Source organism: Oncorhynchus nerka, linkage group LG3, assembly GCF_034236695.1.
Source record: "Oncorhynchus nerka isolate Pitt River linkage group LG3, Oner_Uvic_2.0, whole genome shotgun sequence".
NCBI lineage: Eukaryota > Metazoa > Chordata > Actinopteri > Salmoniformes > Salmonidae > Oncorhynchus > Oncorhynchus nerka.
In genome coordinates this window covers 65,122,960-65,195,048 of record NC_088398.1, presented here as the reverse complement: position 1 = coordinate 65,195,048, position 72,089 = coordinate 65,122,960, and the positions used below count along the sequence as shown (strand labels likewise).

Below are 72,089 nucleotides of genomic sequence, written 5' to 3'. Positions count from 1 at the left end.
GGTGAAAATATTTGCGACATACATTATTTTTTGTTAACTAGTGAATAGTAGCCTATAGCAAAGTGTGTTTAAATAATTTCTAACAAGTTATTTTTTGCTACCATGTGGGTTTTAGCTTGCTTGAGCCTGCTAACTGAGGAGTGTTAATTCACCTGTTTCCATACATGTTTCATTTTTAAACGTTTATCTTACAAATGAGTTGTTTCATCTAACTGGAATTGTATTTGGGGTTTTTTACTATTTTTTTCCCTCATCATCTTTACAGGAAAATGCCACGGGCACCATCTGATTTGTAGAGACATTTCACTGCAGCTAATGTAAAAGGAAAAGCTGTGTACATTTGTAAATACTGTGCTAAATTATATGTGAAGAGTGCAACAAAGAAGCAGAATCCTCTGGCCAAGTGCATAAAGTTCCCTCAGTGGTCACAACAAGCAACCTCTGATAAAAGTCCCCCTACTTCTATTCGAGGTGAAAATAATGAATTAGCCACCTTATCGATAGCAACAGCTCATGGTCCTCCTGGAATCACAAGTTTTTTGAGTCAATGGAGTAGAGGTCGACCAATTATGATTTTTCAACACCGATACCGATTATTGGAGGACCAAAAAAGCCGATACCGATTAATCGTCCGAATCTTTTATTTTTTTAAATTTGTAATAATGACAATTACAACCTGAATAAACACTTATTATAACTTAACCTCTTGAACCTCTGGGGGCAGTATTTAATTTTTGGATGAAAAACGTTCCCGTTTTAAACAAGATATTTTGTCACGAAAAGATGCTCGACTATGCATATAATTGACAGCTTTGGAAAGAAAACACTCTGACGTTTCCAAAACTGCAAAGATATTGTCTGTGAGTGCCACAGAACTAATGCTACAGGCGAAACCAAGATGAAATTTCATACAGGAAGTGAGCCAGATTTGAGGCGCTGTGTTCCAATGTCTCCTTATATGGCTGTGAATGAGCAAGGAATGAGCCTGCACTTTCTGTCGTTTCCCCAAGGTGTTTGCAGCATTGTGACGTATTTGTAGGCATATCATTGGAAAATGGACCATAAGAGACTACATTTACCAGGTGTTGGCTCGGTGTCCTCCGTCTAAACTATTGCGTAATCTCCAGGTGCGTGCATTTTTCCATTTTGAACAGAGGAGAAACCAAACTGCCACGACTGACTTATCATCGAATAGATATGTGAAAAACACCTTGAGGGTTGATTCTAAACAACGTTTGCCATGTTTCTGTCGATATTATGGAGTTAATTTGGAAAAAAGTTTGCGTTGTAATGACTGAATTTTCGGGGGGTTTTCTTAGCCAAACGTGATGAACAAAACGGAGCGATTTCTCCTACACAAATAATCTTTTTGGAAAAACTGAACATTTGCTATCTAACTGAGAGTCTCCTCATTGAAAACATCTGAAGTTCTTCAAAGGTAAATGATTTTATTTGAATGCTTTTCTTGTTTTTGTGAAAATGTTGCCTGCTGAATGCCAGGCTTAATGCTATGCTAGCTATCAATACTCTTACACAAATGCTTGTGTAGCTATGGTTGAAAAGCATTTTTTGAAAATCTGAGATGACAGTGTTGTTAACAAAAGGCTAAGCTTGTGAGCCAATATATTTATTTCATTTAATTTGCGATTTTCATGAATAGGTAACGTTGCGTTATGGTAATGAGCTTGAGGCAATAATTACACTCCCGGATACGGGATTGCTCGTCGCAACAGGTTAATATAATACATCAATAAAATACATTTAGCCTAAAGTAAATAATGAAACATGTTCAATTTGGTTTAAATAATGCAAAAACAAAGTGTTGGAGAAGAAAGAAAAAGTGCAATATGTATTATGTAAGAAAGCTAACGTTTCAGTTCCTTGCTCAGAACATGAGAACATATAAAAGCTGGTGGTTCCTTTTAACATGAGTCTTCAATATTCCCAGGTAAAAAGTTTTAGGTTGTAGTTATTATAGGAATTTTAGGACTATTTCCCTCTATACCATTTGTATTTCATTAACCTTTGACTATTAGTTATTCTTATAGGCACTTTAGTATTGCCAGTGTAACAGTATAGCTTCCGTCCCTCTCCTCGTTCCTCCCTGGGCTCAAACCAGCAACACAACGACAACAGCCACCATCGAAGCAGCGTTACCCATGCAGAGCGAGGGGAACAACTACCAGAAGGCTCAGAGCGAGTGACGTTTGAAACGCTATTAGCGCGCGCTAACTAGCTAGCCATTTCACTTCGGTTACACCAGCCTCATCTCGGGAGTTGATAGGCTTGAAGTCATAAACAGCACAATGCTTGACGCACAACGAAGAGCTGCTGGCAAAACGCACAAAAGTGCTGTTCGAATGAATGTTTACGCGCCTGCTTCCGCCTACCACCGCTCAGTCAGATACTTGTATGCTCAGTCAGATTATATGCAACGCAGGACACGGTAGATAATATCTAGTAATAACATCAACCATGTGTAGTGATTATGATGGATTGTTTTTTTATAAGATAAGTTTAATGCTAGCTAGCAACTTACCTTGGCTTACTGCATTTGCGTAACAGGCAGTCTCCTTGTGAAGTGCAAGGAGAGAGAGAGGCAGGTCGTTATTGCGTTGGACTAGTTAACTGTAAGGTTGCAAGATTGGATCCCCCGAGCTGACAAGGTGAAAATCTGTCGTTCTGCCCCTGAACGAGGCAGTTAACCCACCATTCCTAGGCCATCATTGAAAATAAGAATGTGTTCTTAACTGACTTGCCTAGTTAAATAAAAGTATTAAAATAAAAATCGGCGACGAAAAATACAGATTTCCGATTGTTATGAAAACTTGAAATCGGCCATTCCGATTAATCGGTCGACCTCTACAATGGAGGAATGTAGTCAGAGAAATGCTAATGTATGTCTTGCTCAAGCTGTGTATGCAACTGGTTCACCTCTGATGCTCACAGGCAATGTGTATTGGATTTCTGAATATTCTTTGCCCAGTTTACACCCCTCCAACCAGACATACTTTATCTACTCATTTGCTGGATGCAGAGTTCAACAGAGTTCAAGTGAAGGTCAAGCAAATCATATAGAAAGCAGACTGTATTGCAATCATCTCTGATGGGTGGTCGAATGTTCATGGGCAAGGAATAAATAACTACATCATCTCCACCCTTCAACCAGTATTCTACAAGAGCACAGACACAAGGAACAACAGACACACCGGTCTCTACAATGCAGATGAGCTGAAGGAGGTCATCAGTGACCTTGGACCACAGAAGGTATTTGCATTGGTGACAGACAATGCTGCGAACATGAAGGCTGCTGGGTCTAAAGTAGAGGAGTTGTACCCTCACATCACACCCATTGGCTGTGCTGCTCATGCAACAAATCTGCTCCTCAAGGACATCGTGGCACTGAAAACAATGGGTACACTCTACAAGAGAGCCAAGGAAAATGGTAAGGTACGTGAAGGGTCATCAAGTTATAGAAGCAATCTAACTCACCAAGTAAAGTGAGAAGAATAAGAACACCACATTGAAGCTGCCCAGCAACACCCGTTGAGGTGGTCTTGTCATCATGTTTGACAGTCTCCTGGAGGGGAAGGAGTCACTCCATGAAATGGCCATGTCACAGTCTGCCGATATGGACAGCCCCATCAAGAGGATCCTCCTGGATGATGTATTTTGGGAGAGTCGTAAGCAGCCTGAAACTCCTGTAACCTATAGCAGTAGCCATTGCACAGAATGAGGGAGACAATGCCATCCTGTCTGATGTTCAGACCCTGCCCACTTCACTGTTGCTCCAAGCAGAGAAAACTGCAGTCCTGAAATAAATCAAAAAGCGTGAAGGGCTTCTGCCTGAAGCCCATACACGCTGCAGCGTACATGATGGACCCTAAGTATGCTGGCAAGAGCATCCTGTCTGGTGCAGAGATCAACAAGGCCTATGGTGTCATCACTATCGTGTCTCGCCACCTTCGCCTGGATGAGGGCGAGGTTCTTGGCAGTCTGGCGAAGTACACTTCCAAGCAAGGGCTTTGGGAAGGAGATGCAATACGGCAGTCATGCCAACATATCTCATCAGCCACCTGGTGGAAGGGACTTTGTGGATCTGAGACTCTTCCCCCTGTTGCCTCCATCATCCTCCAAATCCCACCAACATCAGCGGTCTTAGTGTGCAACTGGTCCTTGTTTGGGAACACACACGCACAACAGGCTGACCAATACAAGGGTTGAAAAATTGGTGGCCATCCGGGCAAATTTGAGGCTTTTGGAGCCTGACAACGAGCCATCCTCAATAAGGTTGGAAAGTAACAGTGAAGATGAGGCCTCAGAGTCTGATGTTCAAGAGGTGGACATATACAGTGGGGCAAAAAAGTATTTAGTCAGCCACCAATTGTGCAAGTTCTCCCACTTAAAAAGATGAGAGAAGCCTGTAATTTTCATCATAGGTACACTTCAACTATGACAGACAAAATGAGAAAAGAAATCCAGAAAATCACATTGTAGGATTTTTTATGAATTTATTTGCAAATTATGCCCTTTCCCACCTGCACAAAAGGAACACCTACGTGAGAATGCCATTCATTGATTACAGCTCAGCGTTCAACACAATAGTTCCCTCAAAGCTCATCACTAAGCTAAGGACCCTGGGACTAAAAACCTCCCTCTGCAACTGGATCCTGGACTTCCTTACGGGCCGCCCCCAGGTGGTACGGGTAGGGAAACATCACATCATACCAGGCAGTCATGTCCACATCGCCAGCAAACATGGTCCAAGCACACCAAGACAGTCATGAAGAGGTCATGACAAAACCTATTTCCCCTCAGGAGACTGAAAGGATTTGACATGGGTCCTCAGATCCTCAAAAGGTTCTACAGCTCCACCATCGAGAGCCTCATGACTGGATGTATCACTGCCTGGTATGGCAACTGCTCGGCCTCCGATTGCAAGACACTACAGAGGGTAGTGCGTACGGCCCAGTACATCACTGGGGCCAAGCTTCCTGCCATCCAGGACCTCTATACCAGGCGGTGCCAGAGGAAGGCCCTAAAAATTGTCAAAGAATCCAGCCACCCAAGTCATAGACGGTCCTCTCTGCTACCACATGGCAAGCAGAACCGGAGCACCAAGTGTAGGTCCAAGAGGCTTCTAAACAGCTTCTACCCCCAACCCATAAGACTCCTTCCTGTACATCTAATCAAATGGCTACCCAGACTAAAACGATTACCCTGGCTGTTTTGTTAAAGACACTGCCACATGTGCGGAGTCTCATTCTGGTCACTCCAGGACAGTAGTAGGTGAGCTTCCCTTTGGAAATAATTCCTTCAATAACAGAACAACAGTGAGGAAGCACTATAAAACTAAATCCCTTGATCCATGGAAACAGGAGAGAACATTGTGCTGCTGAGCAACACTAACATGGCAGCCACTAACCAAGTCAGGTCTGCGGTATACCGGTCACCTGCCTACCCGTAACCGCCTGCTCACATCCCAAACCCCATGTCCCTCCCATCTATATGTGTAATAGCCTAGCTCTCTGTGTCTCTTTGTGTCTGTGTTAAAGGCTGTGTGTGGATGGTGAGATCACAGTACGCTCAACCAGTTGATTAATTAGGGCAATCTCATGTCAACATCTCTAATTGACAGGAGTTAGCTAGGGGCTGCTTGCTTGTTTGTTAGCCATGCCCATAATTCTCTATCTGTGTCTCCTCGACAACATTGATCGGTAGTGTGTTGAAATCCTGGAAACAAGCTGAACACACACACACGGATTGATTTCTGTCTCTGTTTGTCTCTATACCTTTATCTCAGACAAGCTCAGGGATGTGGAGACAGAATGGAAGACAAAGAGACAGACAGACTGAGATAACTATAGGGAGCAGAATTATATCACTGAGGGGAATCCAAACTGATGAGTAAGCAGTGGCGTTGACAGCCTTACATCACTTCCTCTTCGGGACCTAGCCGACAATGCCTAACACACTCAGCCACTAAATCCTGCAAATCACTGCCAAACTCAATGCATTACACAGATTTATTGCAATTTACTGCTGTGGTACACACATACATGCACAAAGCAGTAATTTCGGTATGACTGTGACTACCTCATAAAGCTGGTTGAGAGAATGCCAAGAGTGTGCAAAGCTGTCATCAAGGCAAAGGGTGGCTACTTTGAAGAATCTCAAATATAAAATATATTTTGATTTGTTTAACACTTTTTTGGTTACTACATGATTCCATGTGTTATTTCATAGTTTAGATGTCGTCGCTATTATTCTACAATATAGAAAATATTTAAAAAATAAAGAAAAACCCTGGAATGAGTAGGTGTGTCCAAACTTTTGACTGGTACTGTACATATAGATTGCATTTGGATTACTGTTACGTTCTTGATTTCTTTATGTTGTACTTTTATTTATTTATATTTATTTTACATTGAATTATTTGTGTCCTTGTTTGACATTTTACTGCATTGTTAGGCGCTAGTAACATAAGCATTTCACTGCACCCGCTATAACATCTTCTAAACTGTGTACTCGACCAATAAACTTTGATTTTGACACAAAGACACACACAAAACACAGTAATATCAGTATGACTGAACTGATTGACTAGCCTAGTCTGTCTAGCCCTGGACAGAAAATATGTGAATGGACCATTCTCTCACACAGCACTAGCCATTAGAACTACCTTTAATACAGATCCTGGATCAGAACCTCTCCTTTAAAAAGGTTAGGTCAGTACTTTGCCTTTAAGACAAAACTTACTGAAAAGGATAGTCTCAGAACAGTTGCTGACGCATCCACAGATCTACACAGTCAGATTCTCTCTTCTTTCCTTTCTGTCTCTCTTCCAATTTCTGCTAATGTTGTAATTTCTCTCCTGACAAACAAGTAGGTAGGCAATATGAACAGGTCAGGTCAGGTTAGGTGCAGAAATACAGGAGGATTTGCATATAGGACAACCTCAAGCCTGTCAAGTGATCTACTAACCCTATGCAAACATCACTGTGTGGATACACAAATATCTTTCAAAAAAATTGGTTTTAAACATATTTTCCTGGAATTTTATCGAATCACAAAATGTCTGTTTGAATTCAAACAAGGAAATGTCAATATTTAAGCCTGGAGCTACATCGTGTAAATACTCAAATACATTGTAGTTTATCCCAAAGTTGAACATCAACACAGAATAAAGCCTGGAGCAGCCCGTCAAACACTCATTCTCCGTGTCATGAACATGCTGATAGGGAGCAGCGAGCACTCCAGTAAGCCTGCAACGTTTGTGCCTGAAGGGGGGGGGGGACTGTGTGTTTAGAGGGTGGACTCACAAAGAGCAAAGAGATATTCGTTACCAGATTATGAAACTGACTGTAATATAACACTATTGCATAAGACTATGCCTTGTGAGACTTCTAATATGAATTGGACAGGCCAGAACTGCTAGGATGGGACAGACACTGCTGTTAAAGACTCGGTCATGGCAGATCTCAGTCATGGCAGAGCCTTTGAATGTGACTCTATAGACCAGACAGCATTATGTAAGATGGCATGGCTATGGAGAGTGAGAAAGCAAATCAGGGATTTCCGTCTGTGTGTGTGAGTGAGTGAGAAGAGGATTTCATCCAATCAGATGTTATTTGCAATGTATTAGGCAAGCTCCTGCTCTTCCAGCTAAATACTGTCTGTCTCTTGCTCAGCATCTTTGACAGGATCTAAAGGACCCGGAACTCTCATGACATCATCATCTACATGCTCTGTTAAAAATAACTCCTCAAATTCCACCACTTCCTCATCTTTCCTGTGGTGTTTATTTTGTTTGTTTATTTATTTCCATCCCCATTAGATTTTGCAGAAGCAGCATCTACTCTTCCTGGGGTCCACAAAAAAAACATGACAAGTAACAAAACACTGATACACAAGGACAGTCACAGAAATGTAAAATACAACAAAACACTAAAAATAATTAGTGTGTTAGTGTGTGTCCCCTTACAGTCCCCACCATTCCATGAGATGTTGTTTAATCCGATTTTTAAAGGTAATTTTGCTGTTTGCTTGAGTAATTGGAGATTAAAGGGAGTTCCATGGATGGCTCTGTATAATACTGTGCGATGCAGTGAATTTGTTTTGGACTTGGGGACTGTGAAGAGACCCCTACTGGCATGTCTTGTGGGGTATATATGGGTGTCTAAATTGTTATTTGATCATGGAGACAATCTGGAACTTTCATCACAGTATTATTTCTCATAAAAACTAGAAGCAGTTCATCTCTCGTCAACCCTCAACCAGGAAAGACTGGCATGCATGTTGTTGATGAAGCAGTGCAAAGCAACAATAATTGAAATAATAATTATTAATAACAATAATTGAATAATTGAAATTGGATGTTGGTTGATGTTTCAGATTAAAAGGTAGGTCTGATAGAGTTGCCCACTCAATCCATACAGTTGATTATGACAGCGGGTTTCAATCGCCACAAGACATGGCCCAAACTACCACCGTACATCATGTCCCTGTGGACCAACGAGTCAAATTAATTTGTATAGTAGGCTACAATGCACCATATTTAGATAATATTGATTCACAACAGGAAAACGTGAACTAGGGAGAAAGCAGCTCATTAAAATGGGAAAAATGTATCAACGTGCTATCACGTGGTGCGGTAAACAATAAAACACAAGGTGCATCATATGGGTTCATCAATGACTCACCAACTGCAAAACAAGCTCCGGTTTAAGCTCTCAAATTTCCCTCAACCCCGGCAAAACGGTGATGGTTAACAGGTCTGGATGTAGCGTCCGTTCTGCTTGAAGAAACCGACAACCAACCGTTCTGTCTAGAGTGCGTCTCCCATTCCCCAAATTTGTCTTGAGCAGATCCTGCTAAACCCAAAGGGGTGGCATCCCCAAACTCAGCTGATTCAAAGCACACGAGCGGAGCTAGGAGAGTGCACTTCCTGCTCTTAGGGGAAGGGGGGTGAATAGCTACGACCGCTTAGGAGCAGTATTTATCTTCACAAGCTATAAAAGCCCCTCACAAGGTCACTTAAACGTCTTCATGAATAAACGAGTCAACCGTGGTGGGTAAACCTGTTTCTTGCATTCAGTGTTCAAATCTGAAAGTATTATTCTCTCTTGTCTCACTGCCACCCCCGGCTTTGGTACATTCCGGGATGTGCGATGTTTAGAAACCTCTCGAGTCACTGTCAGGTATTGGTCAAAGCTGGAGCGAAGAGGACTGACAAAATAACTGCAAACAAGCTGCATGTTTAATATGTTTACTTTTTTATCAACCAATCGTTTTCATTACATGTTTACAGAGACAATTAAGTAACGTGTTTAACTATTCCGTGCACATCAACCTATCCCCTGGCTCGTTTTCATTACATTTTTACAGTCATTTCTGAGACAATGAAGTGATGTGTTTAACTATTCAGTGGACATCAACCATATCCTCTGGCTCTGCAAACACTTCACTGTGCAGTAGATAAACTGCAAATAAAAGACAAATTACAATGTTTTTTTAATTGCTCTTTACTGATGTGGTTATTAAATGGTTATTATACACCAATACCTTATGGTTAATTCACACACACACATATATATATATATATATATATATATATATATATATATATAACTGCCAAAATAATGGAAACGAGTTGATGAGGGAAGGCCTACAAAGTATATTGAAAGCACTTCCACTCAGGTGTGGCTCCTGAGTTAATCAAGCAATGAACATTCTATCATGCTTAGGGTCATGTATAAAATGCTGTCCAGGCCATTATTTGGGCTATAGGATGACAATGCCTCCATCCAGTGGCGTAGGCAGAAATCTGTTGATGGCACATAATAAACCATAGACCTATTAGACTAGAACATGATGCCCTGATATAGTCTAGTGGTTAAGAGCATGATTTCTGAAAGTGTTGAATGAAAACATTGTTGTAGTGCTGATCGTTGTCTCTGAATGTACTGAAAATCTCTTTAAGGCCCTTGATTAGACCAATGCAATCAGTGATTGATACAGGGGGACTGGCCGGCCTTCATGGCAAAATCACTGATATCAAATAACTTGGCAAATTCTCCAACATCCTCTTCTATGCACGGTCTCTTTAAAAAAATGTACACTGAGCTTTGTTTGGCCATTTTACTTGTTTTTGCTAGCTAAGTTGACTAGTGAGTCTTAGCTAGCTAACAGTGAGTAGCCTACACAGTGTAGCCTAGCCAACACAGCAATAGCTACGGTTTACAGCACATGGTATCAGTATGAAGTGACACAAGCCAGAACCCACCCTTTATTTAGAAATTGATAAGCTGATTGTTTAGTTTTTTTGAATTAGTTTAACAGTAAATAATCAATAATAATTCAAATTAATTATATAAGACTAAATTAAAATAGATTTTAGTACAGCACTCGATTTTATGTAAGATGTCATTGAGTGTCCTGAAAAGCATCTGCCAAATAAAATGTATTATTATTAATATAAATATCCCTTTCGATGTCCCACCCCCTCCCTACTGCTTGCTATGAATTCTATCTGATGGTGTATGCATGTTTAGACCAGTGCTAGACTTGGACTGAAATATGTGCCGATAGTCATTTTGGGTGCCGGTACTATTTATATTTAAGTGAACTCAAATACTTTTGTGCTAACATTCTATAGGAGGTGAAGGAACTCAAGCAGAAGAACATTTGAGGTGCTGGGTACTCATTTCCGGTGAACTCCTGCCCAGGTCAAGTACTGTTCTTAGGTAAAAAGAAAAATAATGTCCCATTTGGAAAATATAATAATAATTTTTTGCTCAATCTGATTGGGTGGACTTGCGCCCACCCAGGCCCACCCGTGCCTACGCCACTGCCCCCATCCACAGGGCAGGAGTGGTCACTTAATGGTTTGATGAGTATGAAAACGATGTAAACCATTTGCCATCTCAGTCACCAGATCTCAACCCAATTGAACACTTATATGGGAGATTCTGGAGTGGCGCCTGAGAGCGTTTTCCACCACCTTCAACAAAGCACAAAATAATGGAATTTCTTGAGGAAGAATGGTGTCGCACACCTCCGATATAGTTCCAGACACTTGTAGAATCTATGCCAAGGTGCATTGAATCTGTTCTGACACCCTAGGCCTACATCCTACTAAGACACTTTATGTTGCTGTTTCCTTTATTTTGGCAGTTACTTGTATATATTATAGCAGCAGATGAAAGGGTCCTAAGTCAGAGTCCCTCATCAATTGTTGCACCTGTTGGTGACCCCGCCCATACCTGTACCTGTCTATCCACTACAAACTCCCCCTGGGGCTCCAGTGTTGCTGGAGGCAACAGCGCCAGGTACACAGGTGTGTCAGCCCCCTCCGCAGGCGTCTTGGTCCCATTGGGATAGGTCATGTCAGACTTCACCCAGCCTGGGCAGCAGGAGTTTATCAGAATTCCTCTCTGGGGCATCTCTCTTCTTAGCCTGCGGGCCTGGATCCGGGTAAGGGCCATCAGGCCTATTTTGGATACCCCATAGACTGAATTTGGCCAGCCCTTGTTGATGTGGTCTCCAGCTTTGGCCTCGGCAACAAAGCGCTTCATCAGAGCCACTAGCTCCTCCTCTGTGATGTCATCACTGCAGAGCCTGGCCTGGAGGTCCGGAGAACACATATAGAGGGTGATATAGCCCACGATGCTGGCAACATTCACTATCCTCCCTATAACAGACAGACATACAGTTAAGTTAAAAGAAACATCATATGTAGATTAATTAAGTGATTTGGCATGGGTGTTGTTAGGCCCAAAACGAAGTCAAGATAATGTCTAGATGCTTTTTATAGTGGAGATCACGTTTATAAAGTGCCTGGCTGGGCTGATGAGACAGTGGATTGGATTGCGCAGTCAGATGGAACAGAGTAAATAAACATTTTAACGTCATAGATTTAGACGGCGGTAACTTGTGTAATAGACACCGACTGGAATGCGGTTTTAACCAATCAGCATTCAGTATTAGACCCACCCATTGTATAATTATGTAATAATGGCCGTGAAGTCGGTATTTGGAGGATATATTGCCACGGGTGTTGTTCGTCTCAGGCCGGCAAACCGCGCCAATATATTCTCCAAACAACGGCTTCGAGGGCATTATCACTTTATTACAAGGGGTTAGCAAAACATTCAAATAATGATTGACATATTTTAATTAAAAACGTTAGACATATTTTAATTAAAACGTTATTTTTATTAATTTATTCATACTATTTCATCCTTCCACAAGATATAGTCCTGACACAAATCTAGGCTTGCTACCCAAGCCGTTCGTTCTATTGGTTCGGTTGCCAGAGATGCAACCAAGTCGTTCCGTCTTTTTGTTCTGTATCTATGGACGCGACCCAGTCGTTCGTTCTAAATGTTCTATTGCCATACTGGCTGGCAACATTCGTATGCCTTGCTTGCTATCTAACTAACTACGGCTAATCTACAGTCACGTCAAAAAGTACAGCCAGAATAACAGCAAAGTAGCCGCATTTGTTTAAGCTGTTTTCCAGTGACATTTATTTGGATACATCCATAACAATGAGCGAATAAGGCGCGATTTCGGCTGGCATAGAAAATGTGCTCACTCGTCAGAACACAGCTAGCCAACAACACAGCGAAAACGATCACTTCAAACTGAAGCTGGAAAGAACGCAAACTAGCTGCACTTCGTTTCGTTTGACCTTTTTTTCCAACTGATATTTCTTTGTATATACCCATAAAAAGAATGCCAGCTGATTCATGATTTCGACTGGCTGAGAAACGCTGCCTGCCTGTCTGTCTCCTCCCAACACATATATTACTATTGGACAGCTGGAAATCGAATTTGAATATTGAAACAATGTTTCAAATTCGGAGAGACAGTGGGTTGAGCAGTCAGATGGAACAGATAAATGGGCATTTTAAGGTAATATATTTAAGATTTAGCCTTTGGAATCTTGTGGAATAGACACCGACTGGAATGCAGTTTTAACCAATCAGTATTCAGGATTAGACCACCCATCGTATAATACAAAATAATCACTGGGTACACTACCAAATCAGTGATAGTTTTCCCCAATGAAACAAGGGTTTACCATCTTTCTTCAGGAGAGGGAGAAATTCATTGCACATGTCTCTGGTGGCGAAGAAGTTGGTTTGGAGAATGCGTTCTGCTTGGCTGCCAAAGGATGCAGGGTCACCTCCTGGACACAGAGGGAGCTATTAGTTCACTTTAAATGGCACTGCATCCCATGCCAGCTAACACACAATACTCTTATTGCAGGGTTTCCCAAACTCGGTTCTGTGGCTAGTTTAGTTTTTTGCCCGAGCACTACAAAGCTGATTCAAATAACCAACTCATCATTAAGCTTTGATTATTTGAATCAGCTGTGTATTGCTAGTGTGTCATAGACTTATGGTGTGTGTTTGTGTAACATTAATGTGTAGTTACGTTTTGGGGCGATGCCTGCGTTGTTGATCAGCACATCCAGACCCCCGTACTCCTTCATGAAATGCTGCCGGGCCGCCTGGATGCTGACCGGGTCTGTGATGTCCAGCTGGAGGAGTCTGGGCTTGAGTCCCTTCCTCTGCAGATCCTCGACAACCATGGCCCCCCTCGGGACGTCCCGGGCACTCAGATACACATCCCCTTTAAAGCCCTGGCACAACGCCTGCACTATGGCTAACCCCAGGCCACGGGTGGAGCCAGTGACCAGAACCACCTGTGGACCAGACATCACCTCAGAGAGAGAAAAATCAAAAGCTATAGATTCAGAAAGTTATAGAGCAGGGGTATTCAAATCTTACCCTACGAGGTCTAGAGAACTGCAGTTTTTCTGTTCTACTTGATAATGAATTGCACACAACTGGTTTCCCAGGTCTAAACCAGTCCCTGATTAGAGGGGAAGAATAAAATAAAAACATCTATGGAACTGGCTTCAAGGTCCAGATTTGAATTTGAGGGCTAGTCTGAGCTACTGGTAAACATACAATTCACAATACATTAATATGTGTTTAACATGTTGACGATATAAATTAAAGGTATGTTGCTCCAGCACAGGGCTAGCATGCCTAATTCAACTCATCAAGGTTGATTTGGTAGTTTAATCCGTTGTTTTAGTGCTGGTCTAGAACATTAGCTGGCACACAGTAAAATAGATTTGAAAAAAATCCATCATATCCACATAATCTAAAGATACATTAAAATGTAACTCCCTGAGCAATTTAAACAGTGCAGATTATAATTAATTTACACCAGTGAATAAAGAATCATTTATATTCAGATGTATCACTTACCAGTGTGAATGTATAAACTGTTACAATGTAGTATGGAGCACACCACCGTCTTTGCAGCTAACACAGTATGGATTGATACACCTAGAAGTGGCAGAGAATATTCTCTTGAATTAGCGGAGAGGTCTAGAATGTGACAAAATGTCACCGTACTTTTTCAGCTAACTAGCTTGCACTGTTTCTCCCTCTTATCTCCCCCTAATCTTCTTCCTCATTCCCCCCCCGCTTCCCTTCCCTTCCCCTCCCCCTCCATCCCCAACCTCTCTTATAAACCCAAAGTGGGAGTTTTATCTCAAAAGTGGGAGTTTTATCTAAAAAGAAAGATACATTAATAATCCATTATGAACAGCAACTTACAGTGTCATTCAACACTATAATGGTCAGAGAAGTAGAAGCCCTGCCCGAGCATTCGATTTCTTCAAGGTGCTTGTCATGACAGGAAGGAACAACTGAGATCAAGATTCAAGACATAACATGCAACATACAGTACAAGTCAAAAGTTTGGACACACCTATTCGTTCAAGATTTTCTCTTTATTTGGACTATTTTCTACATTGTAGAATAATAGCGAAGTAACCAAAAAAGTGTTAAACAAAACAAAATATATTTTATATTTGAGATTCTTCAAAGTAGCTACCCTTTGCCTTGATGATAGCATTGCACACTCTTGGCATTTCTTTATTTAGACTATTTTCTACATTGTAGAATAACAATGAAGACATCAACACTATGAAATAACACACATGAAATTATGTATTTACCAAAAAAGTGTTAAACAAATTAAAATATATTTTATATTTGTGATTCTTCAATGTTGCCTTGATGACAGCTTTGCACACACTTGGCATTGCATAGTCCACAATGCATAGTAGAAGCGGTTAAGAAGTATTTTGGTCCGAGACTTTGCGCTCCAGCTTGCTGTGTGGTAGCAGAGTGAACAGTCTATGATTGCGGTGGCTGGAGTCTTTGACAATTTTTAGGGCCTTCCTCTGACATCGCCTGGTATAGAGGTCCTGGATGGCAGGCAGCTTAGTCGCAGTGATGTACTGTGCCGTACGCACTACCCTCTGTAGTATCTTGCGATCAAAGGCCGAGCAGTTGCCATACCAGGCAGTGATGCAACCAGTCGGGATAATCTCGATGTTGAAGCTGTAGAACCTTTTGAGGATCTGAGGACCCATGTCAAATCTTTTTAGTTTCCCGAGGGGAAATAGGCTTTGTCGTGCCCTCTTCACGACTGTCTTGGTGTTTGGACCAATCTAGCTGGTAGGTGATGTGGACACCAAGGAACTTGAAGCTCTCAACCTGCTCATCTACAGCCCCATGCATGAGAATGGGTGTGTGCTCGGTCCTCCTTTTACTGTAGTCAACAATCATCTCCTTTGTCTTGATTACGCTGAGGGAGAGGTTGATATCCTGGCACCACACCTCCAGGTCTCTAACCTCCTCCCTATAGGCTGTCTCGGCATTGTCAGTGATCAAACCTACCACTGTTGTGTCATCTGCAAACTTAATGATGGTGTTGGAGTCGTGCCTGGCCAAGCAGTCAAATCAAATCAGATTTATTTATATAGCCCTTCGTACATCAGCTGATATCTCAAAGTGCTGTACAGAAACCCAGCCTAAAACCCCAAACAGCAAGCAATGCAGGTGTAGAAGCACGGTGGCTAGGAAAAACTCCCTAGAAAGGCCAAAACCTAGGAAGAAACCTAGAGAGGAACCAGGCTATGTGGGGTGGCCAGTCCTCTTCTGGCTGTGCCGGGTGGAGATTATAACAGAACATGGCCAAGATGTTCAAATGTTCATAAATGACCAGCATGGTCCAATAATAATAAGGCAGAACAGTTGAAACTGGAGCAGCAGCACGGCCAGGTGGACTGGGGACAGCAAGGAGTCATCATGTCAGGTAGTCCTGAGGCATGGTCCTAGGGCTCAGGTCCTCCAAGAGAGAGAAAGAAAGAGAGAAAGAGATAATTAGAGAGAGCACACTTAAATTCACACAGGACACCGAATAGGACAGGAGAAGTACTCCAGATATAACAAACTGACCCTAGCTCCCGACACATAAACTACTGCAGCATAAATACTGGAGGCTGAGACAGGAGGGGTCAGGAGACACTGTGGCCCCATCCGAGGACACCCCCGGACAGGGCCAAACAGGAAAGATATAACCCCACCCAATTTGCCAAAGCACAGCCCCCACACCACTAGAGGGATATCTTCAACTACCAACTTACCATCCTGAGACATGGTTGAGTATAGCCCACAAAGATCTCCGGCACGGCACAACCCAAGGGGGGGGGGGTGCCAACCCAGACAGGATGACCACATCAGTGACTCAACCCACTCAGGTGACGCACCCCTCCCAGGGACGGTATGAGAGAGCCCCAGTAAGCCAGTGACTCAGCCCCTGTAATAGGGTTAGAGGCAGAGAATCCCAGTGGAAAGAGGGGAACCGGCCAGGCAGAGACAGCAAGGGCGGTTCGTTGCTCCAGAGCCTTTCCGTTCACCTTCCCACTCCTGGGCCAGACTACACTCAATCATATGACCCACTGAAGAGATGAGTCTTCAGTAAAGACTTAAAGGTTGAGACCGAGTTTACGTCTCTGACATGGGTAGGCAGACCGTTCCATAAAAATGGAGCTCTATAGGAGAAAGCCCTGCCTCCAGCTGTTTACTTAGAAATTCTAGGGACAATTAGGAGGCCTGCGTCTTGTGACCGTAGCGTACGTGTAGGTATGTACGGCAGGACCAAATCAGAGAGATAGGTAGGAGCAAGCCCATGTAATGCTTTGTAGGTTAGCAGTAAAACCTTGAAATCAGCCCTTGCTGTCATGTTATGTCTTGTCCCTGTGCTTTCTCTTCTCTTCGTTTCCCCCTGCTGGTCGTATTAGGTTACTATCTTTCTCTCTCTCTATCGTTCCGTTCCTGCTCCCAGCTGTTCCCCATTCTCCTAACGACCTCGTTTACTCTCTCACACCTGTCTCCTCTTTTGCCCTCTGATTATGTCTCTATTTCTCTCTCTGTTTCTGCTTCTGTCCTTGTCGGATTCTTGTTTGCTTTGCCCTTGTCCCGTCCTGTCGTAATCTGCCTCTTCATTAGATGCTGCGTGTGAGCAGGTGTCTCTGTCCTCTACGGCCCGCGCCTACCCAGAGGGACCTGCAGTCTGTTGCCGCTAGCCCTGCAATTCTCCTCTACTACTAGAAGGAGGACTCTCCTGCAAAGATAGAGGATTTATGTTTTCCCTGTTTGGACATCTCCTGTAAAGATTGAGGATTTATGTTTTCCCTGTTTGGACATTAAAAGACTGTTTCTGTTGAATCGCTGTTGGGTCCTCACTCACGCATAACACTTGCTTTGACAGGAAGCCAGTGTAGGGAGGCTAGCACTGGAGTAATATGATAAATTTTTTTTGGTTCTAGTCAGGATTCTAGCAGCCGTATTTAGCACTAACTGAAGTTTATTTAGTGCTTTATCCGGGTAGCCGGAAAGTAGAGCATTGCAGTAGTCTAACCTAGAAGTGACAAAAGCATGGATTAATTTTTCTGCATCATTTTTGGACAGAAAGTTTCTGATTTTTGCAATGTTACGTAGATGGAAAAAAGCTGTCCTTGAAATGGTCTTGATATGTTCTTCAAAAGAGAGATCAGGGTCCAGAGTAACGCTGAGGTCCTTCACAGTTTTATTTGAGACGACTGTACAACCATTAAGATTAATTGTCAGATTCAACAGAATATCTCTTTGTTTCTTGGGACCTAGAACAAGCATCTCTGTTTTGTCCGAGTTTAAAAGTAGAAAGTTTGCAGCCATCCACTTCCTTAAGTCTGAAACACATGCTTCTAGCGAGGGCAATTTTGGGGCTTCACCATGTTTCATTGAAATGTACAGCTGTGTGTCATTCGCATAGCAGTGAAAGTTAACATTATGTTTTCGAATGACATCCCCAAGAGGTAAAATATATAGTGAAAACAATAGTGGTCCTAAAAAGGAACCTTGAGGAACACCAAAATTTACAGTTGATTTGTCAGAGGACAAACCATTCACAGAGACAAACTGATATCTTTCCGACATCAGTCATAAGTGAACAGCGAGTACAGGAGGGGACTGAGCACGCATCCCTGAGGGGCTCCAGTGTTGAGGATCAGCGTGGCAGATGTGTTGTTACCTACCCTTACCACCTGGGGGCGGCCCGTCAGAAAGTCCAGGATCCAGCTGCAGAGGGAGGTGTTTAGTCCCAGGATCCTTAGCTTAGTGATGAGCTGTGATAGCACTATGGTGTTGAACGCTGAGATGTAGTCAATGAATAGCATTCTCACGTAAGTGGTCCTTTTGTCCAGGTGTGAAAGGGCAGTTTGGAGTGCAAAAGAGATTATAGCCACTACTTCCGGCGCCGACAGAGATGGCCACCTCGCTTCGCGTTCCTAGGAAACTATGCAGTATTTCGTTTTTTTACGTGTTATTTCATACATTGGTACCCCAGGTAATCTTAGGTTTTATTACATACAGTCGGGAGGAACTACTGGATATAAGAGCAACGTCAACTCACCTTCATTACGACCAGGAATACGACTTTCCCGAAGCAGATCCTCTGTTTTGCCCACCACACAGGACAATGGATCGGCGCACCGCTTCCGAGCATACTACTCTCCAATGTCCAGTCTCTTGACAACAAGGTTGATGAAATCCGAGCAAGGGTAGCATTCCAGAGAGACATAAGAGACTAACATTCTTTGCTTCACGGAAACATGGCTCACTCGAGACACGCTATCGGAGTCGGTACAGCCAGCTGGTTTCTTCACGCATCGCGCCGACAGAAACAAGCATCTTTCTGGTAAGAAGAGGGGCGGGGGGTATGCCTTATGATAAACGAGATGTAGTGTGATCATAACAACATACAGGAACTCAAGTCCTTCTGTTCACCTGACTTAGAATTCCTCACAATCAAATGTCGCCTGCATTATCTACCAAGAGAATTCTCTTCGATTATAATCACAGCCGCATATATTCCCCCCCCAAGTAGACACATCGATGGCCCTGAACAAACTTTTTTTGACTCTATGTAAACTGGAAACCACATATCCTGAGACTGCATTCATTGTAGCTGGGGATTTTAACAAGGCTAATCTGAAAACAAGACTCCCTAAATTCTATCAGCATATCGATTGTGCTACCAGAGCTGGTAAAACCCTGGATCATTGTTATTCTAACTTCCGCGACACATATACGGCCCTCCCCCACCCACCTTTCAAACTGACCACGACTCCATTTTGTTGCTCCCTGCCTATAGACAGAGACTTAAACAGGAAGCTCCAGCGCTCAGGTCTGTTCAACGCTGGTCCGACCAATCTGATTCCACGCTTCAAGATTGCTTCGATCTCGTGAACTGGGATGTGTTCCGCATTGCGTCAAACAACAACATTGACGAATACGCTGATTCGGTGAGCGAGTTTATTAGCAAGTGCATCGGCGATGTCGTACCCACCGCAACCAGACAGACTAAACAACTTCTTTGCTCGCTTTGAGGACAATACAGTGCCACTGACACGGCCCTCTACCAAAACCTGCGGACTCTCCGTCACTGCAGCCGACTTTAGTAAAACATTTCAACGTGTTAACCCTCGCAAGGCTGCAGGCCCAGACAGCATCCCCAACCGCGTCCTCAGAGCATGCGCAGACCAGCTGGCTGGTGTGTTTACGGACATATTCTATCAATCCTTATCCCAGTCTGCTGTTCCCACATGCTTCAAGAGGGCCACCATTGTTCCTGTTCCCACGAAAGCTAAGGTAACTGAGCTAAATGACTACCGCCCAGTAGCACTCACTTCCGTCATCATGAAGTGCTTTGAGAGACTAGTCAAGGACCATATCACCTCCACCCTACCTGAGACCCTCGACCCACTCCAATAGATGCACAGATGACGCAATCGCAATCACACTGCACACTGCCCTAACCCATCTGGACAAGAGGAATACCTATGTGAGAATGCTGTTCATCGACTACAGCTCAGCATTTAGACCCTGGGTCTCGACCCTGCCCTGTGCAACTGGGTACTGGACTTCCTGACGGGCTGCCCCCAGGTGGTGAGGGTAGGTAACAACATCTCCACCCCGCTGATCCTCAACACTGGGGCCCCACAAGGGTGCGTTCTGAGCCCTCTCCTGTACTCCCTGTTCACCCACGACTGCGTGGCCATGCACGCATCCAACACAATCATAAAGTTTGCAGACGACACTACAGTGGTAGGCTTGATTACAAACCACGACGAGACGGCCTACAGGGAGGAGGTGAGGGCCCTCAGAGTGTGGTGTCAGGAAAATAACCTCACACTCAACTTCAACAAAACAAAGGAGATGATTGTGGACTTCAGGAAACAGCAGAGGGAGCACCCCCCTATCCACATCGACGGGACAGTAGTGGAGAGGGTAGAAAGTTTTAAGTTCCTCAGCGTACACATCACGGTCAAACTAAATTGGTCCACCCACACAGACAGCGTGGTGAAGAAGGCACAGCAGCGCCTCTTCAACCTCAGGAGGCTGAAGAAATTCGGCTTGTCACCAAAAGCACTCACAAACTTCTACAGATGCACAATCGAGAGCATCCTGTCGGGCTGTATCACCGCCTGGTACGGCAACTGCTCCGCCCACAACCGTAAGGCTCTCTAGAGGGTAGTGAGGTCTGCACAACGCACCACCGGGGGCAGGACACCTACACCACCCGATGTAACAGGAAGGCCATAAAGATCATCAAGGACAACAACCACCCGAGCCACTGCCTATACACCCCGCTATCATCCAGAAGGCAAGGTCAGTACAGGTGCATCAAAGCAGGGACTGAGAGAGTGAAAAACAGCTTCTATCTCAAGGCCATCAGACTGTAAAACAGCCCTCACTAGCACAGAGGCTGCTGCCTACATACAGACTTGAAATCATTGGCCACTTTAATAAATGCAAAACTAGTCACCAATAATGTTTACATATCTTTCATTACTCACCAACATACTGACTCAACTCCAGCCACTTTAATAATGGAAAAATGTATGTAAAAAAATGTATCACAAGCCACTTTAAACAATGCCACTTTTATATGTTTTCATACCCTACATTACTCATCTCATATGTACAGTGCCTTGCGAAAGTATTCGGCCCCCTTGAACTTTGCGACCTTTTGCCACATTTCAGGATTCAAACATAAAGATATAAAACTGTGTTTTTTTGTGAAGAATCAACAACAAGTGGGACACAATCATGAAGTGGAACAACATTTATTGGATATTTCAAACTTTTTTAACAAATCAAAAACTGAAAAATTGGGCGTGCAAAATTATTCAGCCCCTTTACTTTCAGTGCAGCAAACGCTCTCCAGAAGTTCAGTGAGGATCTCTGAATGATCCAATGTTGACCTAAATGACTAATGATGATAAATACAATCCACCTGTGTGTAATCAAGTCTCCGTATAAATGCACCTGCACTGTGATAGTCTCAGAGGTCCGTTAAAAGCGCAGAGAGCATCATGAAGAACAAGGAACACACCAGGCAGGTCCGAGATACTGTTGTGAAGAAGTTTAAAGCCTGGATTTGGATACAAAAAGATTTCCCAAGCTTTAAACATCCCAAGGAGCACTGTGCAAGCGATAATATTGAAATGGAAGGACTATCAGACCACTGCAAATCTACCAAGACCTGGCCGTCCCTCTAAACTTTCAGCTCACACAAGGAGAAGACTGATCAGAGATGCAGCCAAGAGGCCCATGATCACTCTGGATGAACTGCAGAGATCTACAGCTGAGGGGGGAGACTCTGACCATAGGACAACAATCAGTCGTATATTGCACAAATCTGTCCTTTATGGAAGAGTGGCAAGAAGAAAGCCATTTCTTAAAGATATCCATAAAAAGTGTTGTTTAAAGTTTGCCACAAGCCACCTGGGAGACACACCAAACATGTGGAAGAAGGTGCTCTGGTCAGATGAAACCAAAATTGAACTTTTTGGCAACAATGCAAAACGTTATGTTTGGCGTAAAAGCAACACAGCTCATCACCCTGAACACACCATCCCCACTGTCAAACATGGTGGTGGCAGCATCATGGTTTGGGCCTGCTTTTCTTCAGCAGGGTAAGGGAAGATGGTTAAAATTGATGGGAAGATGGATGGAGGCAAATACAGGACCATTCTGGAAGAAAACCTGATGGAGTCTGCAAAAGACCTGAGACTGGGACGGAGATTTATATTCCAACAAGACGATGATCCAAAACATAAAGCAAAATCTACAATGGAATGGTTCAAAAATAAACATATCCAGGTGTTAGAATGGCCAAGTCAAACTCCAGACCTGAATCCAATCGAGAATCTGTGGAAAGAACTGAAAACTGCTGTTCACAAATGCTCTCCATCCAACCTCACTGAGCTCGAGCTGTTTTGCAAGGAGGAATGGGAAAGAATTTCAGTCTCTCGATGTGCAAAACTGATAGAGACATACCCCAAGTGACTTACAGCTGTAATCGCAGCAAAAGGTGGCGCTACAAAGTATTAACTTAAGGGGGCTGAATAATTTTGCACGCCCAATTTTTCAGTTTTTGATTTGTTAAAAAAGTTTGAAATATCCAATAAATGTCGCTCCACTTCATGATTGTGTCCCACTTGCTGTTGATTCTTCACAAAAAATACAGTTTTATATCTTTATGTTTGAAGCCTGAAATGTGGCAAAAGGTCGCAAAGTTCAAGGGGGCCGAATACTTTCGCAAGGCACTGTATATACTGTACTCGATACCGTCTACAGCATCTTCCCTATGCCGTTCTGTACCATCACTCATTCATATATTTTTATGTACATATTCTTCATCCCTTTACACTTGTGTGTGTATAAGGTAGTTGTTGTGAAATTTTAAGGTTAGATTACTTTTTGGTTATTACTGCATTTTCGGAACTAGAAACACAAGCATTTCGCTACACTCGCATTAACATCTGCTAACCATGTGTATGTGACAAATCAAATTTGATTTGATTATCTGTGGATCTGTTTGGGCAGTATGCAAAGTGGGTCTAGGGTTTCTAGGATAATGGTGTGCATGTGAGCCATGACCAGCCTTTCAAAGCACTTCATGGCTATGGACGTGGGTGCTACCAGTCTGTAGTCATTTAGGCAGGTTACCTTAGTGTTCTTGGGCACAGGGACTATGGTGATCTGCTTGAAACATGCTGGTATTACAGACTCAATCAGGGACATGTTGAAAATGTCAGTGAAGACACCTGCCAGTTGGCCAGCACATGCCCGGAGCACACGTCATGGTAACCCATCTGGCCCATTGGCTTTGTGAATGTTTAAAGGTCTTACTTACGTCGCCTACAGAGAGCGTGATCACACAGTCGTCCAGAACAGCTGATGCTCTCATGCATGTCTCAGTGTTGCCTGCCTCAAAGCAAGCTTAGAAGTTATTTAGCTCATCTGGTAGGCTTGTGTCACTGGGCAGCTCGCGACTGTGCTTCCCTTCCCCACATCCGACGAGCGTCGGAGCCGGTGTAGTACGTTTCAATCTTAGTCCTGTATTGGTGCTTTGCCTGTTTGATAGTTCGTCTGAGGGCGTAGCGGTATTTCTTATAAGTGTCCGGGTTAGAGTTCCACTCCTTGAAGGCGGCAGATCAGTGCGGATGTTGCCAGTGATCCATGGATTCTGGTTGGGGTATGTACGTAAAGTCACTGTGGGGACGACGCCATCGATGCACTTATTGATGAAGCCAGTGACTGTTGTGGTGTATTCCTCAATGCCATCAGAGGAATCCCGGAACATAATCCAGTCTGTGCTAGCAAAACAGTCCTGTAGTTTAGCATCTGCGTCATCGGACCACTTTTTTTATTGATCGAGTCACTGGTGCTTCCTACTTTAGTTTAGCTTGTAAGCAGGAATCAGGACATTGGAATTATGGTCAGATTTGCCGAAAGGGGGGGCGAGGGAGAGCTTTGTACCCGTCTCTGTTTGTGGAGTAAAGGTGATATAGATTTTTTTCCCCCTCTGGTTGCACATTTAACATGTGGATAGAAATTAGGCAAGACTGATTTCAAATTCCTTGCATTAAAGTCCCAGGCCACTAGGAATGCCGCCTCTGGGTGGGCGTTTTCAAGTTTGCCGAGTGCGATCTTAGTGCCAGCATCCATCTGTGGTTGTAAATAAACAGTCATGAAAAATATAGATGAAAAATCTCCTGGCAGATAGTGTGGTCTACAGCTTATCATGAGATACTCTACTTCAGACGAGCAAAATCTAGAGACTTCCTTAGATTTTGTGCACCAACTGTTTATAAACATACACAGACCACCCCCCCCCCCCCCCCCCTCGTCTTACCGGAGTGTGCTATTCTATCTAGCTGGTGCAGCTTATATCCCGCCAGCTGAATGTTTTTTTTGTGTGTTTTTTGTTGTTGAATTTTTACCCCTTTTTCTCCCCAATTTCATGGTATCCAATTGTTGTAGAAGCTACTATCTTGTCTCATCACTACAACTCCCGTACGGGCTCGGGAGAGACGAAGGTTGAAAGTCATGCGTCCTCCGATACACAACCCAACCAGCCGCACTGCATCTTAACACAGCGCACATCCAACCCGGAAGCCAGCCGCACCAATGTGTCGGAGGAAACACTGTGTACCTGGCAACCTTGGTTAGCGCGCACTGCGCCCGTCCCGCCACAGGAGTCGCTGGCGCACGATGAGACAAGGACATCCCTACCGACCAAGCCCTCCCTAACCCGGACGACGCTAGGCCAATTGTGCGTCGCCCCACGGACCTCCCCACGGGCCGGTTACGACAGAGTCTGGGCGCGAACCCAGTCTCTGATGGCACAGCTGGCGCTGCAGTACAGCGCCCTTAACCACTGCGACACCCGGGAGGTCCGCCAGCTGAATGTTATCCATGTCGTCATTCAGCCACGATTCGGTGAAACATAAGATATTACAGTTTTTGATGTCCCGTTGGTAGTATATTCGTGATCTTACATCTTTTAATTTATTGTCAAATCATTGTACGTTGGCAAGTAATATTGATGGTAAAGTCAAATTTCCCACTCACAGTCGGTGGATCCTTATTAAAAAGGCACCCCGCACTGTGTCCTCTATATCTGCATTTCTTTCTCCTGCCAATGACGGGGATATTGGCCTTGTCGGGTGTCTTATGCATATCCTGTGCGTCTTGCTTGTTGAAGAAAAAAATGTTTGTCTAATCTGAGGTGAGTGATCGCTGTCCTGATATCCAGAGGCTCTTTTTTTGCTGTAAGATACAGTGGCAGAAACATTGTGTACAAAATAAGTTCCAAATAACACGAAAATCCCCCACATAATACAATTGGTTAGGCGCCCGTAAAACGGCTGCCATTTCTTCTGGTGCCATCTTCAACCTGCAGGTCAGGTTGACTGACCTCAAGGAAAAATAAAGTGCACACTCACGGTCCTGCCCCTCAATCTCACTGATGCAGTTCAGCATGCAAACACACAACTCACACCATAGATAGATGTATCAGCAGTTCATGCGTACAGTATTTGGGAAAAATCTTGGCTATCCAATGCAACTAATGTTTAGTGGCAGTTTCACTGAACTGCGTCTCAGAGGAAATAGAAAAACAGAATTACAGATTAAAAAATGTATCTAGTAATTAGTTGATACGGGCCCATCCACCTCATCGAATAAAAAAGGGTACCTATTTTACATACGTAAGGTAGGGGAGAATGTAGAACAGCCAGGCATAGCCATTGACTGGCCACACACAAAAATAAATCATTATTTTTGCAGAAGCAAGACCTGTACTGGTAATCTCAATCAGTTGGACTACTGCATGTAACATTCTTATCCATTTGTGTGCTTTGCACTTTTGACTTCACATGCAGCAACCTTACAACTGACATGAATGTGGAGTAAATGGACATGCAGCTCATTAGATTGAAGTGACTTTCACCCAACCTTGCCGACAGCAACACTGAAAAGTGAATCTCATGTTGCCACTAGACAGACCAAAAGAATGTATGCAGCGTGTTTCAACACGTTTGCTCAATGGCACTGGTCTGAGACTGGTTATTCAAGTATCATATATTACAGTGCCTTCAAAAAGTATTCAGACCCCTTTACTTTTTCCAAATTGTTACATTACAGGCTTATTCAGTAATATGCACATAATACCCCATACTGACAAAGTGAAAACAGTTTAGACATTTTGGTAAATATATTAAAAAGAAAAAATGCTTATTTACATAAGCATTCAGACCCCTTTACTTTTTCCAAATTGTTACATTACAGGCTTATTCAGTAATATGCACATAATACCCCATACTGACAAAGTGAAAACAGTTTAGACATTTTGGTAAATATATTAAAAAGAAAAAATGCTTATTTACATAAGCATTCAGACCCCTTGCTATGAGACTCAAAGTTCAGCTCTGGTGCATCCTGTTTCCATTGATCATCCTTGAGATGTTTCTACAACTTGACTGGAGTCCACCTGTGGCAAATTGCATTCATTGGACATGATTTGGAAGGCACACACGTCTATATAAGGTCCCACAGTTGACTGTGCATGTCAGAGCAAAAACCAAACCATGAGATCGAAGGAATTGTCAGTAGAGCGCCGAGACAGGATTGTGTCGAGCAGCAGATCTGGGGAGGGGTATAAAAAAAATGCAGCATTGAAGGTCCCCAAGAACGCAGTGGCCTCCATCATTCTTAAATGGAAGAAGTTTGGAACCACCAAATGGCCCAGCAAGAGCCTGGACTTGAACCCGATTGAACATCTATGGAGACCTGAAAATAGCTGTGCAGCAACACTCCCCATCCAACCTGTCAGAGCTTGAGAGGATCTGCAGAGAAGAATTGGAGAAACTCCCCAAATACAAGTGTGCCACGTTTGTAGCGTCATACCCAAGACTTGATTGCTGCCGAAGGTGCTTCAAGAAAGTACTGAGTAAAGGGTCTGAACGCTTATGTAACTGTGTTATTTTAGTTTATGTACTTGCTTTGTCATTATAGGGTGTTGTGTGCCGATTGAGGGGGGGGGGGTATTTAAAATAAGGCTGTAATGTAACGTGGAAAAAGTCAAGGAGTCTGAATACTTTCCGAAGGCACTGTATCTAAGCTAATAAAAACAGGCATTTGATATTCCCTCCATCAGCAACAACCAGTCTGCATGGACACACAAATAAAGATATTTCAAATACAAAGTATATGTTACAGAATATTTTATTATGAACAACTAGACAGGATCTTAGCGGACATAGCGCTGTATAGGTTGCAGAAGGCCGAGAAACATCCCCATGCCCCGCTGGACGAGACAGACTTAACTATCTCTGATGATCTTGGTCAATTTGTGGATCTTTGTCTTGGTGGACATGTCCACATACTTATCCCCAATGCTGACAATCATACCGCCCAGGATGGAGGTGTCAGACTAGAGGGAAAAGCAAAATAACACAGGAAGTTAAAGCACCAGTCGACGACATAGCAATGTATGCGACTGGATATCAGCATGTTCTTGTTTAGTGCTAGCCTTACAGTCCTAAACCATTGCATCTACCATAAATTGATGGTAGATGATTGAAAAGCCTTATTGTGCCACAGAGGGCACGAATTGAGTATGGCCTCACCTTGGTCTCTAGTATGAGAGTCTCTCCCTTTGTCAGGAAGCCGTTCAGAGCCACCTTCAGATCTGCCAGGTTAGCCTCATCAAGGGGCTGTTATACACACAAACAGAAATATCAAATCAAATGCTACAACTGATATGGAACTTGGGATTGACAATCATATACCAGGGATTCTCAAACTTTTTGGGGCCACGGACCCCCTTTGTCCTCAGGGACGCCCTCATAATGGGGCGGCAGTAGCCTAGTGGTTAGAGCGTTGGGCCAGTAACCGAAAGGTTGGTGGATCGAATCCCCAAGCTGACAAGGTAGAAATCTGTCGTTCTGCCCCTGAACAAGGCCATCATTATGAATAAGAATTTGTTCTTATTAAAAAACACAAAAAAAAACAGAATATCTCATGTGAGATAAAAACATTATACAAAACAGTATAGGAGGTATGACTGTCAGATTTTATATCCTGTAAGCTACAGAAAAGGCCATATACTCTTTCTACTATATCATATATCTGCTACATAATTTATGTTAGATCATTTTTTTGACGGAATGTTGGTGTTGTGCCGCAGCGATGCGTCTCTCCAACAGCACCCTGGAGAAGCGAGCTGGGATTGGACAAGCAAAATATTTTGTGCCCCTGCCTTTGACCAAGTGGGCACGGCTTATCACAGGGCGGCATCAGTACTCACCTAAAAATCCCATATGCCACTGGTTGAGAGAAATTGTCATTGTTTTTGGAAGAATTATGTGAGGTTTCATTTGTGGTGTTGTTGGAGGTGCGCCTTGGTCAGTTTAACTCAGAAAATGCCACCCGTGTCAATCTGCCGCCATAGGTGGACGCCTAATCCCACTTAATGAGCGGGCCGGCCGTGCATTTATGTTTCACAAATATAATTAGGAATACAATAAATATTGAGTTGTGTATACCAAAATGTATAATTGGTGGAGTACTGTGGATACCAATACCGCTGTGAGCCTGCTAGACCCATGTTGCCCAGGGTTAAAGACAAACATGATATTACTGTGTTTTATATACACATTTCCACATTATGAGGTTGGAATAATAATGTGAAATTGTGAAACTATTGATAAATGCCCTTTTAGTGTAAGCGCTGTTTGAAAAGACAGCCTGAAATTTCAGCCTGTTTTGGTGGGAGAGATATCCATGGTGACATCACCATGCGGTAAATTAGTTAAAAGATTGATAAGAAACAGAGTTTCAAATCTCTCTGCCAATAACAGCTACTTTTTTCATTTCCCCCTCCCCACTCAAAGCACTCTGACAGTCCAATGTTCTCTCTAAGCTGCACGTGCACGCAGTAGCCCCGAGACTGCCACACAGCTTCCCCGGGACTGCTGTGCAGAAATATTAGCCCACAGAGAGAAGCACGAGATTGAACTTGACTCAACTTTCTAGAGCAGTGGTCACCAAGGCATTCCTAGTCGATTGCCAAACTTTTTTTTTATTAGTCTCAGGCTATTGGTGGTAGGTGCACCTGATATTGAGTTATTAGCCCAGTTATAAATCAGCAATAGGGTGATTGCTTCCTACAAGAGCACAAAACATGTACAGCTCTAGAAAAGCGAGTCAGGTAAAGAGGGGTTTTTTTGTCTTAAAGGGGAAGTGCTGTATTTTGAGATAGTTTATTCAAGCCTAAGTAGCCAATAGGCAGAGGGTAGCATAATTTGTCTGATTCTCTAATAATGAAATGGGAATAATAATGAATTTTATTTTGTTAAGGTTTCTTGCATCAAACAACATTTTCAGTCACCTTGTCTGAAGGACAAGTGGATAAACAGGTTACTGTCAAGCCCTGCATGTTTTTTTCTTCCTGTGCAATGTAGGCCTACATTGAACACCAGACATTGGCTGCTACTGTAGGCTGAATGATAGAACAGCTATAACCATGTTAAAATGTTAGGCCGACATTATGATCAAATAGCCACAATAGCCTACATGGCCATTGTGAAAACTAATTTAAAGCGGGTACAGCCTCAGTGTTCACAAACGTGCGCCAGAAGTTGCACAGAATATTCACAACGTTTAAGTTTGCACTCAGCAGACCTGATAAACCCCCCCCCCCAAAAAAAATGGAGGGGACATTGGTCCGGTCAAAATTCTTGCTTGAGAAATTGCTATATTCTAAGAAGCTGTTTCTTTTTGACCACTTTAATTAAAAACAATCACAGTGACGTACTTAGTTGTTACCCAGAAATGACATTTGATATTGTGATAGAAACAGCTGCATTGGCATAAAATAATTGTAGATTAGGCCTAATAACATTACAATGTATTGTGTTGTACCCTCAACATATTGCACAGATTGCATGGACAGAAATGTGTTTAATCTGTTGTTAGTAATATTCATTTTTAAAAAGTAAGTAAATGAGAGAATGGCAAAAGTGTACAAAGCCATCATCAAGGCAAAGGGTGGATACTTTGAAGAATCTCAAATATATTTTGATTTAACACTTTTTTGCTTACTACATGATTCCATGTGTGTTATTTCATAGTTGTGATGGCTTCACTATTATTCTACAATGTAGAAATTAGTAAAAAATAAAGAAAAACCCTGGAATGAGTAGGTGTTTCCAAACTTTTGACTGGTACGGTATATATTTTGTGATCTGGGCCGTGGAACCCCTGTAGTACGACCCCACTGAGAACCCATGCCATATACAACAAGTGTGTGTATGTGTGTCACCGTACATGTGCTGTGGTGACAGTGCAGATGACCTCGCCACGGTGAGCGCTCATCATTTTTGCAAAGGCACCAATGACATCTGCGGTCAGGGTCAGGCGGCCATTATCTGCCAACACAGCTAAGAGGAGAGAGGAGGACAATGAAACCACATTAGGCTAGCCAGTAGACACAAGTAACTAACATATTCTCTAATTGCATTTGCATCCTCATTTGCATGAACTAACATTAGTACGGGTGAGGATGTTCTCATAACAATAGCCAAAATACTCTTAAAGGACTCTTTTCTAATCTCATTTGCATCACTATCTAATTAAGATCACTTGTGAGCAGCAAACACTCTTAGCTGACATTTACTTCATATTCATGATTACAACTAGCCGATCAAAAGGTATGGCGTGACATCTATATTGATTTTTCCATTTTAACGTTTCAAACGGTCAAGAGGGACAGAAAACACAGAAAGGAAGACAAGCAGTAGTTTGATAGATGAGTCTTGACAGCAGAACAACAACGTTATACACCAACAAACCTGTCCCATTTCATTTTCTTACACAACAGCAGTCTCCAGAACAAGAGTGACATGGGCAGTATAACTTAGTAAGACTGGGCAACTCACTGATGAGGTTAACTGTGATTGGCGAGAGATTTGCCTTAGTCATGGCGGCACCGAAGTACTTCAGCTTGAGGCTGCGCTTGACATGGGGGTTCATCACGATACTGGACAGCTTGGGGTCCTTGATCAGAGACTGACGGAGAAGGAAAAGAAAGAAAGAGAAAGGAAGCTGGTCAAAAAGTATATTGTGGCCACAGACAGTGCCAAACGGACAAATGTATGGTTTCCCACAACTGGCTGTGATTGGGAGTCCCATAGGGCGGCGCACAATTGACCCAGCATCGTCTGTGTTTGGCCGGTATAGGCAGTCATTGTAAATAAGAATTTGTTCTCAACTGACTTGTCTAGTTAAATAAAGGTAAACACAGTTCCCCCAAACTCAACTCTGGACCGTGAAGCTCCACTGTGTAATCCCCCCCCCCCTTAATATGGGACTGATTAAGACCTGGGAAACCAGCTCCACTGTGTAATCCCCCCCCCCACCCCCCCTTAATATGGGACTGATTAAGACCTGGGAAACCAGGTGGGTACAATTAATCATCAGGTAGAACAGAAAACCAACAGGCTCCGTACCTCGTACGGTAAGAGTTGAATAGCCCTGCCCAAGATAATAGAGTGTATATACATTACACACTTGTGGCCAGACTGAGGACTAAGACAGGAGAGAGAGGTGCAGTGGATAACTTACTGACAACGTGCCCATCTCCTTCTCTACTTGTTCTAGTTTCTTCTGCTTGCTGGCAGCAGAGAACAAGGCTGTGGCATAGCGGCCTCCGACCCCATACACGTCGATAGGGGGCTAGAATAGAAAACAGACACAAAAATAAGCTAGAAAAACAACCATGTACCTGAATCACAGAGCCAATGACATTACTCAAGCTGTGGCGTGCGTTAAAATTATTACCAAAGTCGAGTCGTCATTGACTTAATATTACACTGATCAGAGGAGTACTTAATTCATTCTTACCCTAATCAAAGCTTGTCGAATAACTGAAGTGCTGAACTGACGCACCTGCAGAAGGAAAGAGATCGTAATCAACCAATGACTATCTTCATAAGTGACATTTGGAGTGCCGTAGGAAGTTAGCGTTGGTTAGCTTGACCACTTTGGCATTGTATTCATGTAAGAAACCTGTGGCAAGACATCAGTAGATTTATAATTGAACACATTTATGAAGATTTTACACTATTGTGGAGAGATGTACTGCTTGGATTCTTTACATACGATAGAAATAAGCTGAAACATTTTTATGTAATTCATTTCATTATTCTTTTGGCCAAATTTCATATACACAAATGTAAATTTACAAACAAAAACACACATTTTCTTACCCTACAAAAAGAAATACTCTACTAACAAAAAAGCTGTTAGAATTGTAAGTATGTCCCTTAATAAGGTCCTTGTGTAATTGTAATGGGATATTGTACCCCCCTAGCTCGATTGTCCATTGTATGTAGTCTATGTGTACTTGTGCTCCCTCATGTACTTTCTGTATTGATTGAGTTGTTGAAACATTTTTTAAAATAATAATAAAAATAGTTAGCTTGACCACATTTTCTACAATAAAGTTATGTAGCGATAATAATACCGCTGTCTTATGGATGTTGGACAATATTTAACAGTAATGCCATCGGGTCGTAGGAATATGCCTAACAAACGTAGACAGCTATCCAGCCAGGTACCTAACAATGTTGATGAAGTTATCCGGCTGTCGTTAGCATGCCAGCGGGCTTGTCAAGTTCATGACAGCATGCAAGGCCTCGCGTATACTGTGTTGAAACACATTCTGCGCGATATCAAAACAATGCACATTGATCTGTTTTGTCCTTGTTAATAATCTAAATACATTCTCATATTAAAAACAGAGCCATAGATCGTATAACATTCTTGTTTTTTAGAAAGTCATACCTGCAGTCGGAGTCCTAAAGCTGCCATGTTCTCCTGCGACTGTGTAGGTCAAAACTTCTGCGCATGACAGTACGCAATGTACGTAAATTCAGAAACGAGAAGCATTACGGGAAACGTAGTTCATATGTCAATAGGCGGAATTGTATTTCCCCGACCTAAAAAAATGAGGAAGTGGAAATTCACTGACCTCGTCAGCAGACAAGCAAACAATTTAGTTGCGTGGATTAACATGTGTGGGGGCAGCATTTCTCTACACCCGCAATCACAGTGACCCATCTTGTGCACCTTCCACCATAAACATAAAAGCAATGTCAAATATCTCCCCATATTAGGCTATGCCATTGCATTCTAGATAGATCCACGAGTTGTAGCCTGTTTGGAGGGTGGAGTGGGGTCACATTGCCGGACTTGTGACATCAGACACCTGTGCAATAGGACTAGGCTTAATGATGCACATTTCTGAAAAGTTTAACACCTTGAAGGAAGATGACAAGGGTTTTAAAAGTGCATATATCCAATAGTGTGAGTTTCCAGATTGTTCTGTTATTATGCAACTGTTAAAGCTGATTAACCAGCAGGATCTCCTGCCCAGTCAGTTAATTAGGCAAAGTGAGGTTTCTTTCTAGCAATTTCCACCCAAGTAGGCTAACAGGTTGAACGTCATGAGGCAAACCAATCCCCTGTTTAAAAACAATTTTAATTTTACCTTTATTTAACTAGGCAAGTCAGTTAAGAACAAATTCTTATTTTCAATGACGGCCTAGGAACTGTGGGTTAACTGCCTGTTCAGGGGTAGAACGACATATTTGTACCTTGTCAGCTCGAGGGTTTGAACTTGCAACCTTTCGGTTACTAGTCGAACACTCTAACCACTAGGCTACCCAAAAACAAAGGTTAATTTACAGTAGTATGCAAAAGTAGCTTGTTCCTCAAAACAATACGGTATTTTTAAAATTAGAACAATAAACAATGGTCGTGTTGCGACCGAAGCCATCCGAAACGTCACACGTGTAGGGCGTGGCATAGGGGGAAGAAGCGGAGTCGATGCTTATAAAGCCTAGATACCTTGTCCTATTCAGTCACCTGTGTGCTATTACACTTAACTGCTCGACAACACAGCATACGGGAGGACAAAATACGAATTATCGCTCCATCGGAAGGACTGACGCCGGAAGATACACATATCTACTGTCGCTAGAGAAGCAGGCTCACAGTCAAATCCTCAACTTGTGGATTGATGTAGTCAGTAGCTACAATATAGCGTAATGCGAATGGTGAGTGTGCAATTTTGTGATGACCGCCCGTTTTCAATTGTAGCCTGGAGAATGCGGTAATGGGTGCTTAAAAAGTAGAGAATGGACAAGCGACGGAGAAAAGAAAAAGCAGGTCGAGCACTTAATTCACTGTTTTTATTGAACCCAGAATGCATGGAATTAATGTAGGCTACTAGGTCAGGGTCAAAGACTATTCTTTTTGACGAATTTAACCACACATTTTGCTCAATACTACGAGGCTACACACCCCCTCCTTGGCAATGTGGACAATGCGTGTGCTTTCTTTCTAGAATATTCCTTTGCCGCTGTATCATTGGTTGTGGTGCGTGCCACATGTCTTGATGGTGCTTTGACAACAATGCCCTGATCCCATATCTCCGGTATAGTTTCATGTTGATACAGTATCTTAAACGGTCAGCTCCCGAGTCCCTTTTTATCATCAGGGGGCATCTTGTCTAGAAAATGTCACCTTGTGGCTGACAGCTGTATGGGTAGCCTATCTATGCACACCACCATGTAATACAAGTCTTACAATATATTGATATTACTAGATCACATGCGTTATAGCCTACCTGTCTGTTTGAAGTCTTTTTAAATAACCTAAGACATTCTAAATTCTCATGCATGCTCATAAGAAGTAATACAGTATTAAACCTTTCAAGTGTTTCTAAGACGGTGACGGCATTGGAACCCTCTTCTCTACCCTCAATTGATTTGTAGTATAGCATCACTTTGGCCAGGTCATATGCAAACGTTTATGTTCCATTGAACAACTGTTTTTGTTGTTTTAGAAGGGTCTGCTGGCGACATGTAGTCCAATGAACACGGAGCTGAAGAGACAAACAAAGAGTTATTTTAGTGCAAGGGGCAGGGATAGGGCGGACTGTTGGGTTTATGCCAGCACGTGATGAGGGCTGAAATCACTAAATATGTAAACTACAGGCGGGAAGAATGACCGCTGTGTGCCGGTGGACAAGAAGAGTGATTGTCTTGGAGCATGTTGTTGGATCATGACATTTCTCTTACAGTTCTGTTAGTGTAAGATATTGAGGCCGGTCATGTTTGAGGTTGGTTGATACTAAGTGATGTTGAGATGTTGATGATGCTAAAACTCACCAGAGAAATAGCCATCTAAAATATCATATTGTCTAGTAAATCATTTGCAAACTTGACTCGGGATAATGACTTCAGCTGCAATGGTCGGGGGATGATGTAATCATAATCCACCAAAGTCATGATTGAAAATGTGTTTATTACATTTCAGATTACAATAACAAAAAAAAAAGAACATCACTGTTTGTATATTTTCTCTAAAGAAACATAAAATAACTAAAGTTTTAAAAAAGGTCTGGGTTTACAATTTTATAAACCTATGATAGTTGTAAGAATAAAATGAATACAAAGTAAAAATGTATTGCATATTTCAAATATTTGTTTTTGTGTATAAAATTTACCAGATAATGAAGAAATTAACAACTAATTCAGTAGTTTTGTTTTTATTTTAATAATATCATATTACGTATTTCATTGTAAATGTCTTATTAATGAAATAAATAATGTAATTACTTGCTCCAAAGCAAAGTCCTCGAAAGCCATGCATTTAGACAAGTTATTGCAAGGGTATATTTTGTGCAAGATTTAAGTGCATTTCTTTTACTTTATTTTATCTACAAAATTTGTGAGGGAGAAACCAAACCTTCTATTAAATGTCGGTAATATATGCATTTCAGAAGAATTTCCCTCGAGGAGAGATCTTGTTCTTGGAGTTAAAAAGTTATCTTAAGAATGTATTACATTTGTTGTCCAGCAGGGGGAACCTTCTAACAAGTTGTGCATCAATCGTGACATGTTCTCCAAAATACAAATGATATTTAATTAATTGAGTAAATCCTGAAGGTATTTCTTTGCATATAGAATTCAATTCTTTAAAATGTATATATGTTTCTAAGAACTTTCCATAAGAGTATTTCCTTTTTCAAATAAATCAAGCACAAATATAATATTTATTTCAAACTACTTCGGGAAGAACAAATACTTGTTTTTTTAACAACAATATCTTTGTTCCACAGAAGTGTTTTGTGTGGGGATAAGTTGTGGATATAACATACTTTCAAGCTAAAAGGGCTTGTTCATGAAATTTGGACAGTTTGATGGGTAATTTTGCTGGAGAGTAGTTGCACTTCCACAAATTGAAGACAACCCATTTTCATAAAACCTTGATGGAATTAAGTATCCCTATAGATTCAGAGCTAAGCATGGATCTTTTTTAAACCCAGTTTACTTTGAATTGATATCAACAATACCTTTAATCTCGTACTTCAAGCCCACCATCAGCTCTTTTGTTTGATATTATTGATTTCTTACATTTTTCTATATAATGTCTAGGAAAGGTTTGTTGTTTTCAGGCTGGTTTGATCAGCTACAAATAGGGATAGAGCAGGGAAGACAACGTGACAGACCTTTGGACAATAAAACCCTTCCAATAGACGTCACGCTGGAGCCAGTTATTAAAGATGGATTTTTTGTTGTCTTTAACCTCTTGAATGAAATTGAGATGTTGACGGACAACATGGTTTTTCGCCATGTGCTCCCCTAAATATTTCAGTGTCTTTCACTGGAATATTCTCAATAGATTGCTAATTTGAGTTACATGTGGATAATATTTAAATTAAGTTCCAGACCAGAAGCTGAAGAGAATGATTTGATAATAAGTTTAATAGCAACTTTTAGAAAAAGAGCTGTATCATCTGCTAACTTTTTTTTCTTTTTTTTTTCCAAATATTGAAATACCTTTTAATTCAGGTTTGTTTAAAATGCAATTAAAAGGAATAAGAGATCTGAAATCAGGCAACCCTCGGGTGCACTATGGTGAATATTAAATATTTTAGATGTTACAATTAATCATATAAGAAATATTAATATCTTTATAAAACATATTGATAACAGAGACAAAGCTAGGCCCAAAACCAAAAGTTTACAACGAATGTTTTAGGAATTTGTGTTTGTATCAAGTTATTACAAAAGTTGAGGAATAAAATAATGGCCTCTAGTCAATTGAATCGGCGTAATCAAGGCTGAAACTAACCTAATGTTACAGACTTTCCATGAAACCAGTTTGGGTTTTAGTTAAGGTGGTTTTGGCCCATTTTAAGTCTAACCATATGCTAAAGTTATCAATTTATATTTAATAATGCAATAGGTCTCAAATTATCTATGAAAAGGGGAACTTTATCAGGTTTTGGTGTTAAGGAAATAACCCCGTATTTTGTGGTAGTAATAATTTATCCCACCCATAGCTAGGCATTCTTGGAACAAGTTGAATACTGGTCCCTCTAAATGATCCCAAAAGTGAAAATAAAATTCCACAGAAACACCACTAATCACTAGTATAGAAAACTTATCTTCACATATGGATTTAAACTCATCAGAAATAATTGGAACATGGACATGTTTCACAAATGTTCACATTCAATCTAGTTAAAATTGGATTTATACATATTTTCATGAAAAGAATACACAGTTACAGATTATTTTAGGGTCTTGAATAGAGGTCGACCGATTATTGGATGACCAAAAAAAGCTGATACCGATGAATCAGACAATTTTTATTTATTTATTTGTAATAATGACAATTACAACAATACTGAATGAACACTTATTATAACTTCATATAATACATAAATAAACTCAATTTAGCCTCAAATAAATAATGAAACATGTTCAATTTGGTTTAAATAATGCAAAAACAAAGTGTTGGAGAATAAAGTAAAAATGCAATATGTGCCATGTAAGAAAGCTAACGTTTAAGTTCCTTGCTCAGAACATGAGAACATATGAAAGCTGGTGGTTCCTTTTTAACATGAGTCTTCAATATTCCCAGGTAAGAAGTTTTAGGTTGTAGTTATCATAGGAATTATAGGACTATTTCTCTCTATACCATTTGTATTTCATTAACCTTTGAATATTGGATTTTCTTATAGGCACTTTAGTATTGCCAGTGTAACAGTATAGCTTCCGTCCCTCTCCTCGCTCGAACCAGGAACACAACGACAACAGCCACCCTCGAAGCAGGGTTACCCATCGCTCCACAAAAGCCGCGGCCCTTGCAGAGCAAGGGGAACAACTACTCCAAGTCTCAGAGCGAGTGACGTTTGAAACGCTATTAGCGCGCACCCCGCTAACTAGCTAGCCATTTCTCATTGGTTACACCAGCCTAATCTCAGGAGTTGATAGGCTTGAAGTCATAAACAGCTGCTGGCAAACGCACAAAAGTGCTGTTTGAATGAATGAATGCTTACGAGCTTACGAGCCTGCTGGCGCCTACCATCGCTCAGTTAGACTGCTCTATCAAATCATAGACTTAGTTACAACATAATAACACAGATAAAATCTGTTCTGCCCCTGAACGAGGCAGTTAACCCACCGATCCTAGGCTGTCATTGACAATAAGAATGTGTTCTTTAGCTGACATGCCTAGTTAAATAAAGCTTTAATAAATCGGCCAAATCAGTGTCCAAAAATACAGATTTCCGATTGTTATGGAAACTTGAAATCGGCCCTAATTAATCGGCCCTAATTAATCGGCCCTAATTAATCGGACATTCCGATTAATCGGTCGACCTCTCATCATGAACATGATACAAAAAATGCTAATATCGGTCCTATGACTTGAATGGGGTTTGTTCTACAGATGTTAACATATGAAAACAGAGCCAGGAAAACTAAACCAAAGCATGGAATGCTGTCATATCTTGTCCTTAGACTGCTTACAGGGTAAGGAAACCAATATGTAATTTGGGTGAACTATCCTGTTAAACAATATAGGCTACGAGGGCATTTTTGTTCTCTTTTCACATGAACTGAGCTGCTAGACTTTTTAGTTTCTTACACGACATTAGTTTGCTTTGAAGCTCTGATAGGGGCATAGCTCTTTCTTTTTTGGTTTAGCCAATACTTAGAGATTAGAGTGAGGGCTAAAGATGCCGTTACTGTGATTTGTAAATCTATGTTACCATGCTCAGTTGAATTCACGTGTTCAAGCTCTCCCCCGCCCTCCTTTGTTCTGGGTAACCTCAGAGAATAATATCGACGTATACGCTGATTTGGTGAGTGAGTTTATAAGGAAGTGTATATGAGATATTGTACCCACTGTGACTATTTAAACCTACCCTAACCAGAAACCGTGGAAAGATGGCGACATTTGCGTAAAACTGAAAGCGCGAACCACTGCATTTAACCATGGAAAGGCAACTGGGAATATGTCCGAATAATGACAGTCTAGTTATTCCCTCCACAAGGCATGCAAAATGTGAGTTTAGAGACTAAGTCGAATGGCAATTCAATGGCTCAGACACGAAACGTATGTGGTCTACAGACAATCCCGGAATACAAAAGGAAAACCAGCCACGTCAGACACTGACATCTTGCTTTCAGACAAACTAAACATCTTCTTTGCCCGCTTTGAGGATAGTGTCACTGACGCCGCCCGATACCAAGGACTGTGGGCTCTCCTTCTCTGTGGCCAATATGAGTAAGACTTTTAAACGTGGTAACCCTCGCAAGGCTTTCTGCCTTGATGGCATCCCTAGCCACATCCTCAGAGCATGCACAGACCAGCTGTCTGGTGTGTTTACGCCCATATTCAATCTCTCCCTATCCCAGTCTGCTGTCCCCACATGCTTCAAGATGGCCACCATTTTTCCTGTACCCAACAATGCAAAGGGAACTGAACTAAATGACTATCGCCCTGTAGCACTCACTTCTGTCATCATGAAGTGCTTTGATAGACTAGTCAAGGATCATATCACCTCCACCTTACCGGTCACTTCACTTAGACCCACTTCAATTCGCTTACCGCCCCAATAGGTCCACAGACAATGCAATTGCCTGCACACTGCCCTATCCCATCTGGACAAGAGGAACACCTATGTAAGAATGCTGTTCATTGACTACAACTCTGTATTTAACACCATAATACCCTCCAAGCTCAACCCCACCCTGTGCAGTTTGATCCTGGACTTCCTGACAGGCCACCCACAGGTGGTGCCCCAGTGTTGAGGATCAGCAAAGTGGAGATGTTGTTTCCTACCTTCACCACAAGGGTGCGTGCTCAGCCCCCTCCTGTACTCCCCTGTCCACCCATGACTACATGGCCATGCATGCCTCCAGCTTAATCATCAAGTTTGCAGATGACACAACAGTAGTAGGCTTTATTACCAACAACGAGACAGCCTACAGGGAGGTGGTGAGGGCTCTCGGAGTATGGTGTCAGAAATATAACTTCAACAAAACAAAGGAGATGATCGTGGAGTTCAGGAAACTGCAGAGGGAGCACCCCCATATCCACCTCGACGGGACAGCAGTGGAGAAGGTGGAAATGTTATGTTCAGGAGGCTGAAGAAATTTGGCTTGTCAGTTAAAACCCTCACAAACTTTTACAGATGCACAATTGAGAGCATTTTGTCATGCTGTATCACCGACTGATACGGCAACTGCACCGTCTTAGCCTATGCTGCTCTGTCATTGCTCATCCATATATTTACATATTCTTATTCCATTCCTTTACTTAGATTTGTGTGTATTAGGTATATGTTGTGGAAGCTAGAAGCACAAGCATTTCGCTACACTCACAATAACATCTGCTAACCATGCGTATGTGACCAGTAAAATCTGATTTTATTTTTGTTTTCTCAGAAATGTTGCCTCCGAGGTCTTGCATAAATGTGTTACCTTTCTCACTTCCCGTCGAACAAGGGCTCTAATCAAATGTTTTGTCCTTGCTGTCTTGCAGGAATGTAAATTCTAGGCTATACTAGACTGGAGGCCTGCAGCATCCTCCTTTAAAACTGGAGCGTCCTCAGTGTTGGTAGATTCTCCTCCGAACGCACACACCCCTAGTGAATTTGACCAGATGGTGGATACTACAGCGTCTATGTAGACAGCAAACCAAAGGATAGTGTTTTTATTGCCCTTCTGTTACTTTAAACCTTTTCAGTTTTTCTTCACTTTTGAACGAGTAGTTCTGTTTAGCACTCGCAATGGGTACAGGTGTCATGGAGGCAGCGGACATAGCTGTGGTGGCTCTGTACTTCATCCTGGTGCTGGGCATCGGGTTCTTCGCCATGTGGAAGGCCAACCGCAGCACAGTGAGTGGATACTTCCTGGCGGGACGCTCCATGACATGGGTGGTGATCGGAGCGTCGCTGTTTGTCAGTAACATTGGCAGTGAACACTTCATAGGCCTGGCGGGGTCTGGAGCGGCCAGTGGCTTTGCTGTGGGAGCATGGGAGTTTAACGCTCTTCTCCTGCTGCAGCTGCTGGGCTGGGTGTTCATACCTGTGTATATCCACTCTGGGGTGTACACCATGCCGGAGTACCTCTCCAAACGCTACGGAGGCAATAGGCTAAAGGTGTACTTTGCTGCCCTTTCTGTGCTGCTCTATATCTTCACCAAGATCTCTGTGGACTTATACGCCGGGGCGCTTTTCATCCAGGAGTCGTTGGGCTGGAACCTCTATCTGTCCATCATCCTGCTCATCAGTATGACCGCAGTGCTTACAGTCACTGGTGGCCTGGTCGCAGTCATGTACACAGACACCCTCCAGGCCGTGCTGATGATCGGTGGAGCTCTCAGCCTGACCATCATCAGCCTGATCAAGGTCGGCGGTCTTGAAGGGGTTCGGACCAAGTACATGCTAGCTGTCCCAAATGTAACAGCTATCCTGGCCAGTGGGAACTTCACCTACTCTGCTTCCTGCCGCATTGAGCCCAAGCCAGATTCCCTGCGGCTCCTCCGGGGCCCGCTGGATGAGGATATCCCCTGGCCTGGCTTCCTTCTGGGCCAAACCCCAGCCTCTATCTGGTACTGGTGTGCTGACCAGGTCATCGTCCAGAGGGTGCTGGCTGCTAAGAACATTGCCCATGCCAAGGGCTCCACGCTGATGGCTGGCTTCCTGAAGGTCCTGCCCATGTTCATTATCGTCATCCCCGGGATGATCTCCCGGATCCTGTTTGCGGATGAGATTGCCTGCATCGGGCCAGAGCACTGCCTGGCTGTTTGCGGCTCTAAGGCGGGTTGCTCCAATATCGCGTATCCGCGGCTGGTCATGTCAGTGATGCCCGTGGGACTGCGAGGGCTGATGATGGCTGTGATGATTGCAGCTCTCATGAGTGATCTGGACTCTATCTTTAACAGTGCTAGCACCATCTTCACCCTGGACATCTACCAGAGCGCAAGGCGTAGTGCATCCCAGAAAGAGCTACTGTTGGTGGGCCGGCTGTTCGTGGTGTTCATGGTGGTCATCAGTATCGCCTGGATCCCTGTCATCATCGAGATGCAGGGTGGCCAGATGTATCTCTACATACAGGAAGTAGCTGGATACCTCACCCCGCCCATCGCCGCCCTCTTCATGCTGGGCGTGTTCTGGAAGCGTTGCAATGAAAGAGGTGCATTCTGGGGCGGTATGACCGGATTCGTGCTGGGTACCACCCGGCTGATTCTGGCGTTTATTTATCGCGAGCCTCCCTGTGACCAGCCAGACAACAGGCCTTTCTTCATCACACATGTCCACTACATGTATGTGGCTGCTGGGCTGTTCTGGGTATCTGGACTGGTGGCTGTGGTCGTCAGTCTCTGCACCCCTCCTCCGGATGAGGAGCAGATTCGCACCACCACATTATGGGGCCTGCGTAACATTGGAAAGCTTCCCCCCAAAGACCGTGAGGAGATGTACAAGCTGACAGATAAGAGCCCTGTGCAGTTGAATGGGAATGGAGACCTCTATAAGGATCTGCCCCCAGACATCTGTAGAGCTAGGTGTCTAGAGGGGGAGGACGTCACGTTGCTAACGCCGCCTAATGACCATGACCCCGTGACCCCCAGCTCAGAGACAACCCCAGGAACGACTCCAGCAACGCCCGCCAACCAGTTTGATAATAGTCACGCAGGGCTCATGCATGCAGAGGAAGGTTGTTGTGGGGAGGGTGGGAGGGGCATGCGTCTGTTGGAGTGGTTCTGTGGGTTTAAAGAAGCAGCATACAATGCCCATCCCAAAAGGACAGAAGAGGACGAGAGGGCCATCATAGAGATGCTGTATGAGCCACCCAGAACCAAACTGCTGCTCAACAGTGGGCTGTTTCTGGTCTGCTCGTTGGGAATATTCCTGTTTGTCTACTTCTCTCTATAGACTGGACCAAATTAGGGGTTGTTGGGGATTGTTTCAAAGGCACAGTTACAATTTTCTGAGATTTGATGTGAACCTGAAGAATTTACAGTGCAGTGCATCTTCTGAAATGATTCACTGAGCTTTTTGAAGTCATTCTTTCGAAATGATTGAAGCTTCTCCCCCTTGTTACATTAAAATAATCAAACTCCAAAGCACTTTGTGGTCTCCTAATAGTGCTCTTCAGATGTTCCATATACTTCTATGCTACTGTATGATTACTAGATGCTTATCAGCATATGTGAATAAGATTAAGTATGAATTCCTTGTTTTATTAGAGATTATTAATCTGCTTCTGTGTTATTCCAAAACCCTTTTGTGATTATTTTTATTTTTTTGTAGGGCAATTTTAAGAAACCTGCTCAAGGCCTTTTTATTATAATATATAATACAGTGCCTACGGAAAGTACTCAGACCCCTTGACTTTTTCCACATTTGTTAGGTAACAGCCTTATTCTAAAATGAATTTAATTTTTTTTTTATCCTCAATCTACACACAATTCCCCATAATGACAAAGGAAAAACAGGTTTTTGAAGAAAAAAATCTAAACAATTGAAGAAAAAAATGAAAGATCACATTTGCGTAAGTATTCAGACCCTTTACTCAGTACTTTGTTGAATCACCTTTGGCAGCGATTACAGCCTCGACTATTCTTGGGTATGATGCTACGAGTTTGGCACACTTGCATTCTTCTCTGCAGATCCTCTCAAGCTCTGTCAGGTTGGATGGGGAGTGTTGATTTACAGCTATTTTCAGGTCTCCAGAAATGTTCAAGTCCGGGCTCTGGCTGGGCCACTCAAGGACATTCCGAGACGTTTCCGAAGCCACTCCTGCGTTGTCTTGGCTGTGTGCTTAGGGTCGTTGTCCTGTTGGAAGGTGAATCTTTGACCCAGTCTGAGGTCTTCTGGAGCAGGTTTTCATCGATCTGTCTGTACTTTTCTCCGTTCATCTTTCCCTCGATCCTGACTAGTCTCCCTGTTCCTGCCGCTGAAAAACATCCCCACAGCATGATGCTGCCACCATGCTTCACCGTAGGGATGGTGCCAGGTTTCCTCCAGATGTGACACTTGGCATTCAGGCCAAAGAGTTCAATCTTGGTTTCATCAGACCAGAGAATCTTCTTTCTCATGGTCTGAGTCCTTTAGGTGCTTTTTGGCAAACTCCAAGCGGGCTGTCATGTGCCTTTTTTACTGAGGAGTCGTATCCGTCTGGCCACTCTACCATAAAGGCCTGATTGGTGGAGTGCTGCAGAGATGGTTGTCCTTCTGGAAGGTTCCCCCATCTCCACAGAGGAACTCTGGAGCTCTGTGAGAGTGGCCATTGGGTTCTTTTTCACCTCTCAGACCAAGGCCCTTCTCCCCTGATTCCTCAGTTTGGTCAGGCGGCCAGCTCTAGGAAGAGTGGTTCCAAACTTCTTCCATTTAAGAATGATGGAGTCCACTGTTCTTGGGGACCTTCAATGATGCAGAAATGTTTTGGTACCCTTAACCTAGATCTGTACCTTGACACAATCCTGTCTCTGAGCTCTATTAGCAATTCCTTCCTTCCACCTCATGGCATGGTTTTTGCTTTGACTTGCACTGTCAACTGTGGGACCTTTTTTATAGACGTACATGTGTGTGCCTTTCCAAATCATGTCCAGTTACTTGAATTAACCATTGCTGGATTCCCATCACGTTGTAGAAACATCTCAAGGATGATCAATGGAAACCGGCTGCACCTGCGCTCAATTTCGAGTCTCAAAGCAAAAGGTCTGAATGCTTAAGGTATTTCTGTTTTTTTTATATTTTACTTTTATGGGGTATTGTGTGTAAATTGAGGATTTTTACCATTTTAATTTAATACATTTTAGATTTAAGGCTGTAAAGTAACACAATTTGGAAAAAGTCACAGGTTCTGAATCCTTTGACGGCACTGTAATGCCATTTAGCAGACGCTTTTATCCAAAGCAACCCACGATCATGCAAACATTTTATGTATTGGTGGGCCCGGGAATTGAACCCAATATCCTGGCGTCGCAAGCGCTATGCTCTACCAACTGAGCTATGGAGGATCAACTTGAAGTTATGCAGGGACTATGCAGTGGCCACCGCATAGTGACACTAAAGCATCACACTCTACCACCGTTAGTTGGGGAATAAAACTCCTGAAGTGTTTTTAAATATATTTTTTATTCCTATTAGCTTTATACATTGTTTGTGGATATGGTGGTTGCAAATGCTTTGAGTTTTTACTAAAATATTTTTGTTTTCATGTTTGGACAGTTACTTTTCATTTACAATTCTTAAGAATACCTAGGTGAGTTGCTATAGAGTAGATGTCAAAATAATTGTATTGTTAAATATAAAAACGTAAATATGTTTGACAATTGACATGAGAATATATTTTTTTGTTTTTTTTGCACTGTATTGTAGCGTTTCAAAGAATTGAACATATCAATTAATGCTCATGGTTACACTTTCATGTTGTGTATGATTAGGCTAGCTACTGTTTGGATTTTCTCATGGTGTTTGAATAATGTTTTTTTTCTTTCAAGGTTATTGTTGTGAAATTGTTCAGTAAGCTACTTTGTTAACTTGGTGATTAAACCACACGAGCTCAGTTGTTTTTTTTAAATCTTTTGTTTACCCTTTTTATATATTCATGAATTTGTTGCTGTATTTTTAAATGTCTTATAATTTCATCTGAATTGAGCGCGTGCTGTATTTCATAAACTTATTCTTACCAAATGTGTCTTCGTGTGCAATGCTAAAGCAAATCAATAGCCGATCTATGAAGATTGACATGTGATTTTCAGACGTGGTGTTTTTATTTTGCAAATGTAGGCTTAGCTAACCATCCCTGTTCCGAGTCTGATTTAATGGAGGATTATTGTATATATCTCTGAGAATCAGGTAGACTATTGAGAAATTTGTTTCTTTTTCTTAGAGAAATATATATAATGCTATTTTTACAGATTTTATTTTTTTAGAAAGAAATCAACAAATAAAGTTCCTGTGGAAAATAATAAACTTGTGTTGAATGTATTGTATATGTATTGTCCTCACACATTAAAAGGGTATAAACAAACATGGTTGTCTTCTGGAAAGCTCAAAATTCACTGTCTAACATGAATGCCTGGGGCTTAGTGCCTCATATGTAACCCTGGGGCCTATTAATAATCTGTTCAAAAATTGGACGGGATTGGATGATGCAAGTTTTTTTTTACAGATGATGCAGACCGGATCAGTTTCTCATAAAAGTCTATCTCTTGCTTCCTCCCCACCTCCTGCATATATTTCTCTCTCATCCTTCACTGTCTCCACTCTGCAATGTTCCACAGTAGTGTGACTTGCCTGACATATCCAGTAAAACTGCTTTTAAGTCAAACAAATTGCTTCATACTTTTTAAACATACAGAAAAATGAATGGTCATTTTTACTCTTTACTCTAATTTTCACTTCTAGCTTTGTGTGTATTCTCACTGACACAGTCAATGGTAGAAATTTGGTATAAGAAGAGTCGGTATGACTGATGTTCCATGGATCCATGAATGACTGGGATAAAGGGCGAGAGGTAGCTTAGCGGTTAAGAGCGTTGGGCCAATAGCCGAATTCCCGAGCTAACGAGATGAAAAAAATATGCCGATGTGCCCTTGAGCAAGGCACTTAACCCTAATTGCTCCCGTAGGTCGCCCTGGATAAGAGCATCTGCTAAATGACTCAAATGTAAAATAACAGATGTAGTGTTGACTGCTGGACTGGCCATGAAAGAGATGAGCCAATAAACACTAAAACATGAGCACTCAGCCTCTCACTGTGAGCCACTCACAGGAAAACAGCCTGAGAGGCAAAACGTGCTCATTTCTCTCATTTGGGTTAACAAGGTACACTAATCTCAACCATAAGTGTGCCGTGATCATGGTTTCTGTCTGAGTTGTGTCCTAATAAACAACAGGTCAACAGAAAAGGAACAGTGCATATGATGTCCCACACTCATGATAAGACTGACTCAGAGAAGGGTCTAGTGCAGGCATCCGCAACTAGATTCAGCCCCGGGACTATTTTTTATTGAGCGGCTGGAACGAAGTTACAAATAATATGTAGACTGCAAATTGACCGCAAGAATCCCAAACAGATATCATTTTCACTAAAACATACTAATTTCAAACCTTGCTTACATTTGTATACAATCACGTGTCTCTATTATACGTGGGAATACTGGAACAGATTTCTTCAATTAAAATCCTCATGTTCTTACAGTCTTTTATGTCCATCTAATTAAAAAAACAAAAACATTTTGCTCAGGAAACTTGAGGGGTCAAATAAAACCTCAGGCGAGCCAAATTCGGGGAACTCTAGTCTAGTATTTCAGGCCTATTTCATTTCTAATGAAGACAAGCAGGAAATGTGGACTGAGACAATACACATGAACACTGCCTCGCTAATTAAAGTAATTCTCCAGTGGTTCTGAAAGTGGACAGGGAAAACATTTAAGAGTATCCCCATGTTGTTGTTAATAACCAAACCAAATCACAACCTCATTTATGGCCTGTTCACGTGGCAAAAATATGTTTTTCAAATGGATGTGTGATACTCTTACACGTCTCTCTATTTAGCTGTCCATGCATTAGCACTTCTGCTGTTCATGGTCTCAGTTAGCCTAATGAATGCCTGTAATTCGTTGATTAAAGCTCCCTGTTTCCTCTGAGTGTATATATGCTGCCTGCAGGGTGGTATTTGAACCTCTGCTGCTGTTGGGTCAACAGTGTCTCAGTCTCACATCCTCAAAGAGAGTTTAATCCACAGGGATCTAACAGTTCATCTTGGTCACGATCAGTCATCTGCCACTCCTCCCCAGCTGAAACCAATGATATCATCCTCCTCGGTGGAAAATCACTGGCAGTCAGACCACTCTTTGTTTATTGTTCTTTTGGGCCAAGAAAACGAGCAACAGGACAAAGAACAAACACTATTGTAATAAAGTAGCCTATCTTACAAATATATTTAATCTACAGTACACTGAGTATAAGAAACATTAACACCTGCTCTTTCCATGACAGACTGACCAGGTGAAAGCTATGATCCCTTATTGACATCCCCTGTTAAATCCACTTCAATCAGCATAGATGAAGGGGAGAAGACAGGTTAAAGAAAAATAGAACAATTTTTTTTCACCCCAATTGGTAGTTAGAGTCTTGTCTCATCGCTGCAACTCCCGTACAGACTCGGGAGAGGTGAAGGGTCGAGAGCCTTGCGTCCTCTGAAACACAACCCAACCAAGCCGCATTGCTTCTTGACACAATGTCCACTTAAATCAGAAGCCAGCTGCACCAATGTGTTGGAGGAAACACTGTGTACCTGGCGCGATGGGACAAGGACTTCCCTGCCGGCCAAACCCTCCACTAACCCAGATGACACGGGGCCAATTGTGCACCGCCCCATGGGTCTCCCGGTCTCGGCCGGCTGCGACAGAGCCTGAACTCGAACCCAGAATCTTTAGAGAGCACAGCTAGCACTGCGATGCAGTGCCTTAGACCACTGCGCCACTCAGAAGGCCCCAAATAATTATTTTTAAGCCTTGAGAATTGAGCAGTGGTGTAAAGTACTTAAGTAAAAAATAATTCAAAGTCGTTTTTTGGGGTATCTGTACTTTACTATTTATATTTTTGATTACTTTTACTTTTACTTCACTACATTCCTAAAGAAAATAATACACTTTTTACTCCATACATCTTACCTGACAACCAGCAGGACAGGAAAATTGACCAACTTATCATGCCTCTGATCTGGCGGACTCACTAAACACAAATGCATCTTTTGTAAATTATGTCTGAGCGTTGGAGTGTGCCCCTGGCGATCCATACATTTTAAAAACATGAAAATTGTGCCGTCTGCTTTACTTAAAATCAAGAATTTAAAATTATTTAAACTTCTACTTTTACTTTTGATACTTAAGTATATTTAGAACCAAATACTTTTAGACTTTTACTCAAGTAGCATTTTACTGGGTGACTTTTTACTTTAACTTGAGTAACTTTCTATTAAGGTATCTATAATTTTACTCAAGTATGACAATTGGGTACTTTTTTCACCACTGCAATTGAGACATGGATTGTGTATAGCTGTGGCCAACATTTTTAAGAATGACACAATTATGAATTTTCACAAAGTTTGCTGCTTCAGAGTCTAGATATTTTTGTCAGATTTTACTATGGAATACTGAAGTATAATTACAAGCATTTCATAAGTCTCAAATGCTTTTATTGACAATTAAATTAAGTTGATGCAAAGAGTCAATATTTGCAGTGTTGACACTGCTTTTTCAAGACCTCTACAATCCGCCCTGGCATGCTGTCTATTAACTTCTGGGCCACATCCTGACTGATGGCAGCCCATTCTTGCATAATCAATGCTTGGAGTTTGTCAGAATTTGTGGGGTTTTGTTTGTCTACCCTCCTCTTGAAAATTGACCACAAATTCTCAATGGGATTAAGGTCTGGGGAGTTTCCTGGCCATGGACCCAAAATATCGATGTTTTGTTCCCTAAGCCACTTAGTTATCACTTTTGCCTTATGGCAAGGTGCTCTATCATGCTTGAAAAGGCATTGTTCGTCACCAAACTGTTCCTGGATGTTTGGGAGAAGTTGCTCTCGGAGGATGTGTTGGTACCATTCTTTATTCATGGCTGTGTTCGTAGGCAAAATTGTGAGTGAGCCCACTCCCTTGGCTGAGAAGCAACACCACATATGAATGGTCTCAGGATGCTTTTCTGTTGGCATGACACAGGACTGATGGTAGTGCTCACCTTGTCTTCTACGAAGAAGTTTTTTTCCGGATGCCCCAAACAATCGGAAAGGGGATTCATCAGAGAAAATGACTTTACCCCAGTCCTCAGCAGTCCAATCCCTGTACCTTTTGCAGAATATCAGTCTGTCCCTGATGTTTTTCCTGGAGAGAAGTGGCTTCTTTGCCGCCCTGCTTGACACCAGGCCATCCTCCAAAAGTCTTTGCCTCACTGTGCGTGCAGATGTACTCACACCTGCCTGCTGCCATTCCTGAGCAAGCTCTGTACTGGTGGTGCCCATATCCCGCAGCTGAATCAACTTTAGGAGACGGTCCTGGCGCTTGCTGGACTTTCTTGGGCGCCCTGAAGCCTTATTCTCAACAATTGAACCGCTCTCCTTGAAGTTCTTGATGATCCGATAAATGGTTGATTTAGGTGCAATCTTACTTGCAGCAATATCCTTGCCTGTGAAGCCCTTTTTGTGCAAAGCAATGATGATGGTACGCGTTTCCTTGTAGGTAACCATGGTTGACAGAGGAAGAACAATGATTCCAAGCACCACCCTCCTTTTGAAACTTCCAGTCTGTTATTTAAACTCATTCAGCATGACAGAGTGATCTCCAGCCTTGTCCTCGTCAACACTCACACCTGTGTTAATGAGAGAATCACTGACATGATGTCAGCTGGTCCTTTTGTGGCAGGGCTGAAATGCAGTGGAAATGTTTCTGGTGTTTCAGTTCATTTGCATGGCAAAGAGGGACTTTGCAATTAATTGCAATTCTTCTGATCACTCTTCATAACATTCTGGAGTATATGTAAATTGCCATCATACAAACTGAGGCAGCAGACTTTGTGAAAATTAATATTTGTGTCATTCTCAAAACTTTTGGCCACGACTGTATGTATGCCATTCAGAGGGTGAGTGGGCAAGACAAACCATGTAAGTGCCTTAAAACTGGGTATGGTAGTAGATGCCAGGCCCACTGGTTTGTATCAAGAACTGCAACCCTGCTGAGTTTTTCACTCTCAAAAGTTTCCCGTGTGTATCAAGAATGGTCCACCACCTAAATGACATCCAGCCAATTTGACACAACTGTGGGAAGCATTGGAGTCAACATGAGCCAGCATCCCTGTTGGGCCAGACAGGGATAAGAAATTTAGCTTGAACTAGTCTAATATATGTGATATCTGAGGTTGTGCAGCTATTAGAACATGATGCACAACAGGTTCTTATTAGATATTCACTAAGGTGTAATATTCATTAAGGTGTCAATTCATCTGTAATTACAATACCTGCTGAAAGGGGAGGTGAAGGAAACGTTTTCAACCCCAGAGCCCGTCAGAGCCCACTCTCCACCAAGCTGAGAGGGAAATTCACTGGGAACATCACAACGGCATCCTCACATCATATGTGGGAGTGTGTGTGTTTGCATCAGAGCCCATCAGAGTCCACTCCCCACTGAGAAGGAAATTCACTGGAACCATCACACCAGCATTCTCACATCACTTTGTTTGTGTGTGTATGAAAGGTTATCATACATATTCAACACAAATGATAACAATCAACTGAATGTTTTATTGAATTGTATATGCAGTACTCTGTACAGTCAAGTGAGTGAGTCACTGACCAATGGTTTGTGAACGTAAACAGTTCATTCCAAGATATTCCCGCTCATGGGGGGTGACGGTCCGGAATCAAACATGGTGGGAATGTGGTCTGAGCATGAACTAATGCTGTGTAACATACCGCAAACACAGACCCGACACATTCCACTCATACCATACACTCCTGACCAAACTATCGGCGGCGTGTCTGGGATTCAGAAGATTACAGAATTAATCCACAGAAAAAACCTCAATGGCAAAATTAAATATTTACCTCTCTTTGGAATCACAGTTTCGGACGAGCAGGCTATTTGGGGACATGGGAATCAGTGGACAGTCATTGAGGCTTATCATAAGCTCAGCTCACTTAGCTAGTCATTTTCCTCTCAATGTATTGTTTGGTATAACATTCCACAGCCAATGACGTGTTAGCAATGTACATAGTTTCTCCTATATGTGCAACATACTTGGTGGTGGTGATGTGGAACAGATGAGGCAGTGATGTTGTGAAATAGTTAGTCACGGGACAGAGAAAGGAGAACACACACCCACTGACATACACTACCAGCCATACATTTGGACACACCTACCTACTCATTCAAGGGATTTTCTTTATTTTTAGTGTTTTCTCCATTGTAGAAAAATAGTGAAGACATCAACACTATCAAATAACACACATGGAATCATGTAGTAACCAAAAAGGGTTAAACAAATCCAAATATATTTTATATTTTTCAAAGTAGCCACCCTTTGACAGTTTGCTTATCCAACGCTATTGAAGGAGTTCCCACATATCCTTGATTACCTGCCCTATATATGTCATTCCCTGGTCTGTGCGTTGTTCGTGTTTTGTACTGTTTTTCTCTTAAATGATTGACTCCCTGAACTTGCTTCCCGACTCCCAGAGCACACATTACAACAACAAGTAGGTCACATGGGGAGAGGCGTTGTACCATGAGATGTTGCTTTGTTTTTTTAAACCAGGCTGTTCACTTGCGCTATGTAAGATGGAAGGGAGTTCCATGCACTCATGGCTCTGTATAATACTTGTACTTTTTCTTGAATTTGTTCTGGATCTGGGGACTGTGAAAAGACCCCTGGTGACATGTCTGGTGGGTAAGTGTGTGTGGGCCAGCGCTGTGTGTATTTGCCAATGCAAACAATTTGGAATTTCCAACACATTGTTTCTTAAAAACACACAAGAAGTGACATAGTCAGTCATTCCACAACTCTTAGCCAAGAGAGACTGGCATGCATAGTATTAATATTAGCCCTCTGATTACAATGAAGAGCAAGACGTGCCGCTCTGTTCTGGGCCAGCTGAGCGGGATCGACTAGGTCTTTCTTTGCTGCACTTGACCATATGACTTGACAATAATGAAGATAATGTAAAAACAGAGCCTGCAGGATTTGCATTCGGAAAGTCTTCAGACTCCTTATTCTAAAATGTATTAAATTAATGTTTTTCCTCATCAATCTTCACACAATACCCCATAATGACAAAGTGAAAACAGGTTTTTAGAAATGTTTGCAAATGTATTAAACCTAAAAAAAGAGAAATACCTTACGTACATAAGTATTTAGACCCTTTGCTATGAGACTTGACATTTAGCTCAGTGTCCTGCTCGTCTGAATGAATGGACCAAGGTACAGCGTACTTAGAGTTCCGCATGTTTAATAAATATGAAACTCACCAAAAACGATACAGAAGAAAACTAAACGTGACGTTCTAGGCTGCTCACAGGCAGCTACACAAAAACCAGATCCACAAAGCACAAAGGGGAAATGGCTGCCTAAATATGATCCCCAATCAGAGACTATGATAAACAGCTGCCTTTGATTGGGAACCATACCAGGCCAACATAGAAATATAATCACCTAGATGACCCACCCTAGTCACACCCCGACCTAATTAACATTGAGAATAAAAAGCTCTCTATGGTCAGGGCGTGACAGTACCCCCCCATGTTTCAGTGTTACTTGCCCCGAAGCGAGCATAGAAGTTATTTAGCCCGTCTGGTAGGCTCGTGTCCCTGGGCAGCTCTCGGCTGTTCTTCCCTTTGTAGTCTGTAAATAGTTTGCAAGCCCTGCCACATCCAACGAGGGTCAGAGCCGGTGTGGTACGATTCGATCTTTGTCCTGTATTGATGCTTTGCCTGTTTGATGGCTCATCTGAGGGCATAGAGGGATTTCTTATAAGCTTCCGTTTTAGAGTCCCGCTCATTGAAAGCGTCAACTCTAACCTTTAGCTCAGTGCGAATGTTGCCCGTAATCAATGGCTTCTGGTTGAGGTATGTATGTACAGTCACTGTGGGGACAAAGTCATTGATTCACTTATTGATGAAGCCAGTGACGGATGTTTTGTACTACTCAATGCTATCGGAAGAATCCAGGAACATATTCCAGTTTGTTCTAGCACAACAGTCCTGTAGTTTATCATCTGCTTCATCTGACCACTTTTTTATTGACCGAGTCACTGGTGTTTCCTATATATTTTTTTCTTGTAAGCAGGAATCAGGAGGATAGAATTATGGTCATATTTGTGCGGTTCTCTGTGTGTGGAGTAAAGGTGGTTTAGTTTTTTTCCTCTGGTTGCACATTTAACATGCTGATAGAAATTAGATGAAACTGATTTAAGTTTCCCTGCACTTAAGGCTCCGGCCACTAGGAGTGCCGCCTCCGAATGAGCGTTTTCCAGTTTGCTTATGGCGGTATACAGCTCATTGAGTGCGGTTTTAGTGCCCTCATCGGTCTTTGGTGGTATGTAGACAGCTATGAAAAATACAGATGAAAACTCTCTAGGTAGATAGTGTGGTCTACAGCTTATCATGAGATACTCTACCTCAGGTGAGCAAAACCGTGAGACTTCCTTAGATATTGTGCACCAGCTGTTGTTTACAAATATACATAGGCCGCCGCCCTGTGTCTTACCAAAGGCTGCTGTTCTATTCTGCCAATAGAGTGTATAACCTGCGAGCTGTATGCTATTAATGTTGTTGTTCAGCCACGACTCGGTGAAACATATGATATTACAGTTTTAATGTCCTTTTGGTAGGATATACGTGCTTTCAGTTCGTCCCATTTATTTTCCAGCGATTGAACGTTGGCTAACAGTACGGATGGCAAAGGCAGATTAGACACTCGTCGCCTGTCCTCACAAGACAGCCCAATTTCTTTCCGCAAAATCTCAGTTTCTTTCTCAGCGCATGATGGGGATGAGGGCCTGTTTGGGTGTTTGGAGTATATCCTTCCTGTCCAACTCATTAAAGAAAAATTATTCATCCAATTCAAGTAATCGCTGTTCTGATATCCAGAAGCTCTTTTCAGTCACAAGAGACGGTGGCAGCAACATCGTCTACAAAATAGCACGGTTGCTTAATAGCCAATAAAACAGCAGCCATCCTCTCCAGCACCATCTATTTATTATAATACACAGTGTTTTGGGTCATTGTCCTGTTGAAAAACAAATGATTGTCCCGCTAAGCGCAAACCAGATAGGATGTCGTATCGCTGCAGAATGCTGTGGTAGCCATGCTGGTTAAGTGTGCCTTGAATTCTAAATAAATCACAGACAATGTCACCAGCAAAGCACCCCCATACCATCACACCTCCTCCTCCATGCTTCACGGTGGGAATCACACATGTGGAGATCATCCATTTACCTACTCTGTGTCTGACAGAGACATCACACCTCCTCCTCCATGCTTCATGGTGGGAACCACATATGTGGAGATCATCCGTTTACCTACTCTGTGTCTGACAGAGACATCACACCTCCTCCTCCATGCTTCACGGTGGGAACCACATATGTGGAGATCATCCGTTTACCTACTCCGCGTCTCACAAAAACATGGCGGTTGGAACCAAAAATCGCAAATTTGGACTCATCAGACCAAAGGACAGATTTACACCAGTCTAATGTCCATTGCTTGTGTTTCTTGGCCCAAGCAAGTCTCTTCTTCTTATTGAAGTCCTTCAGTAGTGGTTTGTTTGCTGCAATTTGACCATGAAGACCTGATTCATGCCGTCTCCTCTGAACAGTTGATGTTGAGATGTGTCTGTTACTTGAACTCTGTGAAGCATTTATTTGGACGGCAATCTTAGGTGCAGTTAACTCTAGTGAACTTATCCTCTGCAGCAGAGGTAACTTTGGGTAATCCTTTCCTGTGGCGGTCCTAATCAGAGCCAGTTTCATCATAGCGCTTGATAGTTTTTGTGACTGCACTTGAAGAAACTTTGAAAGTTCTTGACATTTTCGGGATTGACTGACCTTCATGTCTTAAAGTAATGATGGACTTCGTTTCTTTTTGCTTATTTGAGCTGTTCTTGCCATAATATGGACTTGGTCTTTTACCAAAAAGGGCTTTCTTCTGTATACCACCCCTACCTTGTGACAACACAACTGATTGGCTCAAACGCATTAAGAAGGAAAGAAATTCCACAGATTAACTTTTAGCAAGGCACACCTGTTAATTGGACCATCTTAGGAGGTTCCGGACTGTGGACTGTCTCAGGAGGTTCTGGACTGTGGACCGTCTCAGGAGGTTCCGGACTGTGAAACGTCATAGGAGGTTCCGGACTGTGAAACGTCGTAGGAGGTTCCGGACTGTGAAATGTCGTAGGAGTTTCCGGACTGTGAAACTACGCCGGAAGCTCTGGACTGGGAACTGTCGCCGGAAGCTCTGGACTGGGAACTGTCGCCGGAAGCTCTGGACTGGGAACTGTCGCCGGAAGCTCTGGACTGGGAACTGTCGCTGGAAGCTCTGGACTGGGAACTGTCGCCGGAAGCTCTGGACTGTGGAGGCACCACTGGAGGCCTGATGCGTGGGCCAGGTACAGGTGGCACCGGGCTGATGACACGCACCTCAGGGCGAGTACGGGGAGGAAGCACAGGACGTACTGGACTGTGGAGGCGCACTGGAGGCCTGATGCGTGGGACTGGTGTAGGTGGCACCAGGCTGATGACATGCACCTCAGGGCGAGTGCGGGGAGGAGGCATAGGACGTACTGGACTGTGGAGGCGCACAGAGGTCTGGAGCGTAGAGCTGGCACAACCTGTCCTGGCTGGATGCTCACTTTAGCCCGGCAAGTGCGGGGCGCTGGCACAGGACGCACTGGGCTGTGAAGGCGCACTGGAGACACGGTCGGGTAGAACCGCATAACATGGTGCCTGAACGGTGACACACACTCCAGGGCGAGTGCACGAAGGAGACACAGGACGCACCGGACTTGGGAGGCACACTGAAGGCTAGCTGCGTGAAACTGGTTCACATGACACCGGATTGGTGTCACGCTCCTCAGCACGCCCGCTCTGCAGCGCTCTCAACGCCAGCACCTCTCTCCAGAATCTTTCGTCGAGGTCCTCACTCGACTCCCTGACTGGCTGTGGTTCACCCCTCAGCTCTGCCGCCCACTCCGTGTGCCTCCCCCCAAACATTTGTGGGGCTGCCTCTCGTGCTTGCGTCGTGTCCTAGCTTCCTGATCTCGTCACCGTTCCTCTCTCACTGCCTCCGCCTGCTTCCATGGCAGGGTCTTGTCCCCTGCCATTACCTCCTCCCAGGTCCAGGATGTCCTCCACTCCTGGGCACGCTGCTTGGTCACTTGGTGGTGGGATCTTCTGTTACGTCCGTCGTCGGAATGAGACCAAAGTGCATCTTTATTTTAGATGAACACCAAAAAAGTTATGCAGGGCTATACAGCAACTGTGCAAAAACAAGATCCCACAAACTAGGGTGGAAAACAGGCTGCCTAAGTATGATTCCCAATCAGAGACAACGATAGACAGCTGCCTCTGATTGGGAACCAACAAAGAAATAGAAAACTAGAATGCCCACCCAAATCACACCCTGACCTAACCAAATAGAGAAATAAAAAGGCTCTCTAAGGTCAGGGCGTGACATTGAGAAAGAGAGGTGTACCACTGCAGATGATTGTTTTGTTGAGCACACCGATATTAGACACCTGCACATTTGATATGACAACACAGAGAATAGAACGCAATGTGAATGCATTTATTGCACTGAACATTAGCATATCTGTAGATATACATGTGTGTTTCATTTGAACATTGAAGATAGTGGTGGTGATACATGGTGAGAGAGTGCTAACTCTTCCATAAGTATTGTTATCAATCAATAATGACAAATCTCCTGACATTGACAACTTAAATGGAAAGCTACTGAGGATGGTAGCTGACTCTATAGCCTCTCCTATCTGTCATATCTTTAATCTGAGCCTAGAGAAAAGTCCATTTACCCGGAGCCAATGCTGCAGATAGCAATAGTGGGTGATTTGAAAAGTCATAGTCAATCGATCAATGATATGATAATACTTTTAGCAAAAATCTGTATCTATAATTTACAATCTGTAGAAACTATGAGAAACGAACGGTTCAGAACTTTTGTGAAACATCACAGAACAGTTGAAAAATATATGGCAAATAGAAATCCAATATGGATGATGTTAATAGATAGATGGGAGGAGTTGAATGGAGCTGAAGGGTGGGACTGATGACAACAAGATAACAAATGTCAAATATACCGGGTCTGTAAAATGTATATGGATTCGGAACTTTTGTGAAACAGCACACTTAAAAATGTATGGCAAATAGAATTCAAACTGGATGGACAGAAAAAGATGGGAGAGGTTGAGGGTAGAGGAAGGACAGGACTAAAAACAAACAAAATATAACTATTGTAAAATAGATTGTGTCCGTAAAATGTATATAGTGTGTATAAGCTGGAAGTAGAAGCCTAAGTATTTATTTTTTATTTGTAACCTTTATTTAATTTGGAAAGTCAGTTAAGAACAAATTCTTATTTACAAATGACGGCATACCCCTGCCAAACCCAGACGACGCTGGGCCAATTGTGTGCCGCCCTATGGGACTCACAATCACGGCCGGATGTGATCCCGCCTGGATTCAAACCAGGTACTGCAGTGACACCTCTTGCACTGAGATGCAGTGTCTTAGACTACTGTGCCACTCGCGAGCCCCCATTGCTGTTCATTAGTTTACTTCAATTAGGGGAGGGGTGGTAGGGTTAGCAGAAAATAATTAAGGAAAATATATTTTTAAAAGATGTGTGTATATATATACAGTACCAGTCAAAAGTTTGGACACACCTACTCATTCAAGGGTTTTTCTTTATTTTTATTATTTTCTACAGTGTAGAATAATAGTGAAGACATCAAAACTATGAAATAACACATATGGATTCATGTAGTAACCAAAAAAGTGTTAAACAAATCAAAATATATTTTATATTTGAGATTCTTCAAAGTAGCCACACTTTGCCTTGATGACAGCTTTGCACACTCTTGGCATTCTCTCAAACAGCTTCACCTGGAATGCTTTTCCAACAGTCTTGAAGGAGTTCCCACATATGCTGAGCACTTGTTGGCTGCTTTTCCTTCACTCTGCGGTCCAACTCATCCCAAACATCTCATTTGGTTTGAGGTCGGGTGATTGTGATGCAGCAAATCAAATCAAAATCAAATCAAATGTTATTTGTCACATACACATGGTTAGCAGATGTTAGTGCGAGTGTAGCGAAATGCTTGTGCTTCTAGGGGATAAAGAATATGTACATAAAGATATATGAATGAGTGATGGTACAGAGCGGCATAGGCAAGATACAGTAGATGGTATTGAGTGCAGTATATACATATGAGATGAGTATGTAAACAAAGTGGCATAGTTAAAGTGGTTAGTGATACATGTATTACATAAGGATGCAGTAGATGATATAGAGTACAGTATATACGTATACATATGAGATGAATAATGTAGGGTATGTAAACATTATATTAGGTAGCATTGTTTAAAGTGGCTAGTGATATATTTTACATCATTTCCCATCAATTCCCATTATTAAAGTGGCTGGAGTTGAGTCAGTGTGTTGGCAGCAGCCACTCAATGTTAGTGGTGGCTGTTTAACAGTCTGATGGCCTTGAGATTTCCTGTTTCCTGAAGTCCACAATCATCTCCTTAGTTTTGTTGACGTTGAGCACTCCGTCACTCTGCTTTTTTAGGTTTAATACATTTGCAGAAATTTCTTAAAACCTGTTTCCGCTTTGTCATTATGGGGTGTTGTGTGTAAATTGATGAGGATAAACATGAATTTAATACATTTTAGAGTAAGGGGTCTGAAGACTTTCCGAATGCACTGTAGATACATGGATGTAAAGATGGGGAGAGGTCTGCTGGTAAAAAAGAAATGCTCTGCTTTTTTGACACCACACTTAACAAAGCAAATCCTGCAGGCTCTGTTTTTATATTATCTTCATTATTGTCAAGTCATATGGTCAAGTGCAGCAAAGAAAGACCTAGTCGATCCCGCTCAGCTGGCCCAGAACAGAGCGGCACGTCTTGCACTTCATCGTAATCAGAGGGCTAAAATTAATACTATGCATTCCACTCTCTCTTGGCTAAGAGTTGAGGAAAGACTGACTATCACTTTCTTATATAAGAAACAATGTGTTGGAAGTGCCAAATTGTTTGCATTGTCAAATTACACACAGCGCTGGCCCACACACACCAGACATGTCACCAGGGGTCTTTTCACAGTCCCCAGATCCAGAACAAATTCAAGGAAAAGTACAAATATTATACAGAGCCATGAGTGCATGGAACTCCCTTCCATCTTACATAGCGCGAGTGAACAGCAAGCCTGGTTTAAAAAAACAAAGCAACATCTCACGGCACAACGCCTCTCCCCATGTGACCTACTTGTTGTTGTAATGTGTGGGAGTTGGTTAGCAAGTTCAGGGAGTGAATCATTTAATAGAAAGACAATACAAACCAAGAAACACGAACAACGCACAGACCAGAAACAGAAACAATGATGTCGTGGGAAGAAACCAAAGGGAGTGACAGATATAAGGCAGGTAATCAAGGAGGTGATGGAGTCCTGGTGAGTGTCATTATGCGCTGATGCGCGTTACGATGGTTGCAGGTGTGCGCCATAATGAGCAGCCTGGTGACCTAGAGGCTTTAGAGGGATCATACGTGACAGTACCCCCTCCCCGATGCGCGGCACAACCACAGGACGCCGACCGAAATTACGATCCCGGGGATCATGAGCGGACTGGTCATCTCTGCTAAGGTGCAGGATCCTGTCAATCCGGCTGAGGCGTGGGAGCATGACGACCTAGAGCGCCGGAGAGAGATCATACGTGACAGTACCCCCTCCTCGACGCACGGCTCCAGCCGCAGGACGCCAACCACAGGGACGAATCCGGGTATCAGGAGCGAACCGGAGCCTCTCGTCCCACTCAGGTACAGAATCCCGTCGAGCCAGCTAAGGCAGGGTAACCTGTCGAACCCGCCTAGCCATGGAAACCCTGAACGAGCAGCCCGGTGACCTAGTGAACAGAGAGGGAGCACATGTGACAGTTGTGTTCATGAACTGACATGTACAGTGGGGAAAACAAGTATTTGATACACTGCCGATTTTGCAGGTTTTCCTACTTACAAAGCATGTAGAGGTCTGTAATTTTTTATCATAGGCACACTTCAACTGTGAGAGACGGAATCTAAATCAAAAATCCAGAAAATCACATTGCATGATTTTTAAGTAATTAATGTGCATTTTATTACATGACATAAGTATTTGATCACCTACCAACCAGTAAGAATTCCGGCTCTCACAGACCTGTTAGTTTTTCTTTAAGAAGCCCTCCTGTTCTCCACTCATTACCTGCATTAACTGCACCTGTTTGAACTCGTTACCTGTATAAAAGACACCTGTCCACACACTCAATCAAACAGACTCCAACCTCTCCACAATGGCCAAGACTGAGTAAGAGCTGTGTAAGGTGTTAGGGAAGATTCAGAATTTGTTGGTAACATATGTAAGATGTTTAATATTCATCAAATGTGTGTAAGTTACTTCTCATCAGAATGGTATTTTTGTATAATACTGTGGCGAGGTTGCAGTCATCTGTTCTATGTCAAGACTAAGTTGCATGGGCCGCTGAGAGGGGAGAGGTCAAAGTGTCATCATGTGTAAACATATCTTTTACTCCCTACCTTTTTCTAGTGGGGAAAGGAGGGTGGCAGTGTCTGGAATCATTCTCATGCTCCCTTTTATCTTAACCTATAGCCTCACTCTCCTCTCTGTGAGCTTGTCCAGGTTTGGTTGTATTTAGAGTTGGTTGTATCTAAATGACAATTTGATATATGCCTGTTGATATGGAGGATTGGTTTATGGTTCTGGGGTTTGGGAAAGGAGACAAAACGATGAATTATGTCTATGCTGTCTGACTATGTGTGATCTTTGCTATAAAGGATCCCATTTTGCCATTGTGTGGGGACTCTCAACTTTTCATTAGAGATACTGAACTGTTGAAAGTCAAAATGCTATAGAGCTGATATAATTAAAGATGGACTTTTATAACTAACTCTGACTTGTGTGTGTGGTTTGCTCCCATGATTTGGTAAATAGAGGAAATTTCCACGACAAAGGACATCAGGGATAAAATTGTAGACCTGCACAAGGCTGAGATGGGCTACAGGACAATAGGCAAGCAGCTTGGTGAGAAGGCAACAACTGTTGGTGCAATTATTAGCAAATGGAAGAAATTCAAGATGACGGTCAATCACCCTCGGTCTAGGGCTCCATGCAAGATCTCACCTCGTGGGGCATCAACGATCATGAGGAAGGTGAGGAATCAGCCCAGAACTACACGGCAGGACCTGGTCAATGACCTGAAGAGAGCTGGGACCACAGTCTCAAAGAAAACCATTAGTAACACACTACGTCGTCATGGATTAAAATCCTGCAGTGCACGCAAGGTCCCCTGCTCAAGCCAGTGCATGTCCAGGCCCATCTGACGTTTACCAATGACCATCTCGATGATCCAGAGGAGGAATGGGAGAAGGTCATGTGGTCTGATGAGACAAAAATAGAGCTTTTGGTCTAAACTCCACTCGCCGTGTTTGGAGGAAGAAGAAGGATGAGTACAAGCCCAAGATCACCATCCCAACCGTGAAGCATGGAGGTGGAAACATCATTCTTTGGGGATGCTTTTCTTTAAAGGGGACAGGACGACTGCACCGTATTGAGGATGGATGGGGCCATATATCGTGAGATGTTGGCCAACAACCTCCTTCCCTCAGTAAGAGCATTGAAGATGGGTCGTGGCTGGGTCTTCCATCATGACAACGACCCGAACACACAGCCAGGGCAACTAAGGAGTGGCTCTGTAAGAAGCATCTCAAGGTCCTGGAGTGGCCTAGCCAGTCTCCAGACCTGAACCCAATAGAACATCTTTGGAGGGAGCTGAAAGTCCGTATTGCCCAGCGACAGCCCTGAAACCTGAAGGATCTGGAGAAGGTCTTTATGGAGGAGTGGGCCAAAATCCCTGCTGCAGTGTGTGCAAACCTGGTCAAGAACTACAGGAAACGTATGATCTCTGTAATTGTAAACAAAGGTTTCTGTACCAAATATTAAGTTCTGCTTTTCTGATGTATCAAATACTTATGTCATGCAATAAAATGCAAATTAATTACTTAAAAATCATACAATGTGATTTTCTGGATTTTTGATTTTATGTGATTTTGTGATTTTAGATTCCGTCTCTCACAGTTGAAGTGTACCTATGATAAAAATTACAGACCTCTACATGCTTTGTAAGTAGGAAAACCTGCAAAATCGGCAGTGTATCAATATATATATACAGCCTTATTCTAAAACTTATTAAAATGTTTTTTTTCTCCCCCTAATCAATCTACACACAATACCCCATAATGACAAAGCATTAACAGGTTTTTAGAAATTATATATTATATATATGTATTGTGTGTAGATTGATGAGGGAAAAAAAACATTGAAATACGTTTTAGAATAAGGCTGTGACGTAGCGAAATGTGAAAAAGTCAAGGGGTCTGAATACTTTCCGAATGCACTGTATGGAGACTGCTTAGTGCCAACAATATGGGGTTAAATACATCTCAAATATAGGACAGACACTTCAGAACAAACTTCTTTTAGATTTTGTTTTGGGTTGGGCTATCTGTTGTTCCATGTAGAGCATATGTTATTTAATGTGTTTGTATGGGCTAGTAGCAGTAAGGCCAAATACATACATATGTTATACTTTAAGGGGTCTTAAAATTCTAAATAAAATAGCAAAATGATTCTTGGTATGACCTTAAAACAATTCCATATTGCTTAGTAGAACCCTCCCCTGGCTTAGATTGGGTTTAGACTCTTATTTCATATGTTTTTTGGTAGGACTGTGTGTGTGTGTGCTGCCCTCTACTGGGCACTCGTGGTTTGAAAGCCCAATTACAGTCCCTACCTCTTTAGCACAGACAATTAGACTCCTAGTCAGAGGTCAGATAACCACATCAGTAATGACAGAACCACTACTTTATTTTGATTACTATCCATGATCAACATATTAGTTATACAGTCAGTACAACACTTTTGTTACTAATACCATAAGATTATTTGACTTTAGAACCATTGCGTGTCTGTACGTGAGTGTTTGTGTGCCTGTGTGTTTGTACATGGTATATGTGTGTGTTGGGTATGGCGTGTGTGCGTAGAAATTAGGTTAGTTGGCTGTGGGGTTGTTTATGACGCCGCTCTGCTCTTGAAGTTGGGCCAGTCCAGTCCTCTTCAATGTATTTGTGGTAGGGGTCGTCCGAATGCTTGCGCTGCTTCAACTTCACCGTGCTCACCAGGATCGCCATGACGATGAAGGCAAACATTCCGATCATCACTGTCAGGTACCAAACGACGTTCCTGAAGTTCTCCTCTGCCGGAGTGTTGTCCAGAGCCTGTTCTGCCTTTGAGGAGTTCCGGCTCCAGTTGTCAAGGTAACGGTCTAGGGCATGGGTCAGAGAGTCCACCAGGTGGAGGGTCATGTTTGACCAATTAGGCAGCATGATCACCTGGTGGGTGGGGTAAGCATAGATCGAATGGGATCAATGGCAGAAGAGAAGACATTGACATTGTACTGTCTTTCTATGATCTGTGCGTTGAATCTTCACATAAGAACAAAAACAAGCACATACACAGACAACACATTATATACAGAATCAGACAAACAGTGAAGCTTCATACAGTCCAGTTATGACTTTAAAAAATAAATCTGACCTGTTCAGGGTTTCCAGGGAGGTCAGAGAGAGGTTCCATTCACAGGCTTCGATATAGAGGCAGGGTCCTGGAGAGGGGAAGTACCATGAGAAAGAGACACATATCCTACCACACAACCAACCACCTAACCAGTCAACCTCAGCCTAGGACAGAGCCAGTTACAAAAATAAACAATACTCATATTTTATGTACAGTGTTTGCCTGTGTGTGTGTGTGTGTTTCTGATGACCTTGAGAAACAGCTGAAATGAAAAGGGGAGCAGTGTTGAGGCTCACTCTCACCCTGCCACAAACACACTGTAGCCTACGGTTGAATTTTTAACAGCAGCACTGCTATCAATTGTAGATTGTGTTCTAATACTTAAGAAGTCCACATGGGGGCAGGCAGTACCACGATACAAAGTATCAAGTTTCATGCACTCAAAGAGGATCTCAAAAAAGAGATACAATCTTATCCCTGAGCAAAAGGACACAACAAATATGCTAGCATTCAAGACAATAGTGTAAATTTAGTGTAATAATCTTTGCAAAAGTGTATAGATATAATTTGACGTTAGTGGTGGAGCTCTTCTTTAGTATACCCCACTGTCTTGCCCTCTGCCAATTATTGTCTGTAGTACTGACATTGTTCGTGCTTGTGAAATTCCATAGCAGTACCCACATTTGCCACTAGATAACAGAGAACTTATCCTGGTGTAATGACACCACGTGTTCCTCAGGGGTTAATTGGGAATTCGGAGGTGAGGCAGCCCTATTTGGAGGGGTTAGGGTTTAGTGAAACCAAATATTTTAGGTTTGGTTGATCAAGGATGCCAGGCTACGGAAGCTTCCACAATGAGCCATCTGTAATTAATGTCTCGTTGCAGGACAAAGCAAGGGTTAGGGTTGAATATGAAGCTAGGGTTATGGCTTGGGTTGAACTGGGGTGTGGACATGAAGTTAGGGTAAGGATTAGGTTTAGGGTTAAGGTTATGGCCAGGGTTAGGGTTGGACGCGGTGTGGACATTAAGCTAGGGTTAGGGTTATGGCTAGGGTTTGGGTTGAATGGGGGTGTGGACATTAAGCTAGGTTTAGGGTTATGACGAGGGTTTGGGTTGAACGAGGGTGTGAACATTAAACTAGGTTTAGGGTTATGGAGGGCTAGGGTTTGGGTTGAACGGGGGTGTGGACATGAAGCTTGGTTTAGGGTTGTGGCTAGGGTTCGGGTTTGGGTTGAACGGGGGTGTGGACATTAAGCTAGTGTTAGGGTTAGGAATTGTATCCTACTTTCTATCCTACTCCTTTGTGAACCCTTAAGGTGCTGGAGCTCAGCTCTACCTGGTTCTCTCTTAGACCCTTAAAAACTTCTTAAGGATCGGTGGCCGGGGAAACTGGAGGGCGCGCAATTCAAATAAATAATCATAAATATTATGGATTTTAAACATTTATGTACATATAAGTGTCTTATATTGGTTGAAAGCTTAACTTCTTGTTAATCTAACTGCACTGTCTGATTTACAGTAGCTATTACAGCGAAAACATGCCATGTGATTGTTTAAGGACGGCGTCCCACATCAAAATATTTTTCCACCGGCACAGGTTTCATAAATTCACATATAACAATTAAATATTCACTTACTTTTTGAAAATCTTCCTCTGATTTGTCATCCAAAGGGTCCCAGCTATAACATGTAGTGTAGTTTTGTTAGATAAAATTATTCTTATATCCCAAAAAGTCAGTTTAGTTTGCGCCATCGATTTGAGTAATCCACTCATTCAACATACAGAGAAAGGAATCCGAAAATCTACCCCTTTGTTTCAACAAGTCAAAATACGTTTCTATTTACTCCTCAGATACCCTAAAATGTAATCAAACTATAATAGTTATTTTGGAAAGAAGTATGTTCAATAGGAAACTGATTTTAGCAGGTGCGTGATGTCTTCACGGCGCGCATAAACATGAATTTGTGTCCTTCTACTGAAACTGATATTTCTTATTTGTTTTTGAAGTTACAAGCCTGAAACCTTCAACATAGACTGATGCCACTCAACATAGACTGAAGCCATAGCAATTGCATCCAGGGAGCTATTTTCAATAGGACCTTTCTTTTGTATTTCTCTCAAAAAATAAAATCTGGTTGGTTTTTCTTTGGTTTTTCTCCTACCATATCGATTGTGTTATATTCTGCTACATTATTTTAACAATTCTACAAACTTCAAAGTGTTTTCTTTCCAATGGTATCAATTATATGCATATCCTGGCTTCAGGGCCTGAGCTACAGGCAGTTTACCTTGGGCACGTCATTCAGACAAGAAGTGGAGAAAAAAGGGGCCTAGCCCCTTTTTGGAGCACAGCTCTTCCTGGGTCTCTCTTTGATCCAAGTTGCAGCAGCCCTGCTCTGTGTAGCTCCAACTCAATTGAATCACTGGTTTTCCTCACAGATTTGTGTTAGGAAATAAGCTGTTCACCTGAGGACAGTTGTAAACTATTGAGGAAAGTTGCCACTCCACTTAGATGGATGACCTGCAACAGGACAGGTACATAAACCTGATTTACTGACTGTTTAATGGGGCTGAGAGCCAGCAAACACATACAGACACACATACACACACACACACTGTGAGTCCCTCTGGCATGAGTGAGTCCTTCTGGTATGAGAAAGGTTTACCATCAGGATAGTCTGTGTAATCAGGGGAGGGTTAGAAATCAGAGAGCACTACTGTATAGCAGCTCCACTATATTATTTCATTTGATTTATTAGGAACCCTATTAGCCGACTCCAATGGTGACAGCTAGTCTTACTGGGGTCCTACACATAGCAAAAAAGACATTACAGACAAAAAACTAAACATTTGACATACATTTAAAAACATGAACATGTAGTGTGTGTGTGTGTGTGTGTGTGTGTGTGTGTGTGTGTGTGTGTGTGTGTGTGTGCATCTATCAGTTACACATACTGTACATGTCAGTTCTTGAACACAACTGTCACAACAATTTTCCACCATAATTTGCAAATTAATTAATTAAAAATCCTACAATGTGATTTTCTGGATTTTTTTTCTCATTTTGTCTGTTGAAGTGTACCTATGATGAAAATGACAGGCCTCTCTCATCTTTTTAAGTGGGAGAACTTGCACAATTGGTTGCTGACTAAATAAGCTTTTGCCCCACTGTATATAAAAGTAAGTATTCAGACCCGTTACTCAGTCCTTTGTTGAAGCACCTTTGGCAGCGATTTCAGCCTCCTGTCTTCTTGGGTATGACGCTACAAGATTGGCACCTCTGTATTTGGGGAGTTTCTCCCATTATTCTCTGCAGATCCTCTCAAGCTCTGTCAGGTTGGATGGGGAGCGTCACTGCACAGCTATTTTCAGGTTTCACCAGAGATTTTCGATTGGGTTCAAGTCCGGTTCAAGCTTTGGCTGGGCCACTCAAGGGCATTCATAGACTTGTCCCAAAGCTACTCCTGCATTGTCTTGACTTTGTGCTTAGGGTCGTTGTCCTGTTGGAAGGTGAATCTTCACCCCAGTCTGAGGTCCGCTCTGGGGCAGGTTTTCATGAAGGATCACTCTGTACTTTGCTCCGTTCATCTTTCCGTCAATCTTGTCTCCCAGTCCCTGCCGCTGAAAACATCCCCACAGCTCGATGCTGCCACCACCATGCTTCAATGTAGGAATTGTGCCAGGTTTCCTCCAGACGTGACACTTGACAGTCAGGCCAAAGAGTTCAATGTTTGCTTCATCAGACCAGATAATCTTGTTTCTTATGGTCCGAGAGTCCTTTAGGTGCCTTTTGGCAAACTCCAAGTGGGCTGTTGTGCCTTTTACTGAGGAGTTGCTTCCGTCTGGCCACTCTACCATAAAGTCCTGATTGGCGCAGTGCTGCAGAGATGGTTGTCCTTCTGGAAGGTTCTCTCATCTCCACAGAGGATCTCTGGAGCTCTGTCAGAGTCACCTTCCTGACCAAGGCCCTTCTCCCCCATGATTGCTCAGTTTGGCCAGGTGACCAGCTCTAGAAAGAGTATTGATGGTTCCAAACTTATTCCATTTAATAATGATGGAGGCCACTGTGTTTTTGGGGACCTTCAATGCTGCAGAAATATTGTGGTACCCTTCCCGAGATCTGTGCCTCGGCACAATCCTGTCTCGGAGCTCTAAGGACAATTCCTTCAATCTCATGGTTTGGTTTTTGCTCTGACATGCACTGTCAACTGTAGGACCTTATATAGACGTGTGTGCCTTTCCAAATCATGTCCAATCAATTGGATTTACAACAGTTGGACTCCAATCAAGTTGTAGAAACATCTCATAGATGATCAATGGAAACAGGATGCACCTGAGTTCAATTTCGAGACTCATAGCAAAGGGTCTGAATACTTCTGTAAATAAGGTATTTCATTTTTTGTAGATTGATGAGGAAAACATGCAATTTAATCAATTTTAGAATAAGGCTGTAACGTAACAAAATGTGGAAAAAGTTAAGGGGTCTGAATACTTTCTGAATGCACCTTACTTCCATTAACTTTTTAGACTGATCACGGGGGACCTTCAGACGAGTCTTGTGAGGCCTGTGGGCTTCCTAGAGCAAAGCAACCGACATGTACAGAGTGGTCATGTTAGTGTATAGCCCAAACTGTTTGGAGGCTGCAGACAGAAGTTGGCAGATTGGCTGCATCGACTTCAGTCGCAGAGCAAAATGGAGAACAACACTGTGTTTGTGAGAGTCTCATCTTTCCATAGAGGGGTCATAATAGTTTGTAGGCCAAACCGTTTTGATGCTCCATACAATTTTTTGAGAGGACCGATTTTAGGGATGTGGTAGAGAGATGCTCCCAATGCAAAAAACCCCAAATATCTCTGGCTTAAACTGACAGATTTCCATGGGGATTTTTGTATTATGCTAATTGGAATTCCTCGGACATCGACCTTAGTGGGTTGTAAAGGCCTAAAAAAGAAAAACTGAAGGCGAGAGAGAGAGTGAGAGAGAGATGAAAAAAGGACTCTTAACAGCAGTAAAAATAGAGGTGCAGCTGCTACCCTATGACACTTTTCCTGCTCTGACTGCTCTCATGAGACTGCATGGATGTGTGTGTGTGCGAGAGAGAGAGGGAGAGAGAGCAACTCCTATTGTATGAAGACAAGTTGCAATTCTCCTCTTTATACAGACAGCATGGATGGTGAAGTCTGGAGTTGGCTCTGTGACAATCTCTGCATGTGAACCCAACAAACACACAACCTTTCTTTTTTGCCGGTAAACCTTAGCAATAGTAGGCTTAATCTCTAATCACAGTACATTGAAGTTGTCATAACACCAAGCATAGCTTGCTAGCAGGTTACTACTTCAACTGAGACTCTGAGCAATACAATGTACTGTATATGCAGGCTGATCCATTTCAGCCCCAGTGACATTGAGAGAGCAGAGATATCAGGTTACTTCCTCTGTCGGGCTACTGCAAAAAACTGGTCTGAACCCAACAGACCAGGCGCCAGAACGAATCAGTTGGAAAGGCATTCGATTTCCATAGGTGGGCCCATTTTTTACAGGACCTATTTGTGCACGCGCTTGCACACATATTTTAAATAGGTGTAATAGTAAAGACCATAAGCAGCTTATAAGTTTCAAGATTGGGGAAGCTTACAATTTCTCCTACCCTTTTTACCGATCTGCGTGCCAGTTTTCGGTGGAACAGTTTAATTTCAATAATAACGTTTTTGTTTAAAAAAATCTGAAGTAAAATGGTAAAAATCTAAAAGATAAAATGAAACTATGGCAAGAGCGCTAGCCTCTGCCATATGGACACACTGATACACAGTGATCCATTGGACATTTCTTATTTATTTTATTTTATTTCACCTTTATTTAACCAGGTAGGCCAGTTCTCCTTTACAACTGTGACATGGCCAAGATAAAGGAAAGCAGTGCGACAAAAACAACAACACAGAGTTACACATGGGATAAACAAACATACAGTCAATAACACAATAAAAACATCTATGTACAGAGTGTGCAAATATAGTAAGATTAGGGAGGTAAGGCAATGGGATTCTCTGCCTCTAACCCTATTACAGGGGCTGAGTCACTGGCTTACTGGTGCTCTTCCATGCCGTCCCTAGGAGGGGTGCGTCACTTGAGTCACTGACGTGATCTTCCTGTCCTGGTACTCCTACCCTTGGGTTGTGCCGTGGCGGAGAACTTTGTGGGCTATACTCAGCCTTGTCTCAGGATGGTAAGTTGGTGGTTGAAGATATCATTCTTGTGGTGTGGGTGCTGTGCTTTGGCAAAGTGGGTGGGGTTATATCCTGCCTATTTGGCCCAGTCCGGGGGTATCATCAGATGGGGCCACAGTGTCACGTTCTGACCTTTATTTCCTTTGTTTTATATTTATTTAGTATGGTCAGGGCGTGAGTTGGGTGGGCAGTCTATGTTTGTTTTTCTATGTTTTGGAGTATTTCTATGTTTCGGCCTAGTATGGTTCTCAATCAGAGGCAGGTGTCATTAGTTGTCTCTGATTGAGAATCATACTTAGGTAGCCTGGGTTGCACTGTTTGTTTGTGGGTGATTGTCTATGTTGATGGCTTGTTTCAGCGCAGCTCACATTAGCTTCACGGTTGTTATTTTGTTTACTGTTTTTGTATAGTGTTTCAGTGTTCAGTTCTTTCTTTAATTAAACATTCAACATGAACACATATCACGCTGCATTTTGGTCCTCCGATCCTTCTCGCCTCTCCTCTTCAGATGAAGAGGAGGACGACCGTGACAGAATCACCCACCAACCAAGGACCAAGCGGCGTGGTAAAAGACAGCGACGACAGCAGCAGCAGCAACAACAGCGGCCAGCATCACAGGACTCCTGGACATGGGAGGAGATACTGAACGGAGAGGGACCCTGGGCACAGGCTGGGGAATATCGCCGCCCCAAAGCAGAGCTGGAGGCAGCGAAAGCTGAGCGGCGGCGATATGAGGAGGCAGCACGGCAGCGCGACAGGTACGAGAGGCAGCCCCAAAATTTTCTTTGG

General features: G+C 42.7%; 4 protein-coding genes and 1 pseudogene across 6 annotated transcripts in view; 1 reads left to right on the top strand and 4 right to left on the bottom strand.

Annotated features, from left to right (window-relative positions):
- Window positions 1-8,948, bottom strand: part of LOC115112439 (protein dopey-2-like) — a 65,789-nt gene extending 56,841 nt beyond the window's left edge. Inside the window, exon 1 of the mRNA XM_029639509.2 lies at window positions 8,703-8,948. The gene's annotated coding sequence lies outside the window, so the exon portion shown is untranslated. The remainder of the gene's footprint in view (window positions 1-8,702) is intronic.
- Window positions 8,949-9,241: 293 nt separating this feature from the next.
- On the bottom strand, window positions 9,242-14,722 carry LOC115112530 (carbonyl reductase [NADPH] 1-like). 3 transcript variants are annotated; one of them, XM_029639628.2, is made up of 5 exons: window positions 14,643-14,722; window positions 14,289-14,369; window positions 13,444-13,732; window positions 13,088-13,195; window positions 9,242-11,692 (listed from the first exon to the last, which is right to left on the bottom strand). In XM_029639628.2, the coding sequence occupies exons 3-5, from the start codon at window positions 13,727-13,729 to the stop codon at window positions 11,217-11,219; spliced, it is 870 nt and encodes a 289-aa protein (XP_029495488.1). In that variant the 5' UTR covers window positions 13,730-13,732; window positions 14,289-14,369; window positions 14,643-14,722; the 3' UTR covers window positions 9,242-11,216. The 3 variants fall into 3 exon arrangements, with proteins under 3 accessions (XP_029495488.1, XP_029495482.1, XP_064870753.1); XM_029639622.2 differs by lacking the exon at window positions 14,643-14,722 and having other exon boundaries at window positions 14,289-14,482; XM_065014681.1 differs by lacking the exon at window positions 14,643-14,722 and having other exon boundaries at window positions 13,444-13,714; window positions 14,289-14,482.
- Window positions 14,723-27,481: 12,759 nt separating this feature from the next.
- Window positions 27,482-33,218, bottom strand: LOC115112549 (ATP synthase subunit O, mitochondrial-like). Its single transcript, XM_029639636.2, has 7 exons — window positions 33,120-33,218; window positions 32,178-32,222; window positions 31,899-32,009; window positions 31,214-31,343; window positions 30,603-30,715; window positions 27,902-27,988; window positions 27,482-27,705 (listed from the first exon to the last, which is right to left on the bottom strand). Exons 1-7 carry the CDS (start codon window positions 33,144-33,146, stop codon window positions 27,595-27,597), a joined length of 624 nt encoding a protein of 207 aa, XP_029495496.1. The 5' UTR covers window positions 33,147-33,218; the 3' UTR covers window positions 27,482-27,594.
- Window positions 33,219-34,169: 951 nt separating this feature from the next.
- Window positions 34,170-46,684, top strand: LOC115112453 (sodium/myo-inositol cotransporter-like). The gene is made up of 2 exons (XM_029639533.2): window positions 34,170-34,393; window positions 41,184-46,684. Exon 2 carries the CDS (start codon window positions 41,431-41,433, stop codon window positions 43,576-43,578), a length of 2,148 nt encoding a protein of 715 aa, XP_029495393.1. The 5' UTR covers window positions 34,170-34,393; window positions 41,184-41,430; the 3' UTR covers window positions 43,579-46,684.
- Window positions 46,685-64,549: 17,865 nt separating this feature from the next.
- Window positions 64,550-64,883, bottom strand: LOC115112558 (potassium voltage-gated channel subfamily E member 2-like; annotated as a pseudogene).
- Between the last annotated feature and the right edge of the window lie 7,206 nt (window positions 64,884-72,089).

Excerpts from the sequence above, each read along its gene's own strand:
- LOC115112530 (XM_029639628.2), bottom strand. The coding sequence starts at position 13,729 with ATGTCTGGTCCACAGGTGGTTCTGGTCACTGGCTCCACCCGTGGCCTG. Across the intron at positions 13,196-13,443 it reads CGCAGGCATCGCCCCAAAAC|GAGGTGACCCTGCATCCTTT; the intron begins GTAACTACACAT and ends CTCTGTGTCCAG. Across the intron at positions 11,693-13,087 it reads CCCTCTCCTGAAGAAAGATG|GGAGGATAGTGAATGTTGCC; the intron begins GTAAACCCTTGT and ends TGTCTGTTATAG.
- LOC115112549 (XM_029639636.2), bottom strand. The coding sequence starts at position 33,146 with ATGGCAGCTTTAGGACTCCGACTGCAG. Across the intron at positions 31,344-31,898 it reads AGGAGATGGGCACGTTGTCA|TCTCTGATCAAGGACCCCAA; the intron begins GTAAGTTATCCA and ends CTTCTCCGTCAG. Across the intron at positions 27,706-27,901 it reads CTCTCATACTAGAGACCAAG|TCTGACACCTCCATCCTGGG; the intron begins GTGAGGCCATAC and ends TTTTCCCTCTAG.
- LOC115112453 (XM_029639533.2), top strand. The coding sequence starts at position 41,431 with ATGGGTACAGGTGTCATGGAGGCAGCGGACATAGCTGTGGTGGCTCTG.